The sequence below is a fragment of the Eucyclogobius newberryi genome, unplaced genomic scaffold (assembly GCF_026437365.1).
Source record: "Eucyclogobius newberryi isolate DKJ021-1_F unplaced genomic scaffold, fEucNew1.0.hap1 SCAF_22, whole genome shotgun sequence".
Classification (NCBI taxonomy): Eukaryota; Metazoa; Chordata; class Actinopteri; order Gobiiformes; family Gobiidae; genus Eucyclogobius; species Eucyclogobius newberryi.
The window spans coordinates 26,170,243-26,242,331 of record NW_027315857.1 but is presented as its reverse complement, the minus strand read 5'-3'; the positions used below and the strand labels follow the sequence as shown (position 1 = coordinate 26,242,331).

At 44.2% G+C, this 72,089-nt stretch overlaps 4 protein-coding genes, 1 long non-coding RNA gene and 1 pseudogene across 5 annotated transcripts; 4 read left to right on the top strand and 2 right to left on the bottom strand.

Annotated features, from left to right (window-relative positions):
* Positions 1-24: 24 nt before the first annotated feature.
* LOC140371967 (snaclec alboaggregin-B subunit beta-like) lies at positions 25-1,795 on the top strand. The gene is made up of 4 exons (XM_072459208.1): positions 25-351; positions 705-1,016; positions 1,081-1,166; positions 1,551-1,795. Exons 1-4 carry the CDS (start codon positions 222-224, stop codon positions 1,674-1,676), a joined length of 654 nt encoding a protein of 217 aa, XP_072315309.1. The 5' UTR covers positions 25-221; the 3' UTR covers positions 1,677-1,795.
* An 18,360-nt stretch (positions 1,796-20,155) lies between these two features.
* LOC140371570 (radial spoke head protein 3 homolog B pseudogene) lies at positions 20,156-21,129 on the bottom strand (annotated as a pseudogene).
* A 2,202-nt stretch (positions 21,130-23,331) lies between these two features.
* On the bottom strand, positions 23,332-25,280 carry LOC140371569 (coiled-coil domain-containing protein 39-like). The gene has a single exon (XM_072458738.1). It carries the CDS (start codon positions 25,276-25,278, stop codon positions 23,332-23,334), a length of 1,947 nt encoding a protein of 648 aa, XP_072314839.1. The 5' UTR covers positions 25,279-25,280.
* Positions 25,281-27,687: 2,407 nt separating this feature from the next.
* Positions 27,688-31,956, top strand: LOC140372020 (uncharacterized). Its single transcript, XR_011928510.1, has 3 exons — positions 27,688-27,824; positions 28,689-28,748; positions 31,883-31,956. It is a non-coding gene; the product is annotated as an uncharacterized lncRNA (long non-coding RNA).
* A 2,282-nt stretch (positions 31,957-34,238) lies between these two features.
* Positions 34,239-38,600, top strand: LOC140372019 (uncharacterized). The gene is made up of 2 exons (XM_072459273.1): positions 34,239-35,329; positions 35,953-38,600. Exons 1-2 carry the CDS (start codon positions 34,402-34,404, stop codon positions 38,010-38,012), a joined length of 2,988 nt encoding a protein of 995 aa, XP_072315374.1. The 5' UTR covers positions 34,239-34,401; the 3' UTR covers positions 38,013-38,600.
* A 21,144-nt stretch (positions 38,601-59,744) lies between these two features.
* LOC140371909 (myelin-oligodendrocyte glycoprotein-like) lies at positions 59,745-65,610 on the top strand. The gene is made up of 5 exons (XM_072459145.1): positions 59,745-59,811; positions 63,720-64,070; positions 64,148-64,180; positions 64,891-65,001; positions 65,067-65,610. The coding sequence occupies exons 1-5, from the start codon at positions 59,751-59,753 to the stop codon at positions 65,378-65,380; spliced, it is 870 nt and encodes a 289-aa protein (XP_072315246.1). The 5' UTR covers positions 59,745-59,750; the 3' UTR covers positions 65,381-65,610.
* Positions 65,611-72,089: the final 6,479 nt, after the last annotated feature.

The window sequence follows — 72,089 nt, the reverse complement described above, 5'->3', positions numbered from 1 at the left end:
AGACGGAGGAACAGACGGAGGAACAGACGGAGGAACAGACGGAGGAACAGACGGAGGAACAGACGGAGGAACAGACGGAGGAACAGACGGAGGAACAGACGGAGGAACAGACGGAGGAACAGACGGAGGAACAGACGTGAGGATCGGACTTTATCAAACCAGCGACAACCCCCTCGACATAAACAGGAAATGGCACTGGTCTCATCCCGAGGTCCAGTACAATGGTGGTGGAGTGGTGGACAAATCAACCTAATGATTATAGAGGAGCTGAAAACTGTGTGTTGATTCATCTCGAAAACAAATGGGCTGATAGACGATGTGATCAGACACATGGTTTTATCTGCTACGACGGTGAGAACTGTTTTTTCTTTTATGACACTTGAAAATCAAAGAAATCATGTTTTAAATACTTTATTCCTTTGTTACTATTGTGTTCTCTGTTTCTACATGTTTACTTATTTATCTAAGGACATAGCATTTACATTGGACGAACCAGATGCAATGTTTTAAGTGTTATTGCAGAATATGCTAATTATCAACACCTGTCCATTGGGCCAATTTAGAGTTGACTATTTTGCCTAACACATGCATGTCTTTGGACATATATAGACAGTGGAGATGTGTCTCGTATCAGGATATGAGAGTTAGGACAATATTTGCAGTAAAATCCACTGTATTATTTCTAAATAGCTCTTGTTCTACAGAATCCTCCAGCTCCACTGTCATGATCGATAGCACCAAAGTAAACTGGTTAGAGGCTCAGCAGTTCTGCAGAGAACACCACACTGACCTGATGAGTGGACAGGACCAAGGCAAATATCCAGACAGTTCCTCCTACTATTATTGGATTGGTCTGTCCCGGGACGCCTGGGCGTGGTCAGATGGAAGCGACTCCTCCTTCAGAACCTGGAACTCAGATGTAAATCCACTGAAGCATAAATGTGCTGCTCTGAGAGCTCAGGGCCGATGGGAGAGCGACGCCTGTGACCTAAAGAAACCCTTCATCTGTCACGGAGGTGAGTGACGAGGAACAACCAAAACTCATGTGAAATGACTTTTTAAAACTCTTTATTATTGCAGGTTTGAAGACTCAGAAGACTTTGGTGAGAATAAGTCTGTCCTCAGCTGTAGATCTCAACTCACACGACTCTTCAGTCCTCAAACAGGTACATGTAGTACTCTGTAGTTGTGTATTATTATATTTATGCAGATCAATGGAATGGAACACATCCAGGAGCTTTAACGTTTGAGAGACTGAAACATGAAGTGTTAAACTAACACAAGAATCACATGAGTTTTAGAACATGTTTGTAGCTCTAAACGACACATTTACATCGTGATAGATGTGATTTAGATTCACTGCAGCTTCGTTCAAGTCGTTCTTAGAATCATTTTCAGGGTTTTATTTCTGCATCACAAAAGCCACTGGTTTAAAATTGTGCACAAATGAATAAATCTGTGTTTTCCTTTATTGTCTTTAGTTCCAATGTCTGTGTTTGTTGTTCTCATTTCTCAGTCTCAGAAAATGAACTTCTCTCCTTTTTCTTCAGCTGAACGACCACTTCAGAGCAAACAACCTCCACGTCAAACTGAGCTGGAAAAGAGGAAACGATGGAAAGGTTTTCCAAAAACAAGACGAAAAGAAGACGAGCTGTGATGATTTATTTATGGTTTAATCAAAAATACTACAAAGAGTAACAGTAATATCGTAGTACTATCCACAAACTGGGTTATGTAGTATGTAGTATTATGTATATGTAGTATACATGTAGTATATAAGTAGTATATATGTAGTACACAGGTGTACTACTACATTACATGTTGTATACATGTAATGTAGCATGTGTGTGTGTGTACACCCACAAACATATATATATATATATATATATATATATATATATATATATATATATTTACTACTAGTTCATCTGTACTCAGGCTTGTGTGTGGTCATAATGTTTTGCTGTGTGGGTCAGAGGCTTGTGGGGAAGGTGGATGTAGGATTGTATTTAATGAACTATAAAGCACTTTGTGTCACATTGTCCTGTATGAAAAGCGCTTTATGAATAAAGTTTGATGAAAGGATAATTTCACAAATATTCTTTGACAATAAATTAAATCAGTGTCTGTTTTTTTGTACAGAGGGATCTCAGTCTCTTCCTCCACCTGGAGCCAAAGTCAGACAGAACCGTGCAATCACATGGTTTATTTCAGTGAGGAACGTGTCGGTGTAATCCCTCATTCGTCCAACCAAGAAGCAGGACAAAAGGGAAACTGAACAGAGAAGGACGGGTGTTTCTATCCCTTATGTGTCTGGCCTGTCGGAAAAACTGCAGAGAATTTTTAGACAACACGAAGTCCCTGTTTATTTTAAACCAGGAAACACTTTAAGACAAAGACTGGTTCACCCTAAGGACAAGTTGCCGACTCAAAAACAGAGCAATGTAGTTTATTCGATCCAATGCAGTGAAGAAAGCTGTAAAGAACGTTACATAGGTGAGACAAAACAGCCTCTACACCAGAGGCTTTATCAGCACAGAAGAAATACAAGTTCAGGACCTCAGAGTGCCGTGCATCTCCATCTTGAAGCCTCTAATCACTCGTTTGAAGACGGTGAGGTGAAGGTTTTAAGCAGGAGAAAAGATGGTTTGAAAGAGGAGTCAAGGAAGCTATTTTTGTTAAAAAAGAAAGACCTTCTTTAAACAGAAATGGAGGGCTCAGATTTAATCTTCCTGTTATTTATAATGGGTTACTGAACCCCTGGAAAGGTAGAAGACCAGGACATTTAGATGTTAATCAGGTCCTCAGGGTGGTTGAGCCAGGGTCTCACAAAGACAAAGAGGATTCTAATAGCCCATTAAGATTCTGAATAGGCTCGGTAGATACAAGGGGGGAGTTTCTGTTGAAACAAACAACTCTTTCTACTTCAGGAAGGCTCCTCCCAATGGGCGGGTCTTACCACAGAACAGTATTAATATCGGAGTTCTCGATCTAAATTCTTTTATTGACAATGACTCTTGGATGAGAGTCGAAACGTCAATTTTTTCTAACTGAGTCCAGATGAAACAACTGAAGCTTTTTCTACTTCAGTGAGGAACCATAAAAAAACACATGAGACGGAGGAATAAAGGACCTGCGCTTGAACATAACTGTAAATGCAACATCATAAAACTGTAGACATTTGTTCACACGGTTTCATTATTATGCACTGCTGTTTATGAAGTCACCGTCTCCGTCAAACACGTTTAACAAAGTCGCTCTCCGCTTTGACTTCAGTCATTATTTTTAAGGCAGTCAGAAGTAACCGGTCAGTCTCGTGAAATGGGCCCATTGGTGGCTAACGTGCTTATGGCTAATTACTCTATTCTACTCTATTTTTACAATGGTAACAATAAATACTTTTGATCACATGACCTTTAAGACGGCGTGCAACTGTACGATATAATGTACCTTTGCCTGTTTGGCCAATCAGCTGGAGCTATGGGAGCGCGTGCGTCACAGCAACAAATCATTTCTAATTGAGTGTCTGCTGATGTCATAAAGCAGACATTGTATTTTAGGATTGAAGGATTTTTGACACATTTCCACTCCCTAACACTTTCACCGATTTCAACAAGTTTGACCTCTTTACAATCACTTTCACCGTCTTAGGGGCTGGTGCTTTTGACATTTTTACATACCTTATTTCTTTCAGTATTTGCAAAAGTAAATTGCTAATGCTAACACGAATGCTATTAGCATTAGCATTAGTGTCTCTACAGGGAGGAGGGGGTGCAGCCGGGTCACCGAGGCTCTCTCTTCCTTTCTCCCTGCTCAGGTCTGCGTTCAGCACCATATATATATAATTATATATATATATATATATATATATATATATATATATATATATATATATATATATATATAATTATATATAATTATATATATATATATATATATATATATATAATTATATATAATTTTATATATATATTTATATATATATATATATATATATATATATATATATAATTATATATGGTGTCACGTATGAAGGTGTAAATTCATTTTTTCTAAACCCAACAAATGAAAATGAAATATTGAAAATTGTGAAGAGCTGTAAAAAAAAAATCAACAGAAAATATAATAATGGGTTCGATATGTTTTTAGTCAAAAATATCATGGAACATATTGTCAATCCATTTACTCACATCTGTAACTGATCTTTTAAAACAGGAATTGTTCCTAATCAAATGAAAATAGCAAAGGTCAATCCCTTGTACAAAGGTCAGTCCCTTGTACAAAGGTCAGTCCCTTGTAGAAAGGTCATTCCCTTGTACAAAGGTCATTCCCTTGTACAAAGGTCATTCCCTTGTACAAAGGTCAGTCCCTTGTAGAAAGGTCATTCCCTTGTAGAAAGGTCATTCCCTTGTAGAAAGGTCAGTCCCTTGGAGAAAGGTCATTCCCTTGTAGAAAGGTCATTCCCTTGTAGAAAGGTCATTCCCTTGTACAAAGGTCATTCCCTTGTACAAAGGTCATTCCCTTGTACAAAGGTCAGTCCCTTGTACAAAGGTCATTCCCTTGTACAAAGGTCATTCCCTTGTACAAAGGTCAGTCCCTTGTACAAAGGTCATTCCCTTGTACAAAGGTCATTCCCTTGTACAAAGGTCAGTCCCTTGTACAAAGGTCATTCCCTTGTACAAAGGTCAGTCCCTTGTAGAAAGGTCATTCCCTTGTACAAAGGTCAGTCCCTTGTAGAAAGGTCATTCCCTTGTAGAAAGGTCATTCCCTTGTAGAAAGGTCATTCCCTTGTACAAAGGTCATTCCCTTGTACAAAGGTCATTCCCTTGTACAAAGGTCAGTCCCTTGTACAAAGGTCATTCCCTTGTACAAAGGTCATTCCCTTGTACAAAGGTCAGTCCCTTGTACAAAGGTCATTCCCTTGTACAAAGGTCATTCCCTTGTACAAAGGTCATTCCCTTGTACAAAGGTCATTCCCTTGTACAAAGGTCAGTCCCTTGTACAAAGGTCATTCCCTTGTAGAAAGGTCATTCCCTTGTACAAAGGTCATTCCCTTGTACAAAGGTCAGTCCCTTGTAGAAAGGTCATTCCCTTGTACAAAGGTCATTCCCTTGTACAAAGGTCAGTCCCTTGTACAAAGGTCATTCCCTTGTACAAAGGTCAGTCCCTTGTACAAAGGTCATTCCCTTGTAAAAAGGTCAGTCCCTTGTAGAAAGGTCATTCCCTTGTACAAAGGTCAGTCCCTTGTAGAAAGGTCATTCCCTTGTACAAAGGTCATTCCCTTGTACAAAGGTCATTCCCTTGTACAAAGGTCAGTCCCTTGTACAAAGGTCATTCCCTTGTACAAAGGTCAGTCCCTTGTACAAAGGTCATTCCCTTGTACAAAGGTCAGTCCCTTGTACAAAGGTCATTCCCTTGTAGAAAGGTCATTCCCTTGTACAAAGGTCATTCCCTTGTACAAAGGTCAGTCCCTTGTAGAAAGGTCATTTCCTTGTACAAAGGTCATTCCCTTGTACAAAGGTCAGTCCCTTGTACAAAGGTCAGTCCCTTGTAAAAAGGTCAGTCCCTTGTACAAAGGTCAGTCCCTTGTACAAAGGTCAGTCCCTTGTAAAAAGGTCAGTCCCTTGTACAAAGGTCAGTCCCTTGTACAAAGGCGGTGACAAACATTTGACTTGTAATTATCGACCCATTTCTTTACTTTCACAATTTTCAAAAATATTAGAGAAATACTTTGTTAAAAGATGAGATAACGATGTTGAAGTTAACAATATGACATGAGCATCAGTTTGGTTTTAGAGCACAAAGGTCCACAACGATGGCAGTTGTTCATCTGGTTGAAAATATTTCACAATCATTAGATCAAAACCTCATACAATAGGTTTATTTTTTGATTTACAGAAAGCATTTGATACAATTGACACACAATTTAACTACAAAAATTGGAAAAATATGGCTTTAGGGGAAAAGCAAAATCTTGGTTAAATAATGACTTATCGGATCGATTCCAATATGTTCATCTGAAGGAGCAGAGTCTAGTGGTCAGAGAATTAGTTGTGGTGCCACAAGGCTCTGTTTTGGGCCCAAAATTATTTTTATTATATATTAATGATATCCAAAAAGTATCTGATGTTCTTAATTTTATCTTGTTTGCAGACGATACCACAGTTTACTACAGACGATACCACAGTTTACTACAGACGATACCAGTTTACTACAGACGATACCAGTTTACTACAGACGATACCACAGTTTACTACAGACGATATCAGTTTACTACAGACGATACCACAGTTTACTACAGACGATACCAGTTTACTACAGACGATACCACAGTTTACTACAGACGATACCACAGTTTACTACAGACGATACCACAGTTTACTACAGACGATACCACAGTTTACTACAGACGATACCACAGTTTACTATAGACGATACCACAGTTTACTACAGACGATACCACAGTTTACTACAGACGATACCACAGTTTACTGCAGACGATACCACAGTTTACTACAGACGATACCACAGTTTACTACAGACGATACCACAGTTTACTGCAGACGATACCACAGTTTACTGCAGACGATACCACAGTTTACTACAGACGATACCACAGTTTACTACAGACGATACCACAGTTTACTACAGACGATACCACAGTTTACTACAGACGATACCACAGTTTACTACAGACGATACCACAGTTTACTACAGGCGATACCACAGTTTACTACAGACGATACCACAGTTTACTACAGACGATACCACAGTTTACTACAGACGATACCACAGTTTACTACAGACGATACCACAGTTTACTACAGACGATACCACAGTTTACTACAGACGATACCACAGTTTACTACTGACGATACCACAGTTTACTACAGACGATACAACAGTTTACTGCAGACGACGCCACAGTTTACTGCAGACGATACCACAGAGACGATACCACAGTTTACTACAGACGATACCACAGTTTACTACAGACGATACCACAGTTTACTACAGACGATACCACAGTTTACTACAGACGATACCAGTTTACTACAGACGATACCACAGTTTACTACAGACGATACCAGTTTACTACAGACGACACCACAGTTTACTACAGACGATACCACAGTTTACTACAGACGATACCAGTTTACTACAGACGATACCACAGTTTACTACAGACGACACCACAGTTTACTACAGACGACACCACAGTTTACTACAGACGATACCACAGTTTACTACTGACGATACCACAGTTTACTACAGACGACACCACAGTTTACTACAGACGATACCACAGTTTACTGCAGACGATACCACAGTTTACTACAGACGATACCACAGTTTACTACAGACGATACCACAGTTTACTACAGACGATACCACAGTTTACTACAGACGATACCACAGTTTACTACAGACGATACCACAGTTTACTACAGACGACACCACAGTTTACTACAGACGATACCACAGTTTACTACAGACGATACCACAGTTTACTGCAGACGATACCACAGTTTACTACAGACGATACCACAGTTTACTACTGACGATACCACAGTTTACTACTGACGACACCACAGTTTACTACAGACGATACCACAGTTTACTGCAGACGATACCACAGTTTACTACAGACGATACCACAGTTTACTACAGACGATACCACAGTTTACTACAGACGATACCACAGTTTACTACAGACGATACCACAGTTTACTACAGGCGATCCCACAGTTTACTACAGACGATACCACAGTTTACTACAGACGATACCACAGTTTACTACTGACGATACCACAGTTTACTGCAGACGATACCACAGTTTACTACTGACGATACCACAGTTTACTACAGACGATACCACAGTTTACTACAGACGATACCACAGTTTACTACAGACGATACCACAGTTTACTGCAGACGATACCACAGTTTACTACAGACGATACCACAGTTTACTACTGACGATACCACAGTTTACTACTGACGACACCACAGTTTACTACAGACGATACCACAGTTTACTGCAGACGATACCACAGTTTACTACAGACGATACCACAGTTTACTACAGACGATACCACAGTTTACTACAGACGATACCACAGTTTACTACAGACGATACCACAGTTTACTACAGGCGATCCCACAGTTTACTACAGACGATACCACAGTTTACTACAGACGATACCACAGTTTACTACTGACGATACCACAGTTTACTGCAGACGATACCACAGTTTACTACTGACGATACCACAGTTTACTACAGACGATACCACAGTTTACTACAGACGATACCACAGTTTACTACAGACGATACCACAGTTTACTGCAGACGATACCACAGTTTACTACAGACGATACCACAGTTTACTACAGACGATACCACAGTTTACTGCAGACGATACCACAGTTTACTACAGACGATACCACAGTTTACTACAGACGATACCACAGTTTACTACAAACGATACCACAGTTTACTGCAGACGATACCACAGTTTACTACTGACGATACTACAGTTTACTACAGACGATACCACAGTTTACTGCAGACGATACCACAGTTTACTACAGACGATACCACAGTTTACTGCAGACGATACCACAGTTTACTACAGACGATACCACAGTTTACTACAGACGATACCACAGTTTACTGCAGACGATACCACAGTTTACTACTGACGATACTACAGTTTACTACAGACGATACCACAGTTTACTGCTGACGATACCACAGTTTACTGCAGACGACGCCACAGTTTACTACAGACGATACCACAGTTTACTACAGACGATACCACAGTTTACTACAGACGATACAACAGTTTACTACAGATGATACCACAGTTTACTACAGACGATACCACAAAGACGATACCACAGTTTACTACAGACGATACCACAGTTTACTGCAGACGATACCACAGAGACGATACCACAGTTTACTACAGACGATACCACAGTTTACTACAGACGATACCACAGTTTACTACAGACGATACCAGTTTACTACAGACGATACCACAGTTTACTACAGACGATACCAGTTTACTACAGACGATACCACAGTTTACTACAGACGATACCACAGTTTACTACAGACGACACCACAGTTTACTACAGACGACACCACAGTTTACTACAGACGACACCACAGTTTACTACAGACGATACCACAGTTTACTACAGACGACACCACAGTTTACTACAGACGATACCACAGTTTACTACAGACGATACCACAGTTTACTACAGACGATACCACAGTTTACTACAGACGATACCACAGTTTACTACAGACGATACCACAGTTTACTGCAGACGATACCACAGTTTACTACAGGCGATACCACAGTTTACTACAGACGACACCACAGTTTACTACAGACGATACCACAGTTTACTACAGACGATACCACAGTTTACTACAGACGATACCACAGTTTACTGCAGACGATACCACAGTTTACTACAGACGATACCACAGTTTACTGCAGACGATACCACAGTTTACTACTGACGATACTACAGTTTACTACAGACGATACCACAGTTTACTGCAGACGATACCACAGTTTACTACAGACGATACCACAGTTTACTGCAGACGATACCACAGTTTACTACTGACGATACCACAGTTTACTACAGACGATACCACAGTTTACTACAGACGATACCACAGTTTACTACAGACGATACCACAGTTTACTGCAGACGATACCACAGTTTACTACTGACGATACTACAGTTTACTACAGACGATACCACAGTTTACTACTGACGATACTACAGTTTACTACTGACGATACCACAGTTTACTACAGACGATACCACAGTTTACTACAGACGATACCACAGTTTACTACAGACGATACCACAGTTTACTGCAGACGATACCACAGTTTACTACTGACGATACCACAGTTTACTACAGACGATACCACAGTTTACTGCAGACGATACCACAGTTTACTACAGACGATACCACAGTTTACTGCAGACGATACCACAGTTTACTACAGACGACACCACAGAGACGATACCACAGTTTACTACAGACGATACCACAGTTTACTACAGATGATACCACAGTTTACTACAGACGATACCACAGTTTACTACAGACGATACCACAGTTTACTACAGACGATACCACAGTTTACTACTGACGATACTACAGTTTCCTACAGACGATACCACAGTTTACTACAGACGATACTACAGTTTACTACAGACGATACCACAGTTTACTACAGACGACACCACAGTTTACTGCAGACGATACCACAGAGATGATACCACAGTTTACTACAGACGATACCACAGTTTACTGCAGACGATACCACAGAGACGATACCACAGTTTACTACAGACGATACCACAGTTTACTGCAGACGATACCACAGTTTACTACAGACGATACCACAGTTTACTACAGACGATACCACAGTTTACTACAGACGATACCACAGTTTACTACAGACGACACCACAGTTTACTACAGACGATACCACAGTTTACTGCAGAAGATACCACAGTTTACTACTGACGATACTACAGTTTACTACAGACGATACCACAGTTTACTGCAGACGATACCACAGTTTACTACAGACGATACCACAGTTTACTACAGACGACACCACAGTTTACTACAGACGATACCACAGTTTACTGCAGACGATACCACAGTTTACTACAGACGATACCACAGTTTACTACAGACGATACCACAGTTTACTGCAGACGATACCACAGTTTACTACAGACGATACCACAGTTTACTACAGACGATACCACAGTTTACTACAGACGATACAACAGTTTACTGCAGACGATACCACAGTTTACTACAGACGATACCACAGTTTACTACAGACGATACCACAGTTTACTGCAGACGATACCACAGTTTACTACAGACGATACCACAGTTTACTGCAGACGATACCACAGTTTACTACAGACGATACCACAGTTTACTACAGACGACACCACAGTTTACTACAGACGATACCACAGTTTACTGCAGACGATACCACAGTTTACTACAGACGATACAACAGTTTACTACAGACGATACCACAGTTTACTACAGACGATACCACAGTTTACTGCAGACGATACCACAGAGACGATACCACAGTTTACTACAGACGATACCACAGTTTACTGCAGACGATACCACAGAGACGATACCACAGTTTACTACAGACGATACCACAGTTTACTACAGACGATACCACAGTTTACTACAGACGATACCACAGTTTACTACAGACGATACCAGTTTACTACAGACGATACCACAGTTTACTACAGACGATACCAGTTTACTACAGACGACACCACAGTTTACTACAGACGATACCACAGTTTACTACAGACGATACCAGTTTACTACAGACGATACCACAGTTTACTACAGACGATACCACAGTTTACTACAGACGATACCACAGTTTACTACAGACGATACCACAGTTTACTACAGACGATACCACAGTTTACTACAGACAATACCAGTTTACTACAGACGATACCACAGTTTACTACAGACGATACCAGTTTACTACAGATGACACCACAGTTTACTACAGACGATACCACAGTTTACTACAGACAATACCACAGTTTACTACAGACGATACCACAGTTTACTACAGACGATACCACAGTTTACTACAGACGATACCACAGTTTACTACAGACGATACCACAGTTTACTGCAGACGATACCACAGTTTACTACAGACAATACCACAGTTTACTACAGACGATACCACAGTTTACTACAGACGATACCACAGTTTACTACAGACGATACCAGTTTACTACAGACGATACCACAGTTTACTACAGACGATACCAGTTTACTACAGACGACACCACAGTTTACTACAGACGACACCACAGTTTACTGCAGACGATACCACAGAGACGATACCACAGTTTACTACAGACGATACCACAGTTTACTGCAGACGATACCACAGTTTACTACAGACGATACCACAGTTTACTACAGACGATACCACAGTTTACTACAGACGATACCACAGTTTACTACAGACGATACCACAGTTTACTACAGACGATACCACAGTTTACTACAGACGATACCACAGTTTACTACAGACGATACCAGTTTACTACAGACGATACCACAGTTTACTACAGACGATACCACAGTTTACTACAGACGATACCACAGTTTACTACAGACGATACCAGTTTACTACAGACGACACCACAGTTTACTACAGACGATACCACAGTTTACTACAGACGATACCACAGTTTACTACAGACGATACCACAGTTTACCACAGACGATACCACAGTTTACTGCAGACGATACCACAGTTTACTACAGACGATACCACAGTTTACTACAGACGATACCACAGTTTACTACAGACGATACCACAGTTTACTGCAGACGATACCACAGTTTACTACAGACGATACCACAGTTTACTGCAGACGATACCACAGTTTACTACAGACGATACCACAGTTTACTACAGACGACACCACAGTTTACTGCAGACGATACCACAGTTTACTACAGACGATACCACAGTTTACTACAGACGACACCACAGTTTACTGCAGACGATACCACAGTTTACTACAGACGATACCACAGTTTACTACAGACGATACCACAGTTTACTACAGACGATACCACAGTTTACTACAGACGATACCACAGTTTACTACAGACGATACCACAGTTTACTACAGACGACACCACAGTTTACTACAGACGATACCACAGTTTACTACAGACGATACCACAGTTTACTACAGACGATACCACAGTTTACTACAGACGATACCACAGTTTACTACAGACGATACCACAGTTTACTACTGACGATACCACAGTTTACTACAGACGATACCACAGTTTACTACAGATGATACCACAGTTTACTACAGACGATACAACAGTTTACTGCAGACGATACCACAGTTTACTGCAGACGACACCACAGTTTACTACAGACGATACCACAGTTTACTACAGACGATACCACAGTTTACTGCAGACGATACCACAGTTTACTACAGACGATACCACAGTTTACTACAGACGATACCACAGTTTACTGCAGACGATACCACAGTTTACTGCAGACGATACCACAGTTTACTGCAGACGACACCACAGTTTACTACAGACGATACCACAGTTTACTACAGACGATACCACAGTTTACTGCAGACGATACCACAGTTTACTACAGACGATACCACAGTTTACTACAGACGATACCACAGTTTACTGCAGACGATACCACAGTTTACTACAGACGATACCACAGTTTACTACAGACGATACCACAGTTTACTACAGACAATACCAGTTTACTACAGACGATACCACAGTTTACTACAGACGATACCAGTTTACTACAGACGACACCACAGTTTACTACAGACGATACCACAGTTTACTACAGACGATACCACAGTTTACTGCAGACGATACCACAGAGACGATACCACAGTTTACTGCAGACGATACCACAGTTTACTACAGACGATACCACAGTTTACTACAGACGATACCACAGTTTACTACAGACGATACCACAGTTTACTACAGACGATACCACAGTTTACTACAGACGATACCACAGTTTACTACAGACGATACCACAGTTTACTACAGACGATACCACAGTTTACTACAGACGATACCACAGTTTACTACAGACGACACCACAGTTTACTACAGACGACACCACAGTTTACTAAAGACGATACCACAGTTTACTACAGACGATACCACAGTTTACTACAGACGATACCACAGTTTACTACAGACGATACCAGTTTACTACAGACGACACCACAGTTTACTACAGACGATACCACAGTTTACTACAGACGATACCACAGTTTACTACAGACGATACCACAGTTTACCACAGACGATACCACAGTTTACTGCAGACGATACCACAGTTTACTACAGACGATACCACAGTTTACTACAGACGATACCACAGTTTACTGCAGACGATACCACAGTTTACTACAGACGATACCACAGTTTACTGCAGACGATACCACAGTTTACTACAGACGATACCACAGTTTACTACAGACGACACCACAGTTTACTGCAGACGATACCACAGTTTACTACAGACGATACCACAGTTTACTACAGACGACACCACAGTTTACTGCAGACGATACCACAGTTTACTGCAGACGATACCACAGTTTACTACAGACGATACCACAGTTTACTACAGACGATACCACAGTTTACTACAGACGATACCACAGTTTACTACAGACGATACCACAGTTTACTACAGACGATACCACAGTTTACTACAGACGACACCACAGTTTACTACAGACGATACCACAGTTTACTACAGACGATACCACAGTTTACTACAGACGATACCACAGTTTACTACAGACGATACCACAGTTTACTACAGACGATACCACAGTTTACTACAGACGATACCACAGTTTACTACAGACGATACCACAGTTTACTACAGACGATACCACAGTTTACTACAGACGATACCACAGTTTACTACAGACGATACCACAGTTTACTACAGACGATACCACAGTTTACTACGGACGATACCACAGTTTACTACAGACGATACCACAGTTTACTACAGACGATACCACAGTTTACTACAGACGATACCACAGTTTACTACAGACGATACCACAGTTTACTACAGACGATACCACAGTTTACTACAGACGATACCACAGTTTACTACAGACGATACCACAGTTTACTACAGACGATACCACAGTTTACTACAGACGATACCACAGTTTACTACAGACGATACAACAGTTTACTACTGACGATACCACAGTTTACTACAGACGATACCACAGTTTACTACAGACGATACCACAGTTTACTACAGACGATACAACAGTTTACTGCAGACGATACCACAGTTTACTGCAGACGATACCACAGTTTACTACAGACGATACCACAGTTTACTACAGACGATACCACAGTTTACTACAGACGATACCACAGTTTACTACAGACGATACAACAGTTTACTGCAGACGATACCACAGTTTACTGCAGACGATACCACAGTTTACTACAGACGATACCACAGAGACGATACCACAGTTTACTACAGACGATACCACAGAGACGATACCACAGTTTACTACAGATGATACCACAGTTTACTACAGACGATACCACAGTTTACTACAGACGATACCACAGAAGGTGATGGAGAGAGAACTGCATAAACGAAACAACTGGTTTGCATTAAATAAATTATCATTGAACTTAAATAAAACAAAATGTATGGTATTCAGTAACAAACATGTAGATAATTATATCAAAATCAAAATAAATAGTTGTGAAATTGAAAGAGTCAATCACATTAAGTTTCTTGGAGTGATCATAGATTGCAAAATTTTATGGAAAACACACATACAAAATGTACTGAAAAAAGTGTCAAAAACTATTGCAATTTTGTACAAATTGCAGTATATTTTGAACAAAAATGCCTTATATTTACTTTACTGTTCTCTCATTACTCCATATTTAACATATTTAACATATTTAACATATGGTATTAAGATCTGGGGAAACACAAACAAAACTAGAACCAAACCAATTTTCATTCTACAAAAAAAGGCCATTAGACGGATCAATCCTGCATCTTATAACTCGCCGAGTCACTCTGTTCATTCAATCTAAGCTTTTAAAATGTTATGATTTGGTAAAACCTGTTTCTGCTAAATTGATGTATTTAGTTAAATGTAATCAAGTCCCTACATCATTGAGGATAAAGTTTACCCAGAGGGAAAGTAAATATAATTTAAGGGGAACGTGTATATTTGACAGAGCTTATGTGAGAACCACGCCGAGGGTCATTGTGCGTGTGTGTGACAGAGCTTATGTGAGAACCACGCCGAGGGTCATTGTGCGTGTGTGTGTGACAGAGCTTATGTGAGAACCACGCCGAGGGTCATTGTGCGTGTGTGTGACAGAGCTTATGTGAGAACCACGCCGAGGGTCATTGTGCGTGTGTGTGACAGAGCTTATGTGAGAACCACGCCGAGGGTCATTGTGCGTGTGTGTGTGACAGAGCTTATGTGAGAACCACGCCGAGGGTCATTGTGCGTGTGTGTGTGACAGAGCTTATGTGAGAACCACGCCGAGGGTCATTGTGCGTGTGTGTGACAGAGCTTATGTGAGAACCACGCCGAGGGTCATTGTGCGTGTGTGTGACAGAGCTTATGTGAGAACCACGCCGAGGGTCATTGTTTGTCAAGTAAAGGAGTTAAATTATGGAACAATTGTTGCGATGAATTAAAAAATGCCATTTCTTTATTTCTGTTTAAAAGGATCTTTAAGGAAACAATCATAGAAAAATATTTAACAGAATAAAAATGCAGCTTTGTTCTAAAACCTTGAATGTTTGTGAAGGAAACTTGTGATGTAGTGTCCAGTATTATGTACTGTCCAGTATTATGTAGTGTCCAGTGTGATGTAGTGTCCAGTGTTATGTAGTGTCCAGTGTGATGTAGTGTCCAGTATTATGTAGTGTCCAGTGTGATGTAGTGTCCAGTGTGATGTAGTGTCCAGTATTATGTAGTGTCCAGTGTGATGTAGTGTCCAGTGTGATGTAGTGTCCAGTATTATGTAGTGTCCAGTGTGATGTAGTGTCCAGTGTTATGTAGTGTCCAGTGTGATGTAGTGTCCAGTGTTATGTAGTGTCCAGTGTGATGTAGTGTCCAGTGTGATGTACTGTCCAGTGTTATGTAGTGTCCAGTGTTATGTACTGTCCAGTGTGATGTAGTGTCCAGTATTATGTAGTGTCCAGTGTGATGTAGTGTCCAGTGTTATGTAGTGTCCAGTGTGATGTAGTGTCCAGTGTGATGTACTGTCCAGTGTTATGTAGTGTCCAGTATTATGTACTGTCCAGTGTGATGTAGTGTCCAGTATTATGTAGTGTCCAGTGTGATGTACTGTCCAGTGTTATGTAGTGTCCAGTATTATGTACTGTCCAGTGTTATGTAGTGTCCAGTATTATGTAGTGTCCAGTGTGATGTAGTGTCCAGTGTGATGTAGTGTCCAGTATTATGTATTGTCCAGTGTGATGTAGTGTCCAGTATTATGTAGTGTCCAGTGTGATGTAGTGTCCAGTGTTATGTAGTGTCCAGTGTGATGTAGTGTCCAGTGTTATGTAGTGTCCAGTGTGATGTAGTGTCCAGTGTGATGTACTGTCCAGTGTTATGTAGTGTCCAGTATTATGTACTGTCCAGTGTGATGTAGTGTCCAGTATTATGTAGTGTCCAGTGTGATGTAGTGTCCAGTGTTATGTAGTGTCCAGTGTGATGTAGTGTCCAGTGTGATGTACTGTCCAGTGTTATGTAGTGTCCAGTATTATGTACTGTCCAGTGTGATGTAGTGTCCAGTATTATGTAGTGTCCAGTGTGATGTACTGTCCAGTGTTATGTAGTGTCCAGTATTATGTACTGTCCAGTGTTATGTAGTGTCCAGTATTATGTAGTGTCCAGTGTGATGTAGTGTCCAGTGTGATGTAGTGTCCAGTATTATGTAGTGTCCAGTGTGATGTAGTGTCCAGTGTTATGTAGTGTCCAGTATTATGTACTGTCCAGTGTGATGTAGTGTCCAGTGTGATGTAGTGTCCAGTATTATGTAGTGTCCAGTGTGATGTAGTGTCCAGTGTTATGTAGTGTCCAGTATTATGTACTGTCCAGTGTGATGTAGTGTCCAGTGTGATGTAGTGTCCAGTATTATGTAGTGTCCAGTGTGATGTACTGTCCAGTATTATGTAGTGTCCAGTGTGATGTACTGTCCAGTGTTATGTAGTGTCCAGTATTATGTACTGTCCAGTGTGATGTAGTGTCCAGTGTGATGTAGTGTCCAGTATTATTTACTGTCCAGTGTGATGTACTGTCCAGTATTATGTACTGTCCAGTGTGATGTAGTGTCCAGTGTGATGTAGTGTCCAGTATTATGTAGTGTTGTTTTTGTTGATGAACTGTGTCTTGTGAACTATAAAATTTCCATCAATGTTGAGCGTTTGAGTGACAGGTCGGCACAATAAGCCTTGGCTTCTGCTGCACTTGGTCAAAAAACATTAATGTCTCGAATTTAGTTTTGTGCTTGAATGTTGAGCACCTTTTGTTTTGTTTTTGACCAAACCACAATAAATAAATAAATAAACTAACTAAACTACACGACACAACTTCAGCTTAAACAAACCACACGGCCGTGTGGATCCGCAAGCTCCATTTTATTGGAGTTTAGGCGTCTATGACCCCATGTGTGACCTATGACCCCATGTGTGACCTATGACCCCATGTGTGACCTATGTCCCCATGTGTGACCTATGACCCCATGTGTGACCTATGACCCCATGTGTGACCCATGACCCCATGTGTGACCTATGACCCCATGTGTGACCCATGACCCCATGTGTGACCTATGACCCCATGTGTGACCTATGACCCCATGTGTGACCCATGACCCCATGTGTGACCTATGACCCCATGTGTGACCTATGACCCCATGTGTGAACTATGACCCCATGTTCAGGGTGAGAAATGCCCCGGTCTGAACATGAAAAATAGGAATAATAGGAATAAGAAACCAGGAGAAGAACAATAGACTCCAGGATTCCATGGAATGAACATTCCATTCCATGGCTCGAGCCTAACAAGAATAAAGTCTTTACTACACACATGTAGTACTTTTACGCAAGAATGCAGACACTAACAATAGCTTCAGCCATTGTACATTATCTAGTTAATCATTTCATTTCTTCTTATAATCTCGATTTTATGTTTTGAACTGAAACATGGCAAAAACACAGGAAATGTAGTTCTAATTGAATCTGCCTCACCCAACTTTGAGTTTGAATCCGAAACACGACAAAACAAAAAGGGGGACAGAGTCTGTGCTGTCTTCAGAGATGAAATAATTACCCACAGGTTGTTTTTTGGGGTGTTTATTTCAAATGTCATTGTGGTCGATGCAGAACATTAAGAACACCTTCAATCCCACAATACAAATAGCAATTCAACAGCCAGTTAAACACGTGGAGCTGCCTCAGTTTGTACCTGTGACTGAAGAAAGTGTCCATGAGACCATCATCAGCCCTCTACTTGCGAGAGTTCTTCTACCTGCTGCCTTGACATGTTGCCCACTAGACTTTTAAAGTCCGTGCTGAGTAGTTTGTTGACTCCACTTACTGAAATAGTCAACATGTCACTTAAATCCAAAACATTCCCAACAGCCTTGAAAACTGAGTTTATTAAGCCGCGGCTAAAGAGCAGCCTCGATCCCACAACACTAAACAACCATTAACCTATTTCAAACTTGCCTTTCCTGGGAAAAGTCTTTGAGAAAGTCATTTATCAACAGCTTATTCAGTTCCTCCTGATAAGTGACTCCTTTGATGACTTCCAGTCCGGTTTTAGATGACATCACAGCTCTGAGACGGCTCTCATTAAGGTGACAAATGACATCCGTCTGAGCACTGATGATGGTAAGGCCTGCTTTAGTCTTTGGACCTCAGTGCTGAATTTGACACGGTCGATCACAGGATACTTCTACAGAGGTCAGAGGACTGGGAGGGCATCACTGGTATGACCTTAAATTGGTTGAAGTCGTACCTTAAAAACAGGAAATACTTTGTTGAGATTGGTGACTCTGAGAGCATGGCATTGACCTGTGGGGTGCCCCAAGGGTCAATCCTTGGACCCCTTCTGTTCAATCTGTTCATGCTGCCATTGGGACAGCTAATACAAAACAGTGGTGTGTCCCATCGCAATTATGCAAACGACACTCATGTCTATGTGTCATTCACGGCAGGTGAATATGGACCTGTCAATTCACTCTGTCTCTGTTTTAGTTCAGTCTTTATTTGAAGGGACAATGTACAGAGACATTGAGCTGGTAAAAAACAAAGATGTTCAACACCAGATTGTAGATAAAGCGCTCATTTCCATCAGCAGTCCACCTTTAATCTGGTTTTAGGGGTGTGGTCATGTGTCAGGGGTGTGGTCATGTGTCAGGGGTGTGGTCATGTGTCAGGGGTGTGGTCAGGTGTCGGGGTGGTTATTAAATCATCCAGTTCAGGTCAGATGCATTCAATCGTTCAGTACAGGTCAGTTGTATGAAATCATCCAGTGCAGAGCGTGCAGCAAATCTTTTGTCCAAAGTGGAGAGGACCTCGTTCATCAGCCATGGCATGAAATTAGTTTCAACGTCAGTTTGAACTGTGTCGACGAAGAATCCATGACATCGCAGCGACGTGAAGACGGATGGGACGAGGTTGGCCAGGTATTGCCGCGTGAATGCTCGAGCTGCAACCTTCTCTGCTATTTCCTTCTCTTTCTTCAAGACTTCCTTCTGCTGGACAATCCTCCGCTCCTTCTCCTCCATGTGCCTCCTCTCCTGTTCCCGCAGTCTCTGGACCTCGACCAGCTCTGCGTTTCGTCTCTCCTCAAATGCCCTCTGCTGAGCTAGCAGACAAGCCAGCTCCTCCTCCTCCATCACCTCACACAGCGACTGCTCCATCACTTTCCCCACCATCACCTCCAGGATGCCCTGCACCTCCCGGTCAAAGTCAAACAGCTCTCCGTCCTGGATCTGAGTGGCTGCGTCCATACCAGATTTGGCTGGGATGAACAGAGGAGGGTCCGGTTTGTCCAGGAAGGTGTCCGTCTGGCAGTGACAATCACTGGTCATCACGATGTAGCTCAGCTCCTCCAGGTACAGCTCCGTTTGGACCTCGATGTGCTGCCGGCCCTGCACAGGCTCTGGAGTTCTCACTCGGACCTGTTCCCGAGTTCTTCTTCGTGCCGCAGCTTTCCTCTTCTGCTCCTCCTGCCTCTGTATCTCATCCAACTCGGCTTGAGTGCTTTTGGACATGAGGTGCCGGGCGTAGGTGTTTCCTCTGACCACACGGCGATCGTACATAATGTTTCCATAGTGGCTTTGAGTCTGGTCCGGCGGCTCTTCTCTTCTCTGTTCTTCACGGCTCTGGGCCGGCTGGAGGAGGCAAAGGTGGTGCTCATCTTTCTCTGTGAAACAAAGCCATATTTGACTCTTCAAAATGAGCGTGGTTCGGTCGTGGGCTCTGTGTGTGATGTTGTTGTTGTGTTACTTGTAATGGCAGTTGGCGGCCAACTGAAAAGGTGCATTTACCACCACCTACTGGATTGAGTGTGGACAGGAGATCAACGGAAACCTTCTTCTATGGTGTTTTCTGGCGGCTGGTATCCAAGAGTTACATCACCGCCAGACTTTATCCTTTAGACACATTCTTCAGTTCTTCTTCTTCCACCAGACTCACGGAAGACATAATACCCCTCTGCAGGCCTCATAAGTACGCTTTGACTCTGACATCATCAAGCTTTAAGTCAGGTTCCCACGACAACAAGCCATGTGATCAGTCACATGACTCAATGCGCTGCAGGCTCTCGGATGACATCACAGTAATACTTCACTTTGTCCAGTGGAGTTGGCACTTCCTGAAACACGTCTGGTCCAGTTTGAACGACGCGGTGGGATTTAGCGCTGTCTAAAATATATATTTACTCAAATATTTGAATTGCACACAAAATACTGAAGAATGTGTGTTTAAATGTTTAGCTGTCAAACTGTTGTATTGTTGCCCATATCAAATTATTCATGGTTGATCATCATTGTTTTTCTTTCTGTTTTTCTTTTATTCGTGCCTTATTCTATATAAGATTATTATTCTAATGCTTTTATTATTGTTCATCGTCGTAGGATGCACCGAATCACAGAAGCAAGTTCCTGTGAATTGTGGCATAAAACACTGACAGTTTGAAAAATGGCTTTTGAATTTGTGTTTTTTTTTTTTTTTTAGTCAGCACAGTATGACCAGGCTAGAAGCTTTCAATGCAGTGATCGCTTCCAAATGACAAACTATTAAGAACTTCCCAACTGCTAAAGCCCGCTATCTCGTTGCACGTTTTTCACATTATATTGGGTCCCTTGCCCATCATTCAAACAAACCAAATCTTTTTGATCAATAAAATGTTCTACCAACAACCCATTTTTGCCCTGGACCAAGTCTAAAAACTTTATTATTGTACTGTACATTTGAACTTATCAGTTAAGTGTAAGTGAATGTTTTCAAAAGAAGAACAGGAGAATGGTGAAATGTACACAACCAATACACAACTTTATCAAATGTAAGATTAAAATTATTGGAAGTAAGGTAATGTCGTCAGGCGGAAAAAGGAGGCATGACAGGCCTCTTTGGCTGGTAGGACTCCTGTGGCCGTTGACAAGTATCAGTATCAGGTCGGCCTGAAAGAAATTCTGGCAAACCGTCCGGCGCCTCAGGAGGAGGAAGCAGTGCTTCACCAACACCATTTATGGTGCGGGTGGAGGCCTGCTGACCTCTGACCTCGACTGTGGATGTCGTCGGACAGTGGAAGGACTTTGAGGATCTCCTTAATCCCTCAGTCACGTCTTCTGAAGAGGAAGAAGAGATCGGGGACTCAGAGGCTGACTTGTCCATCACCCAAGCTGAAGTCACTGAGGTTGTTGTCAAACTCCTCAGTGGCAGGGCTCCGTTGTAGGACTGTCTTGACTGACACGTCTCTGGCGGTCCCATCTCACATCAGGTGGCGGTTGGGGACAGTGCCTCTGGACTGGCAGACCGGGGTGATGGTCCCTCTGTTCAAGGGGTGTGTGTGAGCTGCTGCTCCTCCAGCTGAGGTGGCTCGGGCATCTGTTCCGGTTGCCTCCTGGGCGCCACCCTGGGGAGGTGTTTCGGGCATATCCCACCGGGAAGCGGTCCCGGGGAAGACTCAGGACTCGCTGGTTGTCTCTCGGCTGGATGTCTCTCGGCCGGATGGCTCTCGGCTGGATGTCTCTCGGCTGGCCTGGAAACGCCTCGGGATCCCCCCGGAGGAGTTGGGTGAAGTGTCTGGGGAGAGGAAGTCTGGGAATCCCTGCTTAGACTGCTGCCCCCGTGACCCGGCCCTGGATAAGTGGAAGATGGATGGATGAAAGATGAATTACTCCAAAGAAATAAGTAAAGGGTGTTTTTTCCTTTGCTCCTTTCTTTGAAGCGATGCTACTTGGTTTAGCTAAGGCAATAAGTTTGTACGTTTTTTTTTTTTTGTAGGAACCAGGTGGAATATGCGAGGTGGAGGCGACCTGTTTGAGTTTTGAGTGAACATCTTGTACTTCTATTTTGTACTTTAGAAATGACTGTTTTAAATAATACAGTCTTGACTCTATCGTTTCTTTCTGCTGCCACTGCACGAGCTCAGGCTGCCGTAGGCAAAGGGTGTACGGGACACGACGGGTAGATTGAGGCCCAGCTCTACCGTGTTCACAGTGGGCAACTGGGAATTCGAGGACCTAGCGCGGCTGCCCGAGGGGGACGGCAGTGATACAGAGCTATGGGCCACGCCGGATTTGGTCCTGCTGCTGCCGCTGGAGGGAGTGGAGGCCAGAGAAGGCAAAGACAGGTTTGCCTGATCAAAGGTCATTGTCAGCGCTGCTCTGAGCTCGGGGTGTTTCTGCATGGCTTCAACCAGCATCTTGTCAATGTTTCGGTGGAATTCCTTTAGTTCTTTGAGCCTTATGTCCTTCTCTTCAAACGTCTCACCCTTGCTTTGTTTAGCTGAGCGGATGTCTCTTATCAACTTTGAGCACTCTTTTGCAGCTCTGTCAATCTTTTCTTGCTGAGACGCCACTTCTTTTTTGATTTTAGCGACGAGCGCCGTCTTGCCCTCAACCTTTTCTTTCTCGAGACTTTCTTCCTGCAGCAGATTCTCAAAGGTGCTGTTCATGTCCTCTAAATCCTGCTCCAGCCCCTGCACTTGCATCTTCTTCAGCGTCAGTGTGGCCTCTGCCTCCTTCAGCTGCTCCTCTAGCTTTGTCTTTTCCGAGAACTCGGGGATGGATTCTTTGTCTCTATTCAAGGACTCACGAAATAACGAGTTGGAACAGTTGAAAATATAAATAGTGTTCTCTAGTGCATGATTGTCTCGTTCAATTTTATGTATTTTAGCGTCCAGGCTGTTTCTGTTGCGCTTCAGATCTTCCTTTTCTTGGGCAGCCCGTATGACGTAGTAAACTTCAGGCTCCTCCCCCTCGGGACCCGTCATGGAAATGGTCAAAACATCAAAGCGTTTCATCGTCAAGTCGACCTTTAACAACTTCTCATTCAACTTTACGCTCAGCTCGAGCCTCTCCTGCTCGATGAACTTGAGCTCTTGGGCCTGCACCTCTTTGTTAAAGCGGATCGTTTCCTCTTGCACCTTCATCACTCTCTGAAACTCCAGTCGCTGTGTCTCCAGAGACTTCACACTGTTACTCTTATCGTACAACAGATCGCGCTTACGCTTCACCTCCATTTTGAGGATATTGTGCTCCATCTTGTTTTGCGGCTTCTGCGACCGACACAGATTGAGCTCCTTCTGGTTGGTCTTGCACAGCAGCTCGAGCTCTTCCACTTTCTCCTCCAGATTGCTCCTCTGGGTTTCACATCTGTCCAGTTTCTTTCTAAAACTGCAGATGTCCTCCTCGACTTTCTTCAGCATGCTGCTCTGCGAAGCCGCTTGTTTCCTCTTCTCCTCCAGAGCCACCGTCAGCTCTAAGATCTTCCTGTCGTACGTTTCCTTCTCCTCTGCGTCCCTTGTCCCCTGCAGCCGCTCCAGTTTGGCAGTGAGGGCGTTGATTTCAGCTTCCTGTTGGTTTATGGTTATCTGCTGTGACAGTAGAGCCCTTTCAACGTTCCTTTGCTCATTTTCCAGCTTGAGAATGGTGCTCTTGCTCCTGCTGATTTGGGAGTGAGCCTTTTTCTCTTCACCCTTCAGACTCTGCAGCTTGTTATTGCTATTGAACAACTCTTGCGTGTATTTTTGCAGATGCTTTTCCAACTCTGCGATTGTCTCCTCCTCCTCCTGAAGAAAGCGCTCCATCTGAGCCGCCTTTTCCTCTTCACTCAGAGCTGTCTCAGTCACTCTTTTGAGCTTCTCCTCCAGGCCTTTGTTTCGGGCTCTGACTGTTGTCAGTTTTGTATCATTGTCACAGATCTCTTTCTTCAGTCGAGATATGCGGGGCTTAGCGGCATCCACTTCCCATTTTGTCCTCTCCAGAGTATTCCTGCAGGTGCTTAACTCGTCCTTGAGACAGTTGAAGTTGTCCTCGTGCGCCTTCAGCTCCTTATGCATTTCGAGGTCAACTTGGAGGACTCCTGCGCCAGTCGCCCGGCCTCTCGCTCCGCCAGTGCCGTCAGGTGCTTCTCCGATTCCTCCTCTCTCGCCACGGCTCGGTAAAAAGCCTCAGCGCTTTCCAGCGTTTGTTTGAGGAACTTGAGGTCTGCGGTCTGCATCTGCTTCACATCTTTGTTCTTCCTGAGTTTCTCCTCCACTTCCATCAGTTGCTTGTTTTTATTTTGAAGCTCTTCTATCAGCGCTCTGTTTTGTGCGTTGCAGTTGGGCAGTGCCAGGTGCACGTCCCAGTCCAGGTTTGCCATGAGGGAATGAGCAGTGCTTGACACGTCGAGTATAGAATAAACAAGTCCGATCTGTTGTTGTTGTTGTTGTTTTAATGGCGGCCAAGGGGCATTTACCGCCACCTACTTTATTTTTTAGACTTTATACTTTACAGTTTAGATGGCCTTAAGAGTCCCCTTCTCCTTCTCCTTCTCCTTCTCCTTCTCCTTCTCCTTCTCCTTCTTCTCCTTCTCCTTCTCCTTCTCCTTCTCCTCCTTCTCCTCCTTCTTCTTCTTCTTCTTCTTCTTCTTCTTCTTCTTCTTCTTCTTCTTCTTCTTCTTCTTCTTCTTCGGTGTTTTATGGCGGTTGGTATCCAAGCGCTAAATTATTGCCAGACTTTATTCCTTAGACTTTTTCACACAGATTTCTTCTTCTTCTAATGGCTGTTGTTGTTGTTGTGGTGCTTTTAATGGTGGTTGTTGTTGTGTTGTTGTTGTTGTTGTTGTTGTGGCGCTTTTAATGGCGGTTGTTGTGTTGTTGTTGTTGTTGTGGTGCTTTTAATGGCGTTTGGTAGCTAAATGAGGACTTGACTCATAAGCTGTAGGACTATATGACATCATAGTTTTAATGATGTCATCAAGCAACAACAGGTCATTGAATTCTTTCTTCTTTTTTTCTTTTTTTTTACAGTAAAGCGTAAAACAAGAAGAAGAAGAAGAAGAAGAAGAAGAAGAAGAAGGCTGCATTAAAAGTAACACAACAACAACAGTTAACAGTTTTGATGTAGTTTAAAGTGTTGTTTTAATACTTGAATTGGAACTCGCAGTAAGACGAGCGGGTTACAGGTCCGGTCTGTGGAGAGGCGCTCGCAGTAAGACGAGCGGGTTACAGGTCCGGTCTGTGGAGAGGCGCTCGCAGTAAGACGAGCGGGTTACAGGTCCGGTCTGTGGAGAGGCGCTCGCAGTAAGACGAGCGGGTTACAGGTCCGGTCTGTGGAGAGGCGCTCGCAGTAAGACGAGCGGGTTACAGGTCCGGTCTGTGGAGAGGCGCTCGCAGTAAGACGAGCGGGTTACAGGTCAGGTCTGTGGAGAGGCGCTCGCAGTAAGACGACCCTTGAGTGTCAAAGCATTTTGTCGTTTTGGTGACGTTTATAATGTCACTTCCTCGTTTGACGTTCCCAGCAAATATGACATAGCGGCAATTCTGCAACTGTTACCTAGCAACCAGAGAGTAAACAAGAGCCAAAGTCTATTTAAATCTTACATCTTATTTCGTTGAATGATTGTTTAAACTGTCAGAAAGGTGTAAGTCACATTCAAAGTGTTGTTGGAACGGCGCTTTTTGACGTCATTTTCAACTTTGGTCAAATTTTCTTCACAAAGTGCAACACGACTGATGTAAAAGTACAATCAATATTTACCACAAGGACAAACTTTAAGACTTTAAATCACAGGGTCTAATATCGTGGATTTCTATTTTCGAAAAGCAGCGTTTATTTTAGTGTCACGTAAAATAAACACGTGGAAATGTCGAATGAACCAAACAAACTTGAACACTTCAAACTAAACAGAACTCATCACTGTGAAGCACCGGGAGCCGCTCCCGCGTCTGTCCCGCGTCTGTCCCGCGTCTGTCCCGCGTGTGTGTCCCGCGTGTGTTCCGCGTGCAGACGTGAGCGCGCGCCCACGTGTCTACTGTGCGTGACCGGGGGCGTGACGTGATGACGTCACTGGAGCGGCCGAAAGAGCGCTGCGCTGAAGGTTCGTGACGCTTTTGTGTTATTTTGTGCTGCATTTCTGGTGTTTTTGACAGATCTTCTCTACATTTGCACAGATTAAGTATTTGTGCAAAATAAAGAGACATAAAGGAGAGTTTGGAGCCTTTTTCAAGTGGTTCATTTTAGAGGCTCGATCATTTTAGTTTCACTTTTGTTTTAGCTTCACGAGGCTTAAATACTATTGTTCATATTCATGATAATAGTAACATGAATGCAGTATTTACCTTTACAAACGTATAATGACGTAACCTGACTTCATCATTATCTCTCACTAATTACATTCCACGAGTCAAACTTAACTTCTTTTTTCTTTTTAGAATAAGAAAATGGCCCGACGAGCCTCGACCTGTTGCACGTGAACATAAACATACGGTTCATTTAACCTTTCAAAGCACTTGATAAATACACATCAATGTAATAAATACTAATGACTGTGATTTGTGTCTTCAAAGCTTCGATGTGGAACCAAGTTGAAGTAAGACAATGGCAACTGCAGCTGAAGATGGTGAGTTCAAAGTGTCAACGTCACTGGGACCGGCTCCAGTCCCGCGGGCCCCTAACGGTCCCGCGGGCCCCTAACGGGCTCCAGCTCCTCGGGCCCCTAATGGGCTCCAGCCCCTCAGGCCCCAACGGGCTCCAGTCCCTCGGCCCCTAACGGGCTGCAGTCCCTCGGGCCCCTAACGGGCTCCAGCCCCTCGGGCCCTTAATGGGCTCCAGCCCCTCGGGCCCCAACGGGCTCCAGTCCCTCGGGCCCCTAACGGGCTCCAGTCCGTCGGGCCCCTAACGGGCCCAATGTACCAGACGAATGAATGAAGCTGAAGTAACAACAACAAACATTCACACTTTGCATTATTAAACCTCGCGACATGTTTCAGATCAGAATCATTCAATGGAAAATTATTTCAAGCATAAGTTGTGTTTCATTTGATTAGTTCACTAAGAAGGGCCACGCCCCCGGCTACGATGCAAAATGTTTATTGACGTAGGAGAAACATGAACAACACAAAGAGGTGGAGGCAGTTTGGGGTCTTCAGGCGATGAGGGCTGTAGGCTCCTCGATCCCCCGTGTAGGACATAAATGAGAATGATTACAATGACTAAAGAGGGAGGGGCACGACGTCATGTAAGTAGCCGCAGGAAGGGGCGTGAAAGGGGCGTGAAAGGGGCGTGGTCCTGCTCTTGAACTTCAGATAACAAACTTATCTTCATTTATTTCATCCTCTCAACAAGCGGCTTGACTTTTATAAACCCCATGGTTCATTACAACAGAGTCAGAAACTCAGGAACAAGAATGTGAAAGAAGTCATTTAAACTGTTATTATTTCTTTTACAGAAAAGCATAGGACTAACATTATTATGTCATTCGCAGCATGGAAGCCGTCGAGACGCTCCAGTATGTCTGAGATATTTCGGGAGTTCCTACTTGACTGTAAGTTTGAACAACACAGAACTCGACCTGACGTTACGCTGCAGAAGGCTGTTATTACTGTGTTATTACTGTGTTATTACTGTATTATTACTGTTATTACTGTGTTATTACTGTGTTATTACTGTGTTATTACTGTTCTTACTGTGTTATTACTGTTATTACTGTGTTATTACTGTGTTATTACTGTTATTACTGTGTTATTACTGTGTTATTACTGTGTTATTACTGTGTTATTACTGTTCTTACTGTGTTATTACTGTGTTATTACTGTGTTATTACTGTTCTTACTGTGTTATTACTGTTATTACTGTGTTATTACTGTGTTATTACTGTGTTATTACTGTTCTTACTGTGTTATTACTGTGTTATTACTGTGTTATTACTGTGTTATTACTGTTGTTCGGTACATTTTTCATGGAATGGAAATGATAAAAAGACTGAGGATCATATTTTGGTTTAGGGGTGCTGAGAATAAGTATTATAGGCCCGTGTGTAGAATGTAGGCCTACCTGTAACCTGCTTCATTTAATAACTCATGGACACAATATTTAAATAACCTACGCAATTTAACCCAAAATGTAGATACAAACTTTCACTCAATTGTCAAACGGGGGAATAAATATGAGCCAAAACAGCCACAAGGGCAACGCCACATGGACTGGTAATGCACCAGCAGCACCAGCAGGAGGCGCTGGAACATGCTGACCGCTCTTCTCTGTCCAGCTCCACATTCCACTGACCGTCACATTAAACTGCCCAAATAATCCAGTCACATGAACCAGAAGGATGAAGGGAAACAAAGACTTCTGGACGTCATGATTATCTCAGAACGAAAGACAAAACCACAACTCTTTGTTTCAGCTGCAAACGATGTATTTATAAACTCTTTATTACATGACGGTTATTACCACCAGTTCTGCTGTCACGATTTCTTCTGCTGTTTTTATTATTTTTCTTTTTTCATTTTCCATTTTCCCCATTTTTTGTCTGTTTTTACATGTGATAATTGTTCTAAATGTGTTCACTCTTCACTCTGGTTATTGCTATTACTCTTGGTGGATGTGGGTCAGGTCACTGGCTCCTTCGCAGGTCACATGTTTCACTGGCTGCTTCGCAGGTCACATGTTTCACTGGCTCCTTCGCAGGTCACATGTTTCACTGGCTCCTTCGCAGGTCACATGTTTCACTGGCTCCTTCGCAGGTCACATGTTTCACTGGCTCCTTCGCAGGTCACATGTTTCACTGGCTCCTTCGCAGGTCACATGTTTCACTGGCTCCTTCGCAGGTCACATGTTTCACTGGCTCCTTCGCAGGTCACATGTTTCACTGGCTCCTTCGCAGGTCACATGTTTCACTGGCTCCTTCGCAGGTCACATGTTTCACTGGCTCCTTCGCAGGTCACATGTTTCACTGGCTCCTTCGCAGGTCACATGTTTCACTGGCTCCTTCGCAGGTCACATGTTTCACTGGCTCCTTCGCAGGTCACATGTTTCACTGGCTCCTTCGCAGGTCACATGTTTCACTGGCTCCTTCGCAGGTCACATGTTTGGTCGAGAAGTTGACCTTGTGATTATTGGTGTTCATTTTTGTATTTTTTCATCCTGTCGTTTTTTCAGAATGACAAGTTAAAAGTTTCCCTATTTGTTTCCATTGGTTTCCATGGCAACGCATGCTTCTAATGTTGGACTGTTTCAAATGGTTCTGACTTTGCAGAACTGTAAAGACTTTCAAATGTTTCAACATTTACAATGTTTCAGATTTTTAAAAGTTTAAACATTTTCAAAGTTTTCAACATTTACACGTTTAAAAAACAAAAGTACTGTCAAACAATGTTTTGGTTTCCCCCCCAAATCTTTTCAGTATTTTATTCGCCGTACTAAAAAAAAACAAATCAAAACAAAAATGTTTTTTTTCATCTGGATCTGAAAAAACAAAACTTTTCGACTCATCAACAAACTGAGTCCAGATGAAACTGAATCTTTTCCTTCAATGGAACCCTCCTGGACGAATGAGGAATTACACCCACACCTTTTTTTAATTGATCATTTTCTCCATATTTTCTAGACTTTTCACTCGATCATCATCAACATTCCACAGTCACAACAGTTTCTGCCATTACAACATTTCTAGTTTAAGGATCTGTTTTTCACACAAACACTTTTATCATTCTCCTTAAGACATTCTCCTTTGTCGATCATGGAAGACAGGAAGTACTTTGTGTCTCAGACCATATGCCCCTGACCTGTGGGTGCTCCAAGGGTCAGTCCTGGGACCCCTTCTGTTCAACCTCTACATGCTGCTGTTAGGTCACATGACACGCAGTGAAAATGAATCACATGATGCAGACGAGTCAGATCTATGTTTCACTGTCACAGGTGAATATGGACCATTCACTCTGTCACTGCATCAACAGATCAGTGTGTGGACCGGCCTCCTGCTGGTGCCAGAGTCAGGACTAAACATGGACCGGCCTCCTGCTGGTGCCAGAGTCAGGACTAAACATGGACCGGCCTCCTGCTGGTGCCAGAGTCAGGACTAAACATGGACCGGCCTCCTGCTGGTGCCAGAGTCAGGACTAAACATGGACCAGCCTCCTGCTGGTGCCAGAGTCAGGACTAAACATGGACCGGCCTCCTGCTGGTGCCAGAGTCAGGACTAAACATGGACCGGCCTCCTGCTGGTGCCAGAGTCAGGACTAAACATGGACCGGCCTCCTGCTGGTGCCAGAGTCAGGACTAAACATGGACCGGCCTCCTGCTGGTGCCAGAGTCAGGACTAAACATGGACCAGCCTCCTGCTGGTGCCAGAGTCAGGACTAAACATGGACCGGCCTCCTGCTGGTGCCAGAGTCAGGACTAAACATGGACCGGCCTCCTGCTGGTGCCAGAGTCAGGACTAAACATGGACCAGCCTCCTGCTGGTGCCAGAGTCAGGACTAAACATGGACCGGCCTCTTGTTGTGTTTGAATTGCCGTGTGTGTGAAATGTGTTCTACAAATAAACTTTGCGAACGGTCAAAGCCGCTCAGGAGACCCTTTAGTGAGACCGCCTCAAACATGAATATTTTGTTGTTTTCTTTAAATGAGGCTGATTTTCAGATGCTGCATTAAAACTAATGCATGTTTTCATTCCAGTTCCTGAACTGCGCGTGATTCTTCTGGGGAACAGCTGGACTGACCGAGCTGTGGTGGGGAACCTCTTAGTGAACGCTCGTGTTTTCGATGAGGACGCAGACCCGCAGGACTGTGCGACAGAACGAGCGGTTCTATCAAAGGACAAGACCATAACCGTCACTAACGCTGCAGACCTGCTCCGCCCAGACCTGACCGATGCCCGGCTGAGCGTCTTAGTCTCTGAGGCTGCACAGGCCGCTGAACCCGGGCCACATGTGCTCCTGCTGGTTCTAAAGCCAGAGAACTTCACAGAACCACAACGTCTGCGGCTTCAGACGTCATTGACCAGGTTCTGCGAGCAGTGGTTCCAGCACGCGCTGGTGCTGTTGTCCACCAGCCGACTGAATGTGCTGAAGGAGCCTCATTTACAAAGCCTGATCACAGAATGCAGATTCAGGTTTATGTGCATGGAACACTCTGAGGACGAAGAACTGAAGGGTTTTACACGCAAAGTGTTGTTTACACGACTGGCGCAGATAGTTCAAGAGAATTCCGGAGAACATTTAAAGTATGAGAGGTTTGAAGATACCGTCACACCTGCAGCTTCAGAAAAGCCTAATCTCGCCCTCAGAATGAAAGAAGGTTTAACTGGGCTCGTCGAAACTGTTAAAAACTCTGGTAAGTCTAACAACTAAGATATATTCTGTGCATTTTCTGCTTACTGTTTTGTAAAGTGTCATTGTGATTTCATTACAGGATTGACTGGGATCCAATCCAGTCCCAGTAAAAGTGACCCACAAGGTAATTATTCCATGAGAATCGAGATCGGTTTTACTATAGAACAGAACTTCTGTGGAAACGTCACTGCAGTTCTTCTGTCATGTTTGTACTGAAACCAGATGTATTGGACAAAAAGTGCCATGAAACAAGTATTTCAGGTCCTTTAAATCCATTTAGTCTGCTAGGAAATGTTGAGATATATTTTCTTAACTTTTCATGTTTCAAGGGTTGTGGATGTTAAGCCACAAGTCACAGATTCAGATCCGCCCCGTTCTTCTAGTCCCAAACGCCAAACACCAAACCAGAATGAACAACTCAAATCACGTCTGTCACACCTGCCACACCTGCCACACCTGCTTCCACACCTGTCACACCTGCTGTTACACCTGCTTCCACACCTACTGCCACACCTGTCACACCTGCTTCCACACCTGTCACACCTACTGCCACACCTGTCACACCTGCTGTCACACCTGCTTCCACACCTGCTGCCACACCTGCCACACCTGCTGCCACACCTGCTGCCACACCTGCTGCCACACCTGTCACACCTGCCACACCTGCTGCCACACCTGCTGCCACACCTGCTGTCACACCTGCCACACCTGTCACACCTGCCACACCTGCTACCACACCTGCCACACCTGCTTCCACACCTGCTACCAGACCTGCCACACCTGCTTCCACACCTGCTGCCACACCTGCTGCCACACCTGCTGTCACACCTGCCACACCTGTCACACCTGCCACACCTGCTACCACACCTTCCACACCTGCTGTCACACCTGCCACACCTGCTACCACACCTGCTTCCACACCTGCTGTCACACCTGTCACACCTGCTACCACACCTGCTTCCACACCTGCTGTCACACCTTCCACACCTGCTGTCACACCTGCCACACCTGCTACCACACCTGCTTCCACACCTGCTGTCACACCTGTCACACCTGTCACACCTGCTACCACACCTTCCACACCTGCTGTCACACCTGCCACACCTGCTTCCACACCTGCTGCCACACCTGCTGTCACACCTGCCACACCTGTCACACCTGCCACACCTGCTACCACACCTGCCACACCTGCTTCCACACCTGCTGTCAAACCTGCCACACCTGCTGTCACACCTGCCACACCTGCTGCCACACCTGGTCAGGGAATGTCGTTGCCACGTGAAGCACGTCGAGGGCCTTGAAGGTGGAAAAGAGCTATATAAATACACTGTAATAATAATAAATACTATTTGAGATAAAATATGCAGAGACATAATTCTTCTGTTTAAGGTTTGACTCAAATGCAGAGTGAGAAGCTCTAGTCTAGAGCAGTGTTTTTAAAACTCTGGTGCGTGTACCACTGGAAGCACGAGAGCTTCTGGTGGTTTCCACAGTTCAAATATTCAGTCAATTTAATCCACATTTTGTCCTCCTTTGTATAACCCTTGTTTAGTATAAGAATTACATTACATTTATTTCAGACCTGGTTTATTCCAAAATAGTCCTGTTTTTACACTAGAATCAACTGAAACTCATTTTCAAATAGCTGTGTACTAACCTGTCATTCTGTTTCTCCCCTCAGACTGCCATGGTCGAATTCTGTTAATCGGAAGAAGTGATGAGAAAAAGAAAGCCCTTCTTAAACTGATATGCCAAAGATCGAGTCATCAAAGTAGCTCTAAAGTAGACATTGATGAATGGAGAGGGAAGCTCCTGAAAGTAGTGAGATCGACAGACGTCTTCAGTGTGACTGTTCCAGAAGTGATGGACGACATGAGGAGATGTGTGAGAGCGTGTGATCCAGGTCCAAACGTGCTCCTGCTTTTAGTGAAGCCTTCTGAATTCAAAGAGAGACACAGACAAACACTCAACTTCATCCTGACTTTGTTTGAGCCAAATGCTTTTAAATCTGCCGTCGTGGTTTTTACTCATGATGAAGAGAGTGATGGTGCTTCTCAGCTGCTTCGTGACTGCGAAGGACGATTCTACAAGATGTTCAAAGAAAACCGCAGCCAGTTAATGAATATTATAGAAACGATGGTTGATAAAAACCATGGATCTTGCGTCACATTAACCAGAGAAACAAAAATGCATCTGAACTTAGTTTTCTTTGGAAGACAAGGATCAGGGAAGGCGTCTGTGGCTCAAGCCATTTTAGGTGAAGCAGTCTGTTATTCGGCCCGGAGTCCATCAAAGTGCACGAAGCGTGACGGAGAAGTGTCCTCAAGACCGGTTTCTATCGTGAAGCTGCCGGCGCTGTCGGGGAAAACCCAGAAGGAGGTGATGGAGGAGTGTTTGAGCTGCATCTCCATGTGTGGTCCAGATGGAGTCCACGTTTTTGTCATGGTTTTACCTCTGAAAGCTCTCACCGATGAAGACAAGGCAGAGTTTAAAACCCTCCAGGACGCCTTCAGCTCCAGGATCAACAACTGCTCTGTGGTCCTCTTCACCGTGGAGTCCGATCCCAACAGCCCGGCTTTTACTGAGTTTGTGAACCGACACGAGGACCTCCGGAGTCTGTGTGAAAGCTGTAGAGGAAGCGTCTTCTTCAACATCAACGACAAAGCACAAGTTCCTCAAGTGGTGGAAGAAATAGAAAAGTCCAGGAACCGGTACACAACAGAAGAATTTGCAAAGATTCAAATAGAAAGATTTACTCGAGCATCTTCTTCTCAAACAAGATTCGTCAAACGTGAGTACTTTAATTAAAAACTGCACTATTCTTTGTCTTTAATCAGTCGTTTGACACAGTTCATGTTGATTGACGTCCTGCTCTAGATGTTTCGGACACAATCTGACAAGGACAAACGCAGAAGGAGAGTAAAACACGCACTTATAAAACATCACTTCATGTGTTCACATGACAGGACAAAAGAACTTCTCCCACAATGATAGATCTTCTGACGACATAATCCACTTTTGAGACTCAAAACTGTGGTGAGATGTTGTAATAGACTCAAAGACATCATGACCAGATCACGCTTCCAGTTTTCACGTATTTATTATGTGAAGGTGGCAAGAAATCCAATGTGTTTGACGAGCTTAGTCTGGATCAGCGAGCGTGTGATCGAAGGGCAACTGCGTCTTGAATGTAGACTAAAGATGACCCAAATCACTCCAAATACAAGTCCCAGTGGATAAACGAGAAGGGAAAACAGTCTTGCTCTGTTGATAAGCTCCTTAAAGTCGAGTTTGCCTGCACTTTGTCATATCTGTATCAGTGAATCTCTAGAAACACTAGAATCCCGAATTGCCTGTTGTGTTTTGATGCAGTTCTTGTCAAACTGTCGTAACCCCAGATTTCTTTGTTTGCAGAGGGCAGAACGAGCGAGAAGACTCTGCGGATCGTTCTGATTGGAAAGACCGGCCGGGGCAAGAGCTCCTCTGGAAACACCATCCTGGGAAGAGAAGTGTTCAACTGCGATTACGGCCAAAAAGCCACCACCAAGTTCTGTCAGAAAGAGCAGAGCAAACTGAAGCGCTGCTGCGTGGATGTCGTGGACACGCCCGGCCTGTTCGACATGAGCATGTCCAATCACGAGATCAACGATGAAATGATGAAATGCATCAGTCTTTTGGCTCCGGGGCCGCACGTCTTTCTGTTGGTGCTGGGAATCGACAGGTTCACGCCAGAGGAGAACGAGACCCTCAACCTGATCAAGAAAGGGTTTGGAAAAGACGCGCAGAGATACACGATTGTTCTCTTCACTCACGGAGATGTGTTGGATAAAAATAAGACGACCATTAAAGATTTTATTGAAAACAAGTGTGACCCTTTGTGTCAAAGGCTCATCTCCGAATGTGGGAACAGGTACCAGGTCTTCAACAACTGCGACGAGAGTAAAACACAAGTCCAGGTCGATGAGCTGATCCAAAAGATTGACGCTCTGGTGGAGGAAAACGGCGGAAGCTGCTACACAAACGACATGCTCAAAGAAGCCGAGGCCGCCATTCAGGAAGAGGTGCAACGGCTGCTGAAGGAAAAGGAGGACGAGCTGAGGAGAGAAATGCAAGAGATGAGAGATCAACACGAACGAGAGATTTGGGAAATCCAAACCAAAATGGACAAAGAGCGCGAGGAGACGGAGAGAGAGAGAGAAGAGAAGGACAGAGAACTGAGAGCAATGAAAACTCAAATCAGAAAGGATCGGAAGCAGTGGAGCAAGAATCAGAAGAAGAAAGAGGAGGAATATAGAAAGGAAAAACAAATGGAGGAAGATCAACGACAGGAGTATGAACAGAACATTCAGAAACTGGAGGAGAACCTTCTACGTAGTTTTGATTTGAAATCTCTGGAGAGCAAAGATCAAATTGAGCGGGAAAGGAAAGCCTGGGAGGAAGAACGGGGGGAGAGCGAAAGACGATATGAAGAGGAGCAAAGGAAGTGGCAGGAGGAGCAGGAGAGGCTCAGAAAGCAGGAGCAGGAGTACAACGAAAAGCTGGAAACGTGGACGAAGGAAAGAGAGAACGATCGACGACTGCGCGAACAAGAGGAGACGACGAGGAAGGAGCTGGAGAAGGAACATCATCGACAGATCGACGACCTGGAAAGGAAGTACAAGGACGAGGCGCGGAAACAGGCGGAAGAATTCAACGAGTTCAAGAAGGGAAAGGAGATCGACTTTGCGGCGCTCATAAACCGACACCTGGAAGAAGCTCAGCGCCTGAAAGAGGACGTCACGCGAAAAGAGGGCGAATACAAAAGCTTGGAAGTCCTTAAGACTCACAACGAAACCACTTTGAAAACGGACATGGAAAAACTGCAGAGCGCACACAAGCAAGAACTGATCGATTTGGCAATAATCGCCCTGATGGAAGAGAAGAAGAACAACGAGGAGATAAGGAACATCCAGAGAAAGCACAAACAAGAGGTAAAAACGTGCGAAAAAGAGGTTTCGGATCAGTTTGAACAAGAGCGTAAACGGAAAGTAGAGAAGCTAAAGAAAAGGCAGAAGCTAGAAGTGGAAGACCTGGAGGAAGTGGAAGACCTGGAGGAAGTGGAAGAAGAAGACCTCTCACTGAGAAAGAAAGAACTGTCTGAGAAACACCAAAAACAATTAAAAGATGTAGAATCCAAGCTGTGGAACGAGAGGAAGCAGCAGCTGAAGGAAAAGGTGGACGAAATAAAGAAAAAACATGAGAAAGAGATGAACAACGTCACCAAGAAGCTTCTAGAGAAAAATACAAATCATTGGGCCAGAAAAACGAGAGAGTTAGAGAAGAAACAGCAACAGGAAATGGAGAGATTTGAGAGAAAAGCTGGAGGAAAAGTGAACGAGGTGGAACTGGACCGACTCAAGACCAAACACCAAATGGAGATGGATCAGATCAAGAGGAGGATGTTTCTGGAGGAAGGACGCTGCTCCGTGCTGTAAACGCTGCATGGATTTATGGATTTATGGATTCATACTTATTGTGTCATATATGGTTTTTATTCTATTTCACATGTTTACAGAAAACTTTTTTCACTTTTGGTGAAACGCTCAGAGACAGAAACGTCATCCAAGGGATTTTGTTTTTCAATATTTTGTAATTTCATAATAATTAATTAAAAGAGTCAAATGATGCAGTAAATGATGAAGCTGTTGAGGCTCTATTTTCCCAGTGTCTTTTAATTGTGATTTTCCAAATTAAAGCGAGTTGTAAAAGAGTGTTTTACACATTTGAGATTCTGTGATATCTATGGAAGCGATGAAAGGCAAAGTCATAGAATATGTCAAATATTCATTGATTGATTTTATTTTTTAAAAAAATATTTCAAATGACTCGAGCAGAAACACTTCATAGACATATTATGGTCAAGAGATATTTGATGACAGTGTATTATTATTATAAATACAATCACTACATGGCTTGTTGATTATTGTGTGTTGGACACATTCAACTGTCTTGGATCCACAGATGAAGCCTTGGCGCCCCCTAGTGGCTTGTGGTGCCCGGGGCATGTAGAAAATACACAATAAACTGACTTAAATTACTGACTGATTATCAAAACTCACTTTTTTTACTCTACGATGTTGATGGAATGTTAATTTGTATTCATTTGTGACAAATAAAATTTCAATCTTTCTTCAACTTCTACAAAATTGTCCAATCAATATTTACCACAAACTCAACAACGTCAGAATTAGGAAAACACGATCCTTCACGTGGACTTTATCAAACTTTAATAAATAATAAATATAGCACACACATACACACTATACTATACAACAGCTGCGTGTAAAAAATAAATACAATTTTCATACTATTTCAAATACCGTGATGATTTCCTCAGATTTTAGAAAAGTCACTGTTTCCGAAAACCACCAAATGAAAGAGAAGATTTACTAGTAACTTGTACTTGTATTCGGTGTATTCGGTACTACTACATTCTGATTACTAGTACTACATTCTGATTACTAGTACTACATTCTGATATTCTGATTACTTGTACTACATTCTGATTACCTGTACTACATTCTGATTACTAGTACTACATTCTGATTACTAGTACTACATTCTGATTACCTGTACTACATTCTGATTACTAGTACTACATTCTGATTACTAGTACTACATTCTGATTACTAGTACTAGTACTGCATTCTGATTACTTGTACTACATTCTGATTACTAGTATTAGTACTACATTCTGATTACTAGTACTACATTCTGATTACTAGTACTACATTCTGATTACTAGTATTAGTACTACATTCTGATTACTAGTACTACATTCTGATTACTAGTACTAGTACTACATTCTGATTACTAGTACTGCATTCTGATTACTAGTACTACATTCTGATTACTAGTATTAGTACTACATTCTGATTACTAGTACTACATTCTGATTACTAGTACTAGTACTACATTCTGATTACTAGTACTGCATTCTGATTACTAGTACTACATTCTGATTACTAGTATTAGTACTACATTCTGATCACTAGTACTACATTCTGATTACTAGTACTACATTCTGATTACTAGTACTACATTCTGATTACCTGTACTACATTCTGATTACTAGTATTAGTACTACATTCTGATTACTAGTACTACATTCTGATTACTAGTACTAGTACTACATTCTGATTACTAGTACTGCATTCTGATTACTAGTACTACATTCTGATTACTTGTACTACATTCTGATTACTAGTACTACATTCTGATTACTAGTACTACATTCTGATTACTAGTACTACATTCTGATTACTAGTACTACATTCTGATTACCTGTACTACATTCTGATTACTAGTACTAGTACTACATTCTGATTACTAGTACTACATTCTGATTACTAGTACTAGTACTACATTCTGATTACTAGTACTAGTACTGCATTCTGATTACTTGTACTACATTCTGATTACTAGTACTAGTACTGCATTCTGATTACTTGTACTACATTCTGATTACTAGTACTAGTACTGCATTCTGATTACTAGTACTAGTACTGCATTCTGATTACTTGTACTACATTCTGATTACTAGTACTAGTACAACATTCTGATTACTAGTACTACATTCTGATTACTAGTACTACATTCTGATTACTAGTACTACATTCTGATTACTAGTACTAGTACTGCATTCTGATTACTTGTACTACATTCTGATTACTAGTACTAGTACAACATTCTGATTACTAGTACTACATTCTGATTACTAGTTCTAGTACTACATTCTGATTACTAGTACTACATTCTGATTACCTGTACTACATTCTGATTACTAGTACTACATTCTGATTACTAGTACTACATTCTGATTACTAGTACTACATTCTGATTACTAGTACTAGTACTGCATTCTGATTACCTGTACTACATTCTGATTACTAGTACTAGTACTACATTCTGATTACTAGTACTAGTACTGCATTCTGATTACTAGTACTACATTCGGATTACTAGTACTAGTACTACATTCGGATTACTAGTACTACATTCTGATTACTAGTATTAGTACTACATTCTGATTACTTGTACTACATTCTGATTACTAGTACTACATTCTGATTACTAGTACTAGTACTGCATTCTGATTACTTGTACTACATTCTGATTACTAGTACTGCATTCTGATTACTAGTACTAGTACTGCATTCTGATTACTAGTACTGCATTCTGATTACTTGTACTACATTCTGATTACTAGTACTACATTCTGATTACTAGTACTAGTACTGCATTCTGATTACTTGTACTACATTCTGATTACTAGTACTAGTACTGCATTCTGATTACTAGTACTAGTACTGCATTCTGATTACTTGTACTACATTCTGATTACTAGTACTAGTACTGCATTCTGATTACTAGTACTACATTCTGATTACTAGTACTACATTCGGATTACTAGTACTAGTACTGCATTCTGATTACTAGTACTACATTCGGATTACTAGTACTACATTCTGATTACTAGTACTAGTACTGCATGCTGATTACTAGTACTAGTACTGCATTCTGATTACTAGTACTACATTTGGATTACTAGTACTACATTCTGATTACTAGTACTAGTACTACATTCTGATTACTAGTACTACATTCTGATTACTAGTACTAGTACTGCATTCTGATTACTAGTACTAGTACTACATTCTGATTACTAGTACTACATTCTGATTACTAGTACTACATTCTGATTACTAGTACTACATTCTGATTACTAGTACTGCATTGGGATAATCACAGCTCTAACTCATATTCTCAAAAAACCATCATCACATTAAAAACACTCAGATGAATGTAGCAGCTGCCGTCGCACACATCGTTTATGCTCCCTCGTTAAAGTGTCATTAAGCAGAGGCCCTAAACACACCCCCTGCAGGACACTCTGTCCCCTGCAAGACACTCTGTCCCTGCAGGACACTCTGTCCACTCTGGAGAGCAGCTTCAGTGACTGATCCACCCTCGCTGTGTGAAGGAGATGTTTCACAGTCTGTCCTGCTGCTGCTGTCAGACTCTACAACAAACACTGTCATACACATGTGCAATACTGTCATATTCATGTGCAATACTGAATTAACCATGTGCAATACCTGTAACTAAGTATCTTAATTAGTGGTAAAAAAAAACCCGAATAAAACCTCGTCAAGAGTCATCCATTTACAGCCAATGCAAAGGACGACAGATCCGTGAATTGCACTTTGTCCATTGCAGGTTTCACGCGATTTGGACAATTGTGGCGGTAAAGTTGGACAATGATAAAGTTGGACAATGATAAAGTTGGACAATGATAAAGTTGGACAATGATAAAGTTGGACAATTGTAAAGTTGGACAATGATAAAGTTGGACAATGATAAAGTTGGACAATGATAAAGTTGGACAATGATAAAGTTGGACAATGATAAAGTTGGACGATTGTAAAGTTGGACAATGATAAAGTTGGACAATGATAAAGTTGGACAATGATAAAGTTGGACAATGATAAAGTTGGACAATGATAAAGTTGGACAATGATAAAGTTGGACAATGATAAAGTTGGACGATTGTAAAGTTGGACGATTGTAAAGTTGGACGATTGTGGCGGTAAAGTGGTCGGTTTACGCCACAGTTCCCCCGACGCAACGAGTCAACGAGAAACAAAGTTTCGCAAAAGCACAACTAAGAACTGCACGTCGGCTTCTTTCAAAAGGCTCGGAAAAGTTTCCGTTATTCGTCTGAAAAACGTCCATGTTTTTTATGATTGTTATCGCTCTTTGACGAGGGCGGAGTCCCGTCCTGCTCCTCGTTCAAACCATAAAGGAGTGCGTTTATGTCGGGTTATTAATAATAAGGAGCATATTTTCATGACTGAACCACGTCTGGTTGTGTTTAACGGAAAGTTTCTGCACCGCACACGATATTTACATCATTTCTAAATATGAATAATGAGCTCAAGTTAATGGGTTGGAAAAAAAGCTTAATTCAAGTGAAGAAAGAGATTTATTATATTTACTGATGTTTACTCCGTCTCTTATTTTAAATCCTTGTTTTAACTATTAGACTATTTCTTTTTAGGAGTAAATTCATCATGTTTTTCCACAGCCAATCAGCCGCCAGTAAAAACACGTAGAGTTCAGACTTCGGAGCGTTAAAAGTCTCTTGTTTATGTTCAGGAAATTAATATTGAAAGCCAGTTTTAGATCCAGTGTAGATATTGACAAATGTGGTGTTTGTATCGTATGAACAAACAGGACTTTACAGCACCAACAGTGTCCGAGCTGAGGCTGCTGCGGCTGAAACGTCTCTTACAGGTGTCCCCTGAGGTTTGGTCGAAAAGACATCACCATTTTCAAACATTAAAGTCTCCTCTTCCACGTGATTCCACCGCATGTTACATTCTGAGGTCTGAGCGTTTACCTCGGGTCCTAAGTCTGTGAAGCTTGTATCGATTCCATGTCTCGGCGTCAAATTTACATCCAAAGTTCAACTAGAGTTTTTCTATTTTGCCCAGAACCTTCGCCAAATCCAATAAATGTTGCACAGGTGACGTCACGTTACACAAAAAACGAACTTAAAACTGTTGAAAAGAGAATAAACGTTTCACAGACGCCTCAAGGTCAAAGTCTCACCGTCCGAACAGGGTTAGCAGCGCGGGGTGTGAGCGTGTTTAGTGTTGACCCTTTAAATAGTGTTGACCCTTTAAATAGTGTTGACCCTTTAAATAGTGTTGACCCTTTAAATAGTGTTGACCCTTTAAAAAGTGTTGACCCTTTAAAAAGTGTTGACCCTTTAAATAGTGTTGACCCTTTAAATAGTGTTGACCCTTTAAAAAGTGTTGACCCTTTAAATAGTGTTGACCCTTTAAATAGTGTTGACCCTTTAAAAAGTGTTGACCCTTTAAATAGTGTTGACCCTTTAAATAGTGTTGACCCTTTAAAAAGTGTTGACCCTTTAAATAGTGTTGACCCTTTAAATAGTGTTGACCCTTTAAAAAGTGTTGACCCTTTAAATAGTGTTGACCCTTTAAATAGTGTTGACCCTTTAAATAGTGTTGACCCTTTAAAAAGTGTTGACCCTTTAAAAAGTGTTGACCCTTTAAATAGTGTTGACCCTTTAAATAGTGTTGACCCTTTAAATAGTGTTGACGCTTTAAAAAGTGTTGACCCTTTAAAAAGTGTTGACCCTTTAAATAGTGTTGACCCTTTAAATAGTGTTGACCCTTTAAATAGTGTTGACCCTTTAAAAAGTGTTGACCCTTTAAATAGTGTTGACCCTTTAAAAAGTGTTGACCCTTTAAATAGTGTTGACCCTTTAAAAAGTGTTGACCCTTTAAATAGTGTTGACCCTTTAAAAAGTGTTGACCCTTTAAATAGTGTTGACCCTTTAAAAAGTGTTGACCCTTTAAATAGTGTTGACCCTTTAAAAAGTGTTGACCCTTTAAATAGTGTTGACCCTTTAAAAAGTGTTGACCCTTTAAATAGTGTTGACCCTTTAAATAGTGTTGACCCTTTAATTAGTGTGTTGACCCTTTAAATAGTGTTGACCCTTTAAAAAGTGTTGACCCTTTAAATAGTGTTGACCCTTTAAATAGTGTTGACCCTTTAAAAAGTGTTGACCCTTTAATTAGTGTTGACCCTCTAATTAGTGTTGACCCTTTAAATAGTGTTGACCCTTTAAAAAGTGTTGACCCTTTAATTAGTGTTGACCCTTTAAATAGTGTTGACCCTTTAAAAAGTGTTGACCCTTTAATTAGTGTTGACCCTTTAAAAAGTGTTGACCCTTTTATTAGTGTTGACCCTTTAATTAGTGTTGACCCTTTAAAAAGTGTAGACCCTTTAATTAGTGTTGACCCTCTAATTAGTGTTGACCCTTTAAAAAGTGTTGACCCTTTAAAAAGTGTTGACCCTTTAATTAGTGTTGACCCTCTAATTAGTGTTGACCCTTTAATTAGTGTTGACCCTTTAAATAGTGTTGACCCTTTAAAAAGTGTTGACCCTTTAATTAGTGTTGACCCTCTAATTAGTGTTGACCCTTTAATTAGTGTTGACCCTCTAATTAGTGTTGACCCTTTAATTAGTGTTGACCCTTTAAATAGTGTTGACCCTTTAAAAAGTGTTGACCCTTTAATTAGTGTTGACCCTTTAATTAGTGTTGACCCTTTAAATAGTGTTGACCCTTTAAAAAGTGTTGACCCTTTAATTAGTGTTGACCCTTTAAATAGTGTTGACCCTTTAATTAGTGTTGACCCTTTAATTAGTGTTGACCCTTTAAATAGTGTTGACCCTTTAAAAAGTGTTGACCCTTTAATTAGTGTTGACCCTCTAATTAGTGTTGACCCTTTAATTAGTGTTGACCCTTTAAATAGTGTTGACCCTTTAATTAGTGTTGACCCTTTAATTAGTGTTGACCCTCTAATTAGTGTTGACCCTTTAATTAGTGTTGACCCTTTAAATAGTGTTGACCCTTTAATTAGTGTTGACCCTTTAACCACCAACACCACCATCAACACTTGCACCTAGAAAAAGGAAACACGATGAGATCAGCACCACACAGACAGCAGGGGGCAGTGGTTTCCCAAACAGAGGGACGAGGACCTGGAGGTACGTCCAGTGGTTTCAGATCAAAAATGATGGGGAAATGGAGTTGTGTTTTGACTTAAAAAAATCTTTATTAACAAATTTGTCCTTTAGAACGTTTGCAAGGAGTTTGTAGCATGAACATTTAACAGGAATAATATACATTTAACTTCAGATTAATACAAAATATATATGTTTGTGTGTGTGTGAATGAAAGGAGCAGAAAGACGTATAAAACATATAAAACCTGAACCTCTTTCACAAGGGAAACAAATACTTATTTCAGTGACATCACATGTAAAGTACAACAGCAGTAGCTCCTCCTCCTTTTGTTGTACTTCCTCCGTTCTGCTTGTCCAACCTGTTTTTCAAGACTCCAGTTCCTCATTCTTTCATAGTCACATGATGTTCTGCCTGAGAGAGAGCGACTCAGAGAGACTTTGAGAACTCTGATATTTATCCTACTCTGAGTAAGCCCCGCCCCATGTCCTCAAAACACTGTTATAAACAGCCGGTAGGTTGAACTTAAACCTCCATTTGTGTTTAAAGAGGATTCTCTTTTTTAACACATTTTTGTTCACAAAAGAGAATCTTCTTTATCACAAACAGAGATTTGAGGTTGAGTTTAGCCATAATATACAACAGCATTTATATATTAAAAAATAAACTCACCCTCTGTGGGTGGACTCTCTCTTCTTTCCCCTTCAAGCTGGGGGCCTCTCCCAGAGGCCCCTGGGCTCCTCCTCCAGAGGCTCCTGGGCTCCTCCTCCAGAGGCCCCTGGGAGCTTGAGGCTTCTTCAGTATCTTTGCTGTTCCTGCACTTTTCTGGACCGAGATGTTTGATGTTTTTCCTGGATCTGCTCAAGTCACTCCTCCAGTTTGGGGGTCACTCCTCCAGTTTGGGGGTCACTCCTCCAGTTTGGGGGTCACTCCTCCAGTTTGGGGGTCACTCCTCCAGTTTGGGGGTCACTCCTCCAGTGCTCAGGTCACTACAGCACCACTGACACCTTCAGGCTCCAGACCTTCTCCAGCTCCTCTCTGAGGCCTTGGGATTTCTCTAGTTTCTCATGTTTTCCCGATGTTTCCATCCCATGATGCACTGCAATGTCCACCACCACGGCTCCTCTGACCCTTGAGACCACCACTATGTCCGGTTTGTTCCATTACCATTCAGTCTGTATCTGGAAGTCCCAGAGGACCTTGACTCGGTCGTTCTCCACCTTTGGAGGTGTTTCCCACCTTGTCCTTGGGGTCTCCAGCTCGTGCTCTGCACAGATGTTTCTTACTCTATGTCAGCTCCTGGTGATGGAGCTCCATGTGTGATGTCCCTGCAGCATCTGCACCTGCAGCATCTGCACCTGCAGTTATGTGTGGGATGGTCTCAGGGCCCCTTTGCACAGCCTAAACCTTGGGTCTTGTCTCAGGGCCCCCTTTGCACAGCCTACACCTTGGGTCTTGTCTGGTGTGGTAGATCTGGGCCTCTGTCCTTCAGACCGACTCTTTCTAACCATATATATATATATATACATATATAAATATGATGAAGGATTATATGGCCCAAACACAGAGTCCAGCTTCTTCTACAATGGACCCCTCCTGACGAATGAGGCATTACACCCACTATATAAGATAAGATAAGATCCTCCTTTATTGTCCCACATGGGGAAATTTCATTGGTGCAACGCAGGTAGATCCAGAGGTAGATCCAGAAGAACAGATCACTTATAGGAAGTCTGAAAAACACTTTCAGTAGAAGATCTCCTATAAATAAATAAAAAACTCCCATAGACAAATAAATACATAAATACATAAATACCATTGCATGTGATCACGACAGTAATTGCACATGGATATCTGTCACGACAGCACATAGATTGCACATGAACTTCACATGAATTGCACATATGACAGAATTGCACATCAGTATTAGGTTAGGTCAGTATTGTGAGTGTTCAGGACTAACAGTTTTTGTTATAAAGTCTGACAGCAGCAGGAAGGAAAGACCTACGGAACCTTTCCTTCACACAGCGAGGGTGGATCAGTCATTGAAGCTGCTCTCCAGAGCGGACAGAGTGTCCTGCAGGGGACAGAGTGTCCTGCAGGGGGTGAGACTCATGGTCCAGCATAGATGTGAATCTAGCCAGGACCCTCCTGTCCCCCACCTCCTGCACCGAGTCCAGAGCACAGCCCAGGACGGAGCTGGACTTCTTTTGATGACTCTGTCCAGCCTCTTCCTCTCCCTCTCTGTGATGCTGTTGCTCCAGCAGACCACACCTACAGGAGCTGATGCCACCACAGAGTCGTAGAAGGTTTTCAGGAGTGGCCCTGTCAGGAGTGGCCCTGTCACTCCAAAAGACCTGAGTCTCCTCAGGAGGTAGAGCCGACTCTGGCTCTTCCTGTACAGTCTGTGTTATGAGTCCAGTCCAGTTTGTGGTTCAGATGAACACCCAGGTCCTTGTATGAGTCACTCTCTCAATGTCCCGTCCCTGGATGTTCACTGGTGAGGGGGCAGTGGGGTGGCGTCTGCGGAAGTCCACCACCATCTCCTTGGTCTTCCCCGCGTTGATGAGGAGGTGGTTCCGCTGACACCAGTCCACAAAGTCCTGCTCCTCTGTACTCCTCGTCATCGTCGTCTGTGATGAGTCCAATGATGGCAGAGTCATCAGAGAACTTCTGCAGGACACAGCTGTCCGTGTCATGTCTGAAGTCTGCAGTGTAAAGGGTGAAGAGAAAGGGCGCGAGGACAGTGCCCTGGGGCGCCCCCACACTGCAGGTCCGAGTGTCAGACACACAGTTCCGGGCTCTCACAAACTGGGGTCGGTCTGTGAGGTAGTCCAGGATCCACTCTGCCAGGTCATACTCCACACCAGCGTCTCCAGCTTGTCCCTCAGGAGCCGTCTCCAGCTTGTCCCTCAGGAGCCGTCTCCAGCTTGTCCCTCAGGAGCCGTCTCCAGCTTGTCCCTCAGGAGCTGATGGTGTTGAAGGCGCTGGAGAGATGAAAGAACAGGATCCTCACAGAGCTGCCAGGCTTCTCCAGGTGAGAGAGAGAGCGGTGCAGCAGGAGATGACGGCGTCCTCCACTCCGATGTCAGGACGATATGCAAACTGCAGCGGGTCCTGAACTCACGGTGGAGCGGAGGTGGTTCAGGACCAGCTCCAGTGTCTTCATCAGGACGTGAGAGACACCGGCCTGAAGCTGTTGAGGTCTTTGGGGCGCGGTGTCTTAGGCACAGGCACCAGACAGGAGGTCTTCAGACCTGTGGTACCAGACAGGAGGTCTTCAGACCTGTGGTACCAGACAGGAGGTCTTCAGACCTGTGGTACCAGACAGGAAGTCTTCAGACCTGTGGTACCAGACAGGAGGTCTTCAGACCTGTGGTACCAGACAGGAGGTCTTCAGACCTGTGGTACCAGACAGGAGGTCTTCAGACCTGTGGTACCAGACAGGAGGTCTTCAGACCTGTGGTACCAGACAGGAGGTCTTCAGACCTGTGGTACCAGACAGGAGGTCTTCAGACCTGTGGTACCAGACAGGAGGTGTGAGATATGTGATTATTGTTGTCAGTTCCACCTTTTGAATGGGAAATAGTCTTAAACTCTTGCTGAGTCTGAAACCCATGAATATCAACAACTTGTATCAAAACTTTTCTGATTAGCTTTAGAATGGTCTTGATGTATATCAAATCTGACAAAAGAAAACATGGTAATATTACATAATATGATATATATTAATATCATAATATTACATATGTAATGTAATATACTATATTACAATACACGCTGGGACATTTGTCTAAGGACACGGGACGCTAGGACATGTGTCTAAGGACATGGGACGCTGGGACATGTGTCTAAGGACACAGGATGCTGGGACATTTGTCTAAGGTCACGGGACGCTGGGACGCTGGGACATGTGTCCAAGGACACAGGACCCTGGGACATGTGTCAGTTGCATTGACAACATCTCTTCAAACGTATCTGTCCGTCTGTGGTTCGACTCAAACTCAAAGAAGAAGCCTACAGGGCGGGGCCATCCATTTAGTATGTACGCATCTAGGGGAGGAGGGGGGTCAAAAATGGGCCAATTCTTCCTATGAACACAGTGCTTAAAAATGTGTAGGGGGGCGTGTCTTAATCTCCTTGATAAATTGTCTTCTGCCATAAAAAAGAGTTGTCAGTCATTCATTTCAGGAAAAGTCAGATGTACAAACCTGTTTGTTCACATTTGTGGCACGCACTGTAGACATTGTGTGATTTGACACCTTTAATAGAAGCTCTCGCAGGTGCATCACAAATCACTGAACCAACAGTTAGAAAGTAAGTCTTGCCCTTCACAAAAAGCCACCGCTCATTGTTTTTAGCTCACGAACCAAATCTGCCAAATATTCAGAAAGAGGTTTGACTTTGAGTGTCCACAAAGTATAACAGACTTTAGCCTGGTAACTTTCCTAAAATAGGCCAAAACTGTGTATTAGAACTTCTGAAAATTGGAAGCCCGTCAATATTACGTCGTCAGCTTCATCACCACAAAAATCCTCTTCAATAATTCCAGAGCCTCCTGCAGGGTGTGGGGGGCCTCCTCTGAGTGTGGGGGGCCTCCTCTGGGTGTGGGGGGCCTCCTCTGAGTGTGGGGGGCCTCCTCTGGGTGTGGGGGACCTCCTCTGAGTGTGGGGGGCCTCCTCTGAGTGTGGGGGGCCTCCTCTGAGTGTGGGGGGCCTCCTGTGGGTGTGGGGGACCTCCTGCAGGGTGTGGGGGGCCTCCTCTGGTGTGGGGGGCCTCCTCTGAGTGTGGGGGGCCTCCTCTGAGTGTGGGGGGCCTCCTCTGGGTGTAGGGGACCTCCTCTGAGTGTGGGGGGCCTCCTCTGGTGTGGGGGGCCTCCTCTGAGTGTGGGGGGCCTCCTCTGAGTGTGGGGGGCCTCCTGCAGGGTGTGGGGGACCTCCTGCAGGGTGTGGGGGGCCTCCTGCAGGGTGTGGGGGGCCTCCTGCAGGGTGTGGGGGGCCTCCTGCAGGGTGTGGGGGGCCTCCTCTGGTGTGGGGGGCCTCCTCTGGTGTGGGGGGCCTCCTCTGGTGTGGGGGGCCTCCTCTGGTGTGGGGGGCCTCCTCGTTATCTGACCTACAAAAGTCAAATCCAGGTGAATATAGTGGATTTCGTCTCCTTGTATCTTTATTCCATCCATTTTTATTAGTTTTCTGTTTTTTTTATCATTTTTATTATTATTATACTTGTGCCTAATCTGTGCTGCAACACTGGAATTTCCCCCTTGTGGGACAAATAAAGGAAAAAGACAAACACAGAGACTTTTTTAATTAAATCATTTTATGTTTTTGAATGAGTTTAAAGTTCAGGGTCGACGCACTTGTTTCTCACATTGTGTCTTTAAATGTGTTTCATTTTGTTCCTTTTGAGGTCGTGGGACTGTCCCAGTGACTTTGGGCCTTAGGCGGGGCACAGCCTGGACAGGGGCCAACTCGTCGCTGGTCGTTTTGGTTAATTGTATTGATTGTTTTATGTGTGTTTTATTCTGTGTCGTGTTTTCACAGCTGGAAAAGAACTTTCCCTTTGGAAATAAATAAAGTGACATTTGAGAAAACGTATGTAGACTTAAGCCAAACAACAAGTGCAAAACATTGACAGAATATTTGTTCATTATTGGTGATTATTTAGATTTGACGATGTCTTTGTTCTAAAAGCTCTTTTGGTTTGTGTTTCAGAGCAAACACAAGGAGCAGTTTCACAAATCAAACATGTGTTGTTTTTGTGCTCGTAGAATAATATTGGCCAAACCACATGGAACTTCCTGTGCGTGTTTGAAGTTGGCACGTCGCCCGCTTTGTTTTCTGAGAATCAACACTCGCCCACAGTAATAAAAGAGCTGAAACAGCAGCGAAAAGCAACGAAAAGCAACGAAAAGCAACGAAAAGCAACGAAAAGCAACGAAAAGCAACAAAACACACAAAACAAGCAAGTCTATGACAGCGATACAAATGTTTAAAAGAAGATTTACAGAGATTTCATTGCTTTGCGTGGATCGCTCAGACCAGAAGCAGCTATTGATTTTAGCCCTATTGTAACTGCGTCTCTTCGACTCCGTGCGCCCCCTGCTGGCTTCAGACGTCTCTGATTCTTCGCAGAGAAACGCGCTCAGACTTCTGCTGCTTTTGTTCAGCTCGAGCTGGAAAGAACAGAAAAAACACATTTTAGACCCAGAAGCATTGGGGTGTTTGTGACGCCCCCTATGGTCTGATTGACACAACAGCACCGCAGAGCTCCACCGTACGAACACGGCTCCGACACATGAGCCGGCCACGTTCTGCCCGTGTCCAACTATAACCAACGACTAGAGACTTCATCTCTGCAGGACCTGTACACCTGCAGGGCTCTGGGAGGAGGGCCACTCCCCTCAGGCAGGAGGCCACTCCCCTCAGGCAGGAGGCCACTCCCCTCAGGCAGAAGGCCACTCCCCTCAGGCAGGAGGCCACTCCCCTCAGGCAGGAGGCCACTCCCCTCAGGCAGAAGGCCACTCCCTCAGGCAGGAGGCCACTCCCCTCAGGCAGAAGGCCACTCCCCTCAGGCAGGAGGCCACTCCCTCAGGCAGGAGGCCACTCCCTCAGGCAGGAGGCCACTCCCTCAGGCAGGAGGCCACTCCCCTCAGGCAGGAGGCCACTCCCCTCAGGCAGGAGGCCACTCCCTCAGGCAGGAGGCCACTCCCTCAGGCAGAAGGCCACTCCCCTCAGGCAGGAGGCCACTCCCCTCAGGCAGAAGGCCACTCCCTCAGGCAGGAGGCCACTCCCTCAGGCAGGAGGCCACTCCCTCAGGCAGGAGGCCACTCCCTCAGGCAGAAGGCCACTCCCCTCAGGCAGGAGGCCACTCCCCTCAGGCAGGAGGCCACTCCCCTCAGGCAGGAGGCCACTCCCTCAGGCAGAAGGCCACTCCCCTCAGGCAGGAGGCCACTCCCCTCAGGCAGGAGGCCACTCCCCTCAGGCAGAAGGCCACTCCCCTCAGGCAGGAGGCCACTCCCTCAGGCAGGAGGCCACTCCCTCAGGCAGGAGGCCACTCCCCTCAGGCAGGAGGCCACTCCCTCAGGCAGGAGGCCACTCCCTCAGGCAGGAGGCCACTCCCCTCAGGCAGAAGGCCACTCCCCTCAGGCAGGAGGCCACTCCCTCAGGCAGGAGGCCACTCCCTCAGGCAGGAGGCCACTCCCTCAGGCAGGAGGCCACTCCCCTCAGGCAGGAGGCCACTCCCTCAGGCAGGAGGCCACTCCCTCAGGCAGAAGGCCACTCCCCTCAGGCAGGAGGCCACTCCCCTCAGGCAGAAGGCCACTCCCTCAGGCAGGAGGCCACAGTTCATCAGGACCAGAACCTCCCGTCATAAGAACAGTTTCTTTCCCTCTGCTGATGGACTCATGAACACTGCCTAAGCACCTTCACTCACTGCACTGTCACTTCCTGTTGCACTACATAACATAGTTAGAATGTATATATCATGCCGTTTTTGTATAAAGTGTTCAATGTTTGTTGTCTGTGTTGCACCAGGACAAGTTCCAATGTGTGTGAATTTTGTGACAAATGGCAATAAAGCTTTTTCTGATTCTGGTTCTAAAACCTTTACAGAGCAGGAAGTGCTGTTACCGTGACGCTCTGGGCTCTGAACATTATGAAAAGTGCTTATGACCACATAGTGGTGAATCATTGTTGTTGTTGTTGTTGTTCAGAATGCATTAAGAAAGTCAGACATGAATCTGTTTTTAAAGACGAATAAACTTAACAGACTGGTTTATCTTCCACACTTTTCCATCAACGTGTTTCATATGAAACTTTAAACACTGTTAAGTTCCTAAAATCTCAACTCATTTTATATGTTTTATCACTGACAAAAAGAATCCCCTCTCGCACAAATTAGATCAATGTTTGTGTTGTTTCATTCTCATTTGACACAAATGTGATTCTAGAAGTAAAATTGTGTTTTGACACTTTCTTGTTGTCTTTTCTTTGGTTTGTTTCCGCTTTATGACATCAAACTCATTTGAACTTTATTGAACTCTCCATGTCATACCTCGAGTCCACTTGCAGTAGGTGCAGATGCCGATGCAGAGGATGACGGTGTAGAGGACGACCAGCACCACGAAGCTCACCAGTTTGAGCAGAGGGATCCCCATTAGATGAGGAGCAGAGGAGGGCGGGGCAGAGGGCGGGGCAGAGGGGGCATCTGTCAATCAAAACATAATGCACAGATTGTCTCTGAGTTCAGGTCAAGACACAGGTCAAGCCGCTTCAGAATACATGTTTTTAAGTTTGAGCAATAAAAACATGTCATTTTATACATGTTTTTTCTCGATCCGACGGACGACACAAAACATGTTGTGTTTTCACTGTCAATGTCAATTTGTTCTGAATCCCCTCACTGCTGTTCTGCAGAGGTCTGAACCCCTCACTGCTGTTCTGCAGAGGTCTGAACCCCCTCACTGCTGTTCTGCAGAGGTCTGAACCCCCTCACTGCTGTTCTGCAGAGGTCTGAACCCCTCACTGCTGTTCTGCAGAGGTCTGAACCCCCTCACTGCTGTTCTGCAGAGGTCTGAACCCCCTCACTGCTGTTCTGCAGAGGTCTGAACCCCTCACTGCTGTTCTGCAGAGGTCTGAACCCCCTCACTGCTGTTCTGCAGAGGTCTGAACCCCCTCACTGCTGTTCTGCAGAGGTCTGAACCCCTCACTGCTGTTCTGCAGAGGTCTGAACCCCCTCATTGCTGTTCTGCAGAGGTCTGAACCCCCTCACTGCTGTTCTGCAGAGGTCTGAACCCCCTCACTGCTGTTCTGCAGAGGTCTGAACCCCCTCACTGCTGTTCTGCAGAGGTCTGAACCCCCTCACTGCTGTTCTGCAGAGGTCTGAACCCCCTCACTGCTGTTCTGCAGAGGTCTGAACCCCCTCACTGCTGTTCTGCAGAGGTCTGAACCCCCTCACTGCTGTTCTACAGAGGTCTGAACCCCCTCACTGCTGTTCTACAGAGGTCTGAACCCTGTCACTGCTGTTCTGCAGAGGTCTGAACCCCCTCACTGCTGTTCTGCAGAGGTCTGAACCCCCTCACTGCTGTTCTACAGAGGTCTGAACCCCATCACTGCTGTTCTGCAGAGGTCAGAACCCCCTCACTGCTGTTCTGCAGAGGTCTGAACCCCCTTACTGCTGTTCTGCAGAGGTCAGAACCCCCTCACTGCTGTTCTGCAGAGGTCTGAACCCCCTAACTGCTGTTCTGCAGAGGTCTGAACCCCCTCACTGCTGTTCTGCAGAGGTCAGAACCCCCTCACTGCTGTTCTGCAGAGGTCAGAACCCCCTCACTGCTGTTCTGCAGAGGTCTGAACCCCCTCACTGCTGTTCTGCAGAGGTCAGAACCCCCTCACTGCTGTTCTGCAGAGGTCAGAACCCTCTCACTGCTGTTCTGCAGAGGTCAGAACCCCCTCACTGCTGTTCTACAGAGGTCAGAACCCCCTCACTGCTGTTCTGCCGAGGTCTGAACCCCCTTACTGCTGTTCTGCAGAGGTCAGAACCCCCTCACTGCTGTTCTGCAGAGGTCTGAACCCCCTAACTGCTGTTCTGCAGAGGTCTGAACCCCCTCACTGCTGTTCTGCAGAGGTCAGAACCCCCTCAATGCTGTTCTGCAGAGGTCAGAACCCCCTCACTGCTGTTCTGCAGAGGTCTGAACCCCCTCACTGCTGTTCTGCAGAGGTCAGAACCCTCTCACTGCTGTTCTGCAGAGGTCAGAACCCCCTCACTGCTGTTCTACAGAGGTCAGAACCCCCTCACTGCTGTTCTGCAGAGGTCTGAACCCCCTCACTGCTGTTCTGCAGAGGTCTGAACCCCTCACTGCTGTTCTGCAGAGGTCTGAACCCCCTCACTGCTGTTCTGCAGAGGTCTGAACCCCCTCACTGCTGTTCTGCAGAGGTCTAAACCCCCTCAGCCAAATAATCAACAAGACTGGCTCTTACCGTTAGGCTTTACAACGAGCCGACTCTCCAGCGACTGGCCCCTGGTTGGGTGCTCACAGCGATACAGGCCCTCGTCCTTCTGAGTTACAGCGAGCACTATCTCACCTCCAGGAGACCGATCAAAAAAAGAACCGTTTCTGAAGAACAAGGCGTTGAAGTTGGAGGTTTGTTTAGCTTCGTCCATCATTTTCAAGGAACATCTCAGCGTGACCTGCTGTCCCTCTGTTATCGGGAACAATGGGCTCTCCAGGATCACTTTCTCAGACGGAATAAAAGAGTTATTTAACGTAACTATAGTTCATGAGGTCTTCATGTTTTAATAGTTTGTAGGATGGTATGTTTTGTAGGACTGGTGACACATCTGAGGAAGGCAACAGCCAAAACATGTCATGGTTTGGCACTAAAACACAGACAGTAAGAAACTATCGATGTTGTGACTCCCACAACCGAGCCTCTGCAGTGTGTTCTCAAAAGAGCCTGTCGGATGCTTTAAAGATGTTTCTTTTAAGATGTTTCTTTTAAGATGTTTCTCATGATGTGATAGAAGTGTTGTTCTATAAGAAACAAATGCTAAGTTCCATTCCCCATCGGGAAGGGCTCCCACGACCTTCTTGCTGTGAAGCTAGCATGCTAACACTGCACTACCGTGCCATACCGTAAATGTATTTCAAAATAAACTTTTACTCATAGTTTCAGTTACTGTGATGACTTCTTATTTAGTTATAGTCAGCAAAATATGGCATTGAAGGCTGATCTTCTCACCTCTGCTCACGGTGATGTCGGCAGCAGGACTACACTCGGTCTGGTTGTGATTCCGGCACTGGTAGAGTCCAGAGTCAGAGGGCATTGTTGGTCCCACTCTGCAGACCCCCGGCCCCTTAGGCACACCCCAGGGTCTTCTACACGGCTCAGGTGTGGAGCGGGTGGTCCTGAAAACCGTCCAGGACGGGGAGGGGCAGGTGACGGTGAAGAACTCATCGCCGTGCATCTGCGAGCTGTGCGGTTCGACTCTCAGAGTGACAGCTGAGGAGGAGACGCAGTCAGAGTTTTAACCATGTCAACGTTTCCTCATCGTTTTCTCACTCAAAGTTGTAGTTTGATTCCCGCATGTTTGAGCAATCCTGTATTGCAATTTGTACTGAACTGACAGATGTGTGAATAACATGTCGATAAGTAAAATAAAGTACTAAACACTCTTTACCTGTGAGAGCGCAGAGCAGAGCCGCCGCCATCCTCGATCTGAAGCTGAAGTTTAGCCACATCCTGATTTCTACTGAACAGGAAACTAAATGTCTGCAAACCAACGCTGATGTGCTGAAGGCCAATGAACGCCAGAGCTTTAAACCACCAAACAAACACTGACAACCACAGAACCTGCACAGAGCACTCTCACCTCACAGCGAGAAGGTTCCAGGGTTTGACTTCTGAGCACTGGTTTTCCCTGCCAATCCAAAACATGCATCACGGGTAAAGTCCTCCAGCTAAAGGTCCTGACCAAAACCAAGACCTGGAGATGTTTCTCAAGCGCTGACCTGACACTGAAGGATGGGTCAAATGCAAATGAGGACAAATTTCCCTTCAGAGACAACACTTATCAATGAAACCCTGAAACCCGATCAGAGCGATCAAGGAGACAGACTTAGTGCTTGTGTGAAGGAGATAAAAACCTGGAGGACACTTAATTATCTGCTTCTTAGTCTGAGACTCGGACCTGCGGTGCGGGGACCTGCAGTGTGAGGGACCTGCAGTGGGGGCGCCCCAGGGCACTGTCCTTGCGCCCTTTCTCTTCACCCTTTACACTGCAGACTTCAGACACGACACGGACAGCTGTTTCCTGCAGAAGTTCTCTGATGACTCTGCATCTCATCGGACTCATCACAGACGATGATGTGGAGGACAGAGGACTGGAGCAGGACTTTGTGGAACTACCTCCTCATCAACGCGGGGAAGACCAAGGAGATGGTGGTGGACTTCCACAGAGGCCACGCCCCCCTCACCAGTGAACATCCAGGGACGGGACATTGAGAGAGTGACTCATACAAGGACCTGGTGTTTCATCTGAACCACAAACTGGACTCATAACACAGACTGCACAGGAAGAGCCAGAGTGGACACTACCTCCTGAGGAGACTCAGGTCTTTTGGAGTGACAGGGCCGCTCCTGACAGGGCCACTCCTGACAGGGCCACTCCTGAAGACCTACTCTGACTCTGTGGTGCATCAGCTCCTGTAGGTGTGGTCTGCTGGAGCAGCAGCATCACAGAGAGGGAGAGGAGGAAGCTGGACAAAGCTCCGTCCTGGGCTGTCCTCTGGACTCGGTGCAGGAGGTGGGGGACAGGAGGGTCCTGGCTAAACTCACATCTATGCTGGACCATGAGTGGCGCCCCCTGCAGGACAATCTGTCCACTCTGGAGAGCAGCTTCAGTGACTGATCCACCCTCGCTGTGTGAAGGAAAGGTTTCGCAGTCTGTCCTTCTGCTGCTGTCAGACTCTACAACAAACACTGTCATACTCATGTGCAATACTGACATACACATGTGCAATACTGTCATACCCATGTGCAATACTGTCATACCCATGTGCAATACTGTCATACCCATGTGCAATACTGACATACCCATGTGCAATACTGTCATACCCATGTGCAATACTGTCACACCCATGTGCAATACTGTCATACCCATGTGCAATACTGACATACTCATGTGCAATACTGACATACACATGTGCAATACTGTCATACCCATGTGCAATACTGTCATACACATGTGCAATACTGTCACACCCATGTGCAATACTGTCATACTCATGTGCAATACTGTATACCCATGTGCAATACTGTCATACCCATGTGCAATACTGTCATACCCATGTGCAATACTGTCATACCCATGTGCAGTTACTCACATGCAATAATGTCACATTCATGTGCAATAACTGATGAAAATAGAGTGTTTATTTGACCATTATTATTATTAGTATTATTTTGTCTTACGCTGTTTTCATTTTATTTGCTCTTTATTTTCCCTCCATTCCTCATTAAGAAATGAGAGGTTTTGTCTGTAGGAGTTTTTGTTTATAAGAGTTCTTCTATTAAGAGTGTTTTTTAAACTTCCTATAAGTTATCTGTCCTTTTCCTCTGTATCTACTGCATTGCAACAATGAAATTTCCCCATGTGTGGACAATAAAGGAACATCTCATCATATCTTAAAGCTGAACAAAGCGAGGTCATTGTGCTGGAGGTCATTGTGCTGGAGGTCATTGTGCTGGAAGTCATTGTGCTGGAGGTCATTGTACTGGAGGTCATTGTGCTGGAGGTCATTGTGCTGGAGGTCATTGTGCTGGAGGTCATTGTGCTGGAGGTCATTGTGCTGGAAGTCATTGTGCTGGAGGTCATTGTGCTGGAGGTCATTGTGATGGAGGTCATTGTGCTGGAGGTCATTGTGCTGGAGGTCATTGTGCTGGAGGTCATTGTGCTGGAAGTCATTGTGCTGGAGGTCATTGTGCTGGAGGTCATTGTGCTGGAGGTCATTGTGCTGGAAGTCATTGTGCTGGAGGTCATTGTGCTGGAGGTCATTGTGCTGGAGGTCATTGTGCTGGAGGTCATTGTGCTGGAGGTCATTGAGCTGAAGGTCATTGTGCTGGAGGTCATTGTGCTGGAGGTCATTGTGCTGGAGGTCATTGTGCTGGAGGTCATTGTGCTGGAGGTCATTGTGCTGGAGGTCATTGTGCTGGAGGTCATTGTGCTGGTCCTAAACATCTGAAGCCTCCAGTTCTACTGTAAGAAACCTCAGAGTCTCATTTAAAGCTCAGATAAATCAAGTCTGTAAAACAGACTCTTTTATCTGTGTAATAAAGATCAAATCAGAAGAATCTGGCCTAAAAGTGAAGCTGAAACGTCTCCTGCATTTGTAACGTCTGGATTCTCCTGTAACTCCTGCTCACAGCAGGTCCTAAAAGCTGTTCTTCTTCTGCCTGAGGAACACTCTGCTCCAGATGAACGGCTCTACATGTGCACTCTCACCTCACAACAAGAAGGTCCCACGTTTAAACCATGGTTGGACTAAATAAAGGTGTTTTATGGTCTTATTGTGTGTCGGATCAGAACTGTTGTGTCATTTATGTGGCTCTTGTTTACAGTCTGGTTGCTATGGTAACAGCTGTGGAATCACCTCTGCCTGTGTCATATTTGTGCTCTCGTCCAACCAGGAAGTACAAGTTTAAACTTTACACAAACAGGCAAAATGTTGAGTCAAATCTGAAATATAATAGTGTTTTAGTGAAATGTGCAGTTTAAGCTGTCGTGTGGAGTTGAAGAAGAATGAAACCTGCATTTTAATGACGCTCTGGGTTAAATGCAGTACCACCTGACGCCAATAGATGGCAGGGTCAGACAGGTACACAATAAAGTCTGTTTTCACAATGATATTTATATTTGTATTAATGTCGTTTTCTTATTTATTTCATTTCTCTATTAAACCTGGCGTGCCTATAATTAGACTTCCGCCGTCGCACCCTCAAACAAAGGTGATACTTCATGTTTTAGTTCTGATCCTTTGTCTATTATAATAATGAAAGGGAAAGTGATTTCAGAAGTAGAACACGACGGTGTAACTTTCATTCAGTCGACATTTAACCATGTGGATGTGTGTTCTTTTCCTCGGGGCAGTTGTACACGTCATCCAAGGCGTCGAGCCGGGTCAGTATTCACACATTCACTTTTATTCACTTGTTTTATTCGAGGAAAAGCGAGAAAAGCGAGACACAAACACTGAAGGATTTAAAGCTTTAAAACACAAACTAATGAAAAAGACGCGCGTAAACGGAGGGTTTAGTCCTGGTTTAGTCCTGGTTTAGTCCTGGTTTAGTCCTGGTTTAGTCCTGGTTTAGCCCTGGTTTAGACCTGGTTTAGTCCTGGTTTAGTCCTGGTTTAGTCCTGGTTTAGTCCTGGTTTAGTCCTGGTGTAGCCCTGGTTTAGACCTGGTTTAGTCCTGGTTTAGTCCTGGTTTAGTCCTGGTTTAGACCTGGTTTAGACCTGGTTTAGCCCTGGTTTAGTCCTGGTTTAGTCCTGGTTTAGTCCTGGTTTAGTCCTGGTTTAGCCCTGGTTTAGTCCTGGTTTAGCCCTGGTTTAGTCCTGGTTTAGTCCTGGTTTAGTCCTGGTTTAGCCCTGGTTTGGACTTGGTTTAGTCCTGGTTTAGTCCTGGTTTAGCCCTGGTTTATTCCTGGTTTAGTCCTGGTTTAGTCCTGGTTTAGTCCTGGTTTAGTCCTGGTTTAGCCCTGGTTTGGACTTGGTTTAGTCCTGGTTTAGTCCTGGTTTAGACCTGGTTTAGTCCTGGTTTAGTCCTGGTTTAGCCCTGGTTTGGACTTGGTTTAGTCCTGGTTTAGTCCTGGTTTAGTCCTGGTTTAGTCCTGGTTTAGACCTGGTTTAGACCTGGTTTAGTCCTTGTTTATACCTGGTTTAGACCTGGTTTAGTCCTGGTTTAGTCCTGGTTTAGTCCTGGTTTAGAACTGGTTTAGTCCTGGGTTAGTCCTGGTTTAGAACTGGTTTAGTCCTGGTTTAGTCCTGGTGTAGCCCTGGTTTAGACCTGGTTTAGTCCTGGTTTAGTCCTGGTTTAGTCCTGGTTTAGACCTGGTTTAGTCCTGGTTTAGTCCTGGTTTAGTCCTGGTTTAGACCTGGTTTAGCCCTGGTTTAGCCCTGGTTTAGTCCTGGTTTAGTCCTGGTTTAGTCCTGGTTTAGTCCTGGTTTAGCCCTGGTTTAGTCCTGGTTTAGCCCTGGTTTAGTCCTGGTTTAGTCCTGGTTTAGTCCTGGTTTAGCCCTGGTTTGGACTTGGTTTAGTCCTGGTTTAGTCCTGGTTTAGCCCTGGTTTATTCCTGGTTTAGTCCTGGTTTAGTCCTGGTTTAGTCCTGGTTTAGTCCTGGTTTAGCCCTGGTTTGGACTTGGTTTAGTCCTGGTTTAGTCCTGGTTTAGACCTGGTTTAGTCCTGGTTTAGTCCTGGGTTAGTCCTGGTTTAGACCCTGTTTAGACCTGGTTTAGTCCTGGTTTAGACCTGGTTTAGTCCTGGTTTAGACCTGGTTTAGTCCTGGTTTAGACCTGGCTTAGTCCTGGTTTAGTCCTGGTTTAGACCTGGTTTAGACCTGGTTTAGTCCTGGTTTAGACCTGGTTTAGTCCTGGTTTAGACCTGGCTTAGTCCTGGTTTAGTCCTGGTTTAGTCCTGGTTTAGACCTGGTTTAGTCCTGGTTTAGACCTGGTTTAGTCCTGGTTTAGTCCTGGTTTAGTCCTGGGTTAGTCCTGGTTTAGAACTGGTTTAGTCCTGGTTTAGTCCTGGGTTAGTCCTGGTTTAGACCTGGTTTAGACCTGGTTTAGTCCTGGTTTAGACCTGGTTTAGTCCTGGTTTAGACCTGGTTTAGTCCTGGTTTAGACCTGGCTTAGTCCTGGTTTAGTCCTGGTTTAGACCTGGTTTAGTCCTGGTTTAGACCTGGTTTAGTCCTGGTTTAGTCCTGGTTTAGACCTGGTTTAGTCCTGGTTTAGACCTGGCTTAGTCCTGGTTTAGTCCTGGTTTAGTCCTGGTTTAGACCTGGTTTAGACCTGGTTTAGTCCTGGTTTAGACCTGGTTTAGTCCTGGTTTAGTCCTGGTTTAGTCCTGGGTTAGTCCTGGTTTAGAACTGGTTTAGTCCTGGTTTAGTCCTGGTTTAGTCCTGGGTTAGTCCTGGTTTAGAACTGGGTTAGTCCTGGTTTAGACCTGGTTTAGACCTGGTTTAGTCCTGGTTTAGACCTGGTTTAGTCCTGGTTTAGACCTGGCTAAGTCCTGGTTTAGTCCTGGTTTAGTCCTGGTTTAGACCTGGTTTAGTCCTGGTTTAGACCTGGTTTAGTCCTGGTTTAGACCTGGCTTAGTCCTGGTTTAGTCCTGGTTTAGACCTGGTTTAGACCTGGTTTAGTCCTGGTTTAGACCTGGTTTAGTCCTGGTTTAGACCTGGCTTAGTCCTGGTTTAGTCCTGGTTTAGTCCTGGTTTAGACCTGGGTTAGTCCTGGTTTAGTCCTGGTTTAGTCCTGGTTTAGACCTGGGTTAGTCCTGGGTTGCATTTTCAGGAATAACTACTACAGCCACCACACCCAACACTAAGAGTACAACCTACTTACTATAGAATAAATGTACTTTTATTGTACTTTTTATCAGTTATTCTGTAGATTCTATTATAGTAAAGTACTAAAAGTGTTTACATTACATTTTACATTTAAACGTATTTAGATTGATGCATTTTCTTCATGATTACTTCAAATGAAAATAATACCTATGTTTAGTCCTGGTTTAGTCCTGGTTTAGTCCTGGTTTAGTCCTTAACCCACGACCCTAACCCACGACCTTAACCCACAACCCTAACCCACGACCTTAACCCACGACCCTAACCCACGACCTTAACCCACGACCTTAACCCACGACCTTAACCCACGACCCTAACCCACGACCTTAACCCACGACCCTAACCCAAGACCTTAACCCACGACCCTAGCCCACGACCTTAACCCACGACCTTAACCCACGATCTTAACCCAACCCACGACCTTAACCCACGACCTTAACCCATGACCCTAACCCACGACCTTAACCCACGACCTTAACCCACGATCTTAACACACGAACTTAACCCACGACCCTAACCCACGACCTTAACCCACGACCTTAACCCACGACCTTAACCCACGATCTTAACCCACGACCTTAACCCACGACCTTAACCCACGACCTTAACCCACGACCCTAACCCACGACCTTAACCCACGACCTTAACCCACGATCTTAACCCAACCCACGACCTTAACCCACGACCTTAACCCACGACCTTAACCCACGACCTTAACCCACTATCTTAACCCACGAACTTAACCCACGACCCTAACCCACGACCTTAACCCACGACCTTAACCCACGACCTTAACCTTATAAAAAGTGATATTAAGTCAAAAGATAAGAACGCGTGAAGCGTGAGTCTGTGACGGGGCGAGTCCGTCCAGTGCGTGGTCCCAGGTCAGAGCATGTGAGAAGACGCACGCGCCCGTGTCACTGTCTGCTGCACGCAGCGCCAAATCATTTAATCGCAATACAATTGCCGTGACTAAAGAGTGCACACTTCTAAGAGTGCACACTAAGAACGCACACTTCTAAGAGTGCATACTTCTAAGAGTGCACACTAAGAGCGCACACTTCTAAGAGTGCACACTTCTAAGAGTGCACACTTCTAAGAGTGCACACTAAGAGCACACACTTCCAAGAGTGCACACTTCCAAGAGTGCACACTTCTAAGAGCGCACACTTCTAAGGCTGCACACTTAGAAGTGTCAGTTCTACCAATGCAAAACAGGCTAAATCTACAGTTACTCTCACCTGCGCCCCCCCTCCCCCTCCTCCTGTTGTGTGTTTTGTGCAAACCTGGAAGAAAAAATATTTTTAAATTGAAATATATTTACATTTATGTAATATTTAATAATATATCATATTTATATTTCTTCCGCCTGTTCAATACATTTCATTTAAAAATCCGTAAACCAAATAATAACATAACTGTGGCCTAACTTACATAGTTTAATTCGACTTATTTCTCCTGCCACAGAGTTCAAAGTGGTCGCTGATAAACCTCAGCAGGAGGTGGAGGTGAACCACGATGTCGTCCTGTCCTGCCACACGGAGCCGGAGATGGACCTGACCAACCAGAGCGTGACGTGGACTCTAGAATTCCAGCACAAGAATCAAAACAAGGTCGTGTACTATTGGAGGAACGGTGAGGACGACACAGATGATCAACACAAGGATTTCAAAGACCGAGTGAAACTTCTCAAAGAACATCTGAACATCGGAGGAGTTTCTGTCGAGATCAAAAACGTAACTATGGCAGATGAGGGGACCTACAAGTGTCTCATGACAACATCGAAAGTTAAAATGAGCGCCAACATGACACTTAATGGTAAGATTTGTTTCCTTCACACTCCTGCACAGCGTTTGCTCGTGGAAGACTCAATGATGTTTGTGCTTGTCCCACAGTGACATCTGAGGGTTCAGATCGTACCGGGAAAGGTACGAATCACTCTGCATCATCACTTACGAGTCACGTCTGCGGATTGGAGCGATCCCGTTGTCCAGCAACTGAGGCTCGGGTGTTGGGAACGTGGTGTAGAAAGTGCCGTGTTTCAACCATAAAAGATGTGAATTAAATGTGCCGCTTGTAACAGTGAAATGACACTTGAAAGAGCCACGTAATGATGCCACTTATTAATCATCTTTATTTGTAGTGGGACGGCTCTTTGAGCCAGCTCTCATTTTGAAGGTTAAACAACAAACAAACAAATACAGATACAATACAACTCAATACATAAAATGTAACAAACACATAAAACATGTATTGATAAAATACACTGGCCATAACTTATTTTCTCTTGTGCGTTGCACCACGTGCTTCACCTGTGAGCGCTGTGTTAGCTCAATATTCATTTTCACCAGTCAAAATGTATGTGTCTGTCACACTTTAATACAAAGTACAAAGGACAAAAGCAGAGTTAGTTTTCTTTAAGCTAAAAGTTCTGGTTTTTCAAATTTTTCCAAAAAAGAAATTCAATTTCAAATGCGAATGTGTTCAAATATAATGTACACAGCTTTAGACCTGGTTTAGAGCTGGTTTAGTCCTGGTTTAGAGCTGGTTTAGTCCTGGTTTAGTCCTGGTTTAGACCTGGTTTAGACCTGGTTTAGCTCTTAGTGAACTCTAAGTCTTTGTTCTCCTTTGCCTCTAGATTATCGATACCTTGGATCTTCTGCTATAGCTGGGATCGTTCTAGCAGTTCTGGTTCTGGCAGGTCTGGCAGGTCTGGTGATCTGGTTGTACAGGAAATCCAGGCCCAAAGGTGAGGTCATCACTGCTGATCTGAAAAAACTCTAAAACCAACTCTAACAAAACCTTTATTTTTAGACACACCCACAGTGTTATACAGCAATGTCCCTCATGACCAACCACCTGGACCAGACAATGCACCCAATCAGGGGATAGAACTACCAACCAATCAGGAGCCAGAACCACCGGCCAATCAGGAGCCAAAACCACCGGCCAATCAGGTGATAGAACTACCGACCAATCAGGAGGGAGAACAATTACTCCAGACCAACAATGACGCCACAACCAGCCAATCAGGATCAAGAGAAACTCGCTCAAGAACCAGCCAAGAGAAGAGTGAGAGCCAGGAGGAGGAGCTCACGTCTGAAACACCCAATGAAATCACCCGTTAAAACACTTTCACACTAGTTCTGGTTTGGTTCTGGTTTAGTTCTGGTTTAGTCCTGGTTTAGTCCTGGTTTAGACCCGGTTTAGACCTGGTTTCGACCTGGTTTCGACCTGGTTTAGTCCTGGTTTAGACCCTGTTTAGACCTGGTTTTGTCCTGGTTTAGACCTGGTGTAGTCCTGGTTTAGACCTGGTTTAGTCCTGGTTTAGACCCTGTTTAGACCTGGTTTTGTCCTGGTTTAGTCCTGGTTTAGACCCTGTTTAGACCTGGTTTTGTCCTGGTTTAGACCTGGTTTAGTCCTGGTTTTGTCCTGGTTTAGACCTGGTTTAGTCCTGGTTTAGTCCTGGTTTAGACCCTGTTTAGACCTGGTTTTGTCCTGGTTTAGACCTGGTTTAGTCCTGGTTTAGACCTGGTTTAGTCCTGGTTTAGTCCTGGTTTAGTCCTGGTTTAGACCCTGTTTAGACCTGGTTTTGTCCTGGTTTAGACCTGGTTTAGTCCTGGTTTAGACCTGGTTTAGTCCTGGTTTAGACCTGGTTTAGTCCTGGTTTAGACCCTGTTTAGACCTGGTTTAGTCCTGGTTTAGACCTGGTTTAGTCCTGGTTTAGTCCTGGTTTAGACCTGGTTTAGAGCTGGTTTAGTCCTGGTTTAGTCCTGGTTTAGACCTGGTTTAGTCCTGGTTTAGACCTGGTTTAGTCCTGGTTTAGATCTGGTTTAGAGCTGGTTTAGTCCTGGTTTAGACCTTGTTTAGTCCTGGTTTGGAGCTGGTTTAGTCCTGGTTTAGACCTGGTTTAAAACTGGTTTAGACCTGGTTTAGTCCTGGTTTAGACCTGGTTTGGACCTGGTTTAGTCCTGGTTTAGACCTGGTTTAGTCCTGGTTTAGACATGGTTTAGAGCTGGTTTAGACCTGGTTTAGTCCTGGTTTAGACCTGGTTTAGAGCTGGTTTAGAGCTGGTTTAGTCCTGGTTTAGACCTGGTTTAGAGCTGGTTTAGTCCTGGTTTAGTCCTGGTTTAGACCTGGTTTAGTCCTGGTTTAGACCTGGTTTAGACCTTGTTTAGTCCTGGTTTAGAGCTGGTTTAGTCCTGGTTTAGACCTGGTTTAGACCTGGTTTAGACCTGGTTTAGTCCTGGTTTAGACCTGGTTTAGAGCTGGTTTAGAGCTGGTTTAGACCTGGTTTAGTCCTGGTTTAGTCCTGGTTTGTACCTGGTTTAGACCTGGTTTAGTCCTGGTTTAGACCCGGTTTAGACCCGGTTTAGTCCTGGAATAAACCTGGTTTGGACCTGGTTTAGACCTGGTTTAGTCCTGAAATAGACCTGGTTTAGTCCTGGTTTAGTCCTGGTTTAGACCCTGTTTAGACCTGGTTTAGTCCTGGTTTAGACCTGGTTTAGTCCTGGTTTAGACCTGGTTTAGTCCTGGTTTAGACCTGGTTTAGACCTGGTTTAGTCCTGGTTTAGACCTGGTTTAGTCCTGGTTTAGACCTGGTTTAGACCCTGTTTAGACCTGGTTTAGTCCTGGTTTAGACCTGGTTTAGTCCTGGTTTAGTCCTGGTTTAGTCCTGGTTTAGACCTGGTTTAGTCCTGGTTTAGACCTGGTTTAGTCCTGGTTTAGACCTGGTTTAGACCTTGTTTAGTCCTGGTTTAGACCTGGTTTAGACCTGGTTTAGTCCTGGTTTAGACCCGGTTTAGAGCTGGTTTAGTCCTGGTTTAGTCCTGGTTTAGACCTGGTTTAGTCCTGGTTTAGACCTGGTTTAGAGCTGGTTTAGACCTGGTTTAGTCCTGGTTTAGAGATGGTTTAGTCCTGGTTTAGTCCTGGTTTAGACCTGGTTTAGTCCTGGTTTAGTCCTGGTTTAGTCCTGGTTTAGTCCTGGTTTAGACCCGGTTTAGACCTTCTTTAGTCCTGGTTTAGTCCTGGTTTAGTCCTGGTTTAGACCCGGTTTAGACCTTCTTTAGTCCTGGTTTAGTCCTGGTTTAGTCCTGGTTTAGACCTGGTTTAGTCCTGGTTTAGTCCTGGTTTAGTCCTGGTTTAGTCCTGGTTTAGACCCGGTTTAGACCTTCTTTAGTCCTGGTTTAGTCCTGGTTTAGACCCGGTTTAGACCCGGTTTAATCCTGGTTTAGACCCGGTTTAGACCTGGTTTAGTCCTGGTTTAGACCTGGTTTAGACCCTGTTTAGACCTGGTTTAGTCCTGGTTTAGACCTTGTTTTAGTCCTGGTTTAGACCTGGTTTAGTCCTGGTTTAGACCTGGTTTAGACCTGGTTTAGTCCTGGTTTAGACCTGGTTTAGTCCTGGTTTAGACCTGGTTTAGTCCTGGTTTAGACCCTGTTTAGACCTGGTTTAGTCCTGGTTTAGACCTGGTTTAGTCCTGGTTTAGTCCTGGTTTAGACCTGGTTTAGTCCTGGTTTAGACCTGGTTTAGTCCTGGTTTAGTCCTGGTTTAGTCCTGGTTTAGACCTGGTTTAGTCCTGGTTTAGACCCGGTTTAGAGCTGGTTTAGTCCTGGTTTAGACCTGGTTTAGTCCTGGTTTAGACCTGGTTTAGTCCTGGTTTAGACCTGGTTTAGTCCTGGTTTAGACCTGGTTTAGACCTGGTTTAGTCCTGGTTTAGACCTGGTTTAGTCCTGGTTTAGACCTGGTTTAGTCCTGGTTTAGACCTGGTTTAGTCCTGGTTTAGACCTGGTTTAGTCCTGATTTAGTCCTGGTTTAGACCTGGTTTAGACCTGGTTTAGACCTGGTTTAGTCCTGGTTTAGACCTGGTTTAGAGCTGGTTTAGTCCTGGTTTAGACCTGGTTTAGAGCTGGTTTAGTCCTGGTTTAGACCTGGTTTAGACCTGGTTTAGTCCAAACTTTTCTTAATTAAACACTTTTTAACACATTTTTATTCAAGTTTCATTTTAACTCTGTTCTTCACTAATCACCCAAAGTGCATATTGTTGTTGTTGTTGTTGTTGTTGTTGTTGTTGACGTGACTCTTGGACGTCATAAACGCTGGTGCTGTGAGTTTGACCGTTATGAGGATCTACGGTGCCCCCAGTGGTCACAAAACAAAGTGCAGCTCAAACTTTACTGTTCAGGGTTTTTGTGCCGTTAGAGCGAGCGACAAGGACTGGACTGGACTGGACTGGACTGGATTGGACTGGACTGGACTGGATTGGACTGGACTGGACTGGTCTGGTCTGGACTGGATTGGACTGGACTGGTCTGGTCTGGACTGGACTGGACTGGATTGGACTGGACTGGACTGGATGGACTGGACTGGATTGGACTGGACTGGACTGGACTGGATTGGACTGGATTGGACTGGACTGGATTGGACTGGACTGGACTGGTCTGGACTGGATTGGACTGGACTGGACTGGTCTGGATTGGACTGGACTGGACTGGACTGGACTGGATTGGACTGGACTGGATTGGACTGGATTGGACTGGACTGGACTGGATTGGACTGGACTGGATTGGACTGGACTGGACTGGACTGGACTGGATTGGACTGGACTGGATTGGACTGGACTGGACTGGACTGGACTGGACTGGACTGGACTGGATTGGACTGGACTGGATTGGACTGGATGGACTGGACTGGATTGGACTGGACTGGACTGGATTGGACTGGACTGGACTGGATTGGACTGGATTGGACTGGACTGGATTGGACTGGACTGGATTGGACTGGACTGGATTGGACTGGACTGGACTGGATTGGACTGGACTGGACTGGATTGGACTGGACTGGACTGGTCTGGTCTGGACTGGATTGGACTGGACTGGACTGGTCTGGTCTGGACTGGACTGGACTGGACTGGATTGGACTGGACTGGACTGGATGGACTGGACTGGATTGGACTGGACTGGACTGGACTGGACTGGATTGGACTGGATTGGACTGGACTGGATTGGACTGGACTGGTCTGGTCTGGACTGGATTGGACTGGACTGGACTGGATTGGACTGGACTGGACTGGATTGGACTGGACTGGACTGGACTGGATTGGACTGGATTGGACTGGACTGGATTGGACTGGACTGTACTGGACTGGACTGGATTGGACTGGACTGGACTGGACTGGATTGGACTGGACTGGACTGGATTGGACTGGATTGGACTCTGTGACTCTTCGTGCTCAAAGTCTTTTATGATTTAAAATGAATGAGACGCTGAGGACGTGTTTGAGTCACATGACTCTAAAAACATCTGACTTCCTGTTTGTGCTGTTTTCAAACTGAGGGGCGCGGCTCACACTGCACCTGCAGTTAAACACACATATGTATGTGTATATATATATATATATATATATATATATATATATATATATATATATATATATATATATATATATATATATATATATATATATATATATTAGGAGCTTGAGCAGTCGAGTTATTGTGAAAACAAAATGTGACTTTTTGTGCTGCTTGTTTTTTGTTTTGATTTTTGGGGAAAATTCTGTAAAAATGTTTCATATTTTATGAACTGAAATGATTTAATCTATAAAAGTTTAAGAGTTTATGTTTTTATTATGTTTATGTTTTGATCTTGTTTGTGCAGGAAATACTTTATGTCAGGAACATTTAAGAGTGAATTTTATGAACTGTTTTTTTAAACTTTAATGTTTTTTACTCTTTGAGTTTGTCTTGGTTTTTATCTGTTTTTATCTGTTTTTATCTGTGTCTTTGTTTGTGTTTGTTTCTGTTTCAAACCGTTTTATCTCTAAATTAATTTGTCTATTTATTTCTCTTTGATTTAATTCTGTGAATGAAACAAAACTAGAAACATTTGAAACTTCTTTTATTAGTTTTCCAAATAAAAAATAAATAAAGTCATTTTCTGTGTGAAAATTAATATAGTTTATGATTGTGGACAGTGTGCCTGAGGCTGGACAGTGTGCCTGAGGCTGGACAGTGTGCCTGAGGCTGGACAGTGTGCCTGAGGCTGGACAGTGTGCCTGAGGCTGGACTGTGTGCCTGAGGCTGGACAGTGTGCCTGAGGCTGGACAGTGTGCCTGAGGCTGGACAGTGTGCCTGAGGCTGGACAGTGTGCCTGAGGCTGGACTGTGTGCCTGAGGCTGGACAGTGTGCCTGAGGCTGGACAGTGTGCCTGAGGCTGGACAGTGTGCCTGAGGCTGGACGCCCTTGCACGAGTATGAATATGTAAATGTGCTCCGCTCTGCGCCACTTCCTGTGTCTGCGTTTGTTTTCTCAGAATCGACATTTGACCCACAAAAAGATGGAACCGCAAATAAAATCAGGTCAGACATTGGACTGAACGGATAAAACGTCCTCAAGTCGAGACGTTTCCACCTGGAGCTTGAGCTTTCACCGCGGCACAAACAGCGGGAGCTTTAGTCCAGGTTTAGTCCTGGTTTAGTCCTGGTTTAGTCCTGGTTTAGTCCTGGTTTAGTCCTGCTTTAGTCCTGGTTTAGTCCTGGTTTAGTCCTGGTTTAGTCCTGGTTTAGTCCTTGTTTAGTCCTGGTTTAGACCTGGTTTAGACCTGGTTTAGTCCTGGTTTAGACCTGGTTTAGACCTGGTTTAGACCTGGTTTAGTCCTGGTTTAGTCCTGGTTTAGTCCTTGTTTAGTCCTGGTTTAGTCCTGGTTTAGACCTGGTTTAGTCCTGGTTTAGTCCTGGTTTAGTCCTGGTTTAGTCCTTGTTTAGTCCTGGTTTAGTCCTGGTTTAGACCTGGTTCAGACCTGGTTTAGTCCTGGTTTAGTCCTGGTTTAGTCCTGGTTTAGTCCTGGTTTAGTCCTGGTTTAGTCCTGGTTTAGACCTGGTTTAGACCTGGTTTAGTCCTGGTTTAGTCCTGGTTTAGTCCTGGTTTAGTCCTGGTTTAGTCCTTGTTTAGTCCTGGTTTAGTCCTGGTTTAGACCTGGTTTAGACCTGGTTTAGACCTGGTTTAGTCCTTGTTTAGTCCTGGTTTAGTCCTGGTTTAGACCTGGTTTAGACCTGGTTTAGTCCTGGTTTAGACCTGGTTTAGTCCTGGTTTAGTCCTTGTTTAGTCCTGGTTTAGTCCTGGTTTAGACCTGGTTTAGACCTGGTTTAGACCTGGTTTAGACCTGGTTCTTGTCTCTCCAGGTGGACATGGACCAGTTTTCGTGGCTCTTCGTGCTGCTGCTCAGTGAGTTTATCATTTCTCTGTTTTATGTTTTTTTTCTCTTTCAAAAGTTGCAAAGGTCAAAGTGTAAATATATGATTGATGTCATTGTTCATGCTCGGCTCCGTCAGAATTACATTTGAACTAAACTACTATGTGATCAAACACGTTCAGTTCACGTGCAGATTGGACTCTGTGTTTGTTTCCATGGTAACAAGAGCAAAGTGACCACACACCTCACCTTTAATGTTTAATGCTCGTCATGTTTTGTTCTTCTTTAAAGCTCAAATCGCTCTCTCTGCGTCTGAAGACCTCGAGTACCACTTTAGAAAAGACCCCAAGACGACGAAGGGACGAAGCTCAGACGTTCTGCAGAAAGTTCTACACAGACCTGGCAACAGTGAAGAACATGAAGGAGCTGAAGAGACTGAGAGCTGCTGCAGACGGAGGAACAGACGGAGGAACAGACGGAGGAACAGACGGAGGAACAGACGGAGGAACAGACGGAGGAACAGACGGAGGAACAGACGGAGGAACAGACGGAGGAACAGACGGAGGAACAGACGGAGGAACAGACGGAGGAACAGACGGAGGAACAGACGGAGGAACAGACGTGAGGATCGGACTTTATCAAACC

What these genes read in the sequence shown, in the direction of transcription:
- LOC140371967 (XM_072459208.1), top strand. Translation starts at nt 222, where the DNA reads ATGGTGGTGGAGTGGTGGACAAATCAACCTAATGATTATAGAGGAGCT. An exon ending in ACCCTTCATCTGTCACGGAG is followed by an intron (nt 1,017 to 1,080) that starts GTGAGTGACGAG and finishes TTATTATTGCAG; the next exon opens with GTTTGAAGACTCAGAAGACT. An exon ending in ACTCTTCAGTCCTCAAACAG is followed by an intron (nt 1,167 to 1,550) that starts GTACATGTAGTA and finishes CTTTTTCTTCAG; the next exon opens with CTGAACGACCACTTCAGAGC.
- LOC140371569 (XM_072458738.1), bottom strand. Translation starts at nt 25,278, where the DNA reads ATGCATAAGGAGCTGAAGGCGCACGAGGACAACTTCAACTGTCTCAAG.
- LOC140372019 (XM_072459273.1), top strand. Translation starts at nt 34,402, where the DNA reads ATGGACGACATGAGGAGATGTGTGAGAGCGTGTGATCCAGGTCCAAAC. An exon ending in TCAAACAAGATTCGTCAAAC is followed by an intron (nt 35,330 to 35,952) that starts GTGAGTACTTTA and finishes CTTTGTTTGCAG; the next exon opens with AGGGCAGAACGAGCGAGAAG.
- LOC140371909 (XM_072459145.1), top strand. Translation starts at nt 59,751, where the DNA reads ATGTGGATGTGTGTTCTTTTCCTCGGGGCAGTTGTACACGTCATCCAA. An exon ending in CGCCAACATGACACTTAATG is followed by an intron (nt 64,071 to 64,147) that starts GTAAGATTTGTT and finishes CTTGTCCCACAG; the next exon opens with TGACATCTGAGGGTTCAGAT. An exon ending in CAGGAAATCCAGGCCCAAAG is followed by an intron (nt 65,002 to 65,066) that starts GTGAGGTCATCA and finishes CTTTATTTTTAG; the next exon opens with ACACACCCACAGTGTTATAC.